At 36.8% G+C, this 72089-nt stretch overlaps 5 protein-coding genes and 2 non-coding genes across 8 annotated transcripts; 3 read left to right on the top strand and 4 right to left on the bottom strand.

The window, feature by feature from the left end:
- The first annotated feature begins 1497 nt into the window (after positions 1-1497).
- Positions 1498-4328, top strand: LOC136224655 (putative disease resistance protein At4g10780). The gene has a single exon (XM_066013049.1). The coding sequence runs from the start codon at positions 1878-1880 to the stop codon at positions 4140-4142; it is 2265 nt and encodes a 754-aa protein (XP_065869121.1). The 5' UTR covers positions 1498-1877; the 3' UTR covers positions 4143-4328.
- Positions 4329-18178: 13850 nt separating this feature from the next.
- Positions 18179-18285, bottom strand: LOC136225262 (small nucleolar RNA R71). The gene has a single exon (XR_010686986.1). It is a non-coding gene; the product is annotated as a small nucleolar RNA R71 (small nucleolar RNA).
- Positions 18286-24228: 5943 nt separating this feature from the next.
- Positions 24229-27242, bottom strand: LOC136223667 (protein ROLLING AND ERECT LEAF 2-like). Of its 2 annotated transcripts, none has more exons than XM_066011780.1 (4): positions 26405-27242; positions 26230-26312; positions 25534-25667; positions 24229-25047 (listed from the first exon to the last, which is right to left on the bottom strand). In XM_066011780.1, exons 1-4 carry the CDS (start codon positions 27234-27236, stop codon positions 24330-24332), a joined length of 1767 nt encoding a protein of 588 aa, XP_065867852.1. In that variant the 5' UTR covers positions 27237-27242; the 3' UTR covers positions 24229-24329. The 2 variants fall into 2 exon arrangements, with proteins under 2 accessions (XP_065867852.1, XP_065867851.1); XM_066011779.1 differs by having other exon boundaries at positions 25534-25757.
- Positions 27243-28652: 1410 nt separating this feature from the next.
- Positions 28653-29716, top strand: LOC136223318 (triphosphate tunnel metalloenzyme 3-like). The gene has a single exon (XM_066011250.1). The coding sequence runs from the start codon at positions 28828-28830 to the stop codon at positions 29443-29445; it is 618 nt and encodes a 205-aa protein (XP_065867322.1). The 5' UTR covers positions 28653-28827; the 3' UTR covers positions 29446-29716.
- Positions 29717-29861: 145 nt separating this feature from the next.
- TRNAP-UGG (transfer RNA proline (anticodon UGG)) lies at positions 29862-29933 on the top strand. The gene has a single exon. It is a non-coding gene; the product is annotated as a tRNA-Pro (tRNA).
- Positions 29934-30202: 269 nt separating this feature from the next.
- LOC136223312 (probable disease resistance protein At5g63020) lies at positions 30203-32742 on the bottom strand. Its single transcript, XM_066011243.1, has one exon. It carries the CDS (start codon positions 32518-32520, stop codon positions 30346-30348), a length of 2175 nt encoding a protein of 724 aa, XP_065867315.1. The 5' UTR covers positions 32521-32742; the 3' UTR covers positions 30203-30345.
- Positions 32743-44369: 11627 nt separating this feature from the next.
- LOC136222377 (proline-rich receptor-like protein kinase PERK1) lies at positions 44370-54034 on the bottom strand. The gene is made up of 8 exons (XM_066010085.1): positions 53711-54034; positions 45692-46025; positions 45529-45612; positions 45368-45438; positions 45175-45251; positions 44950-45094; positions 44710-44871; positions 44370-44626 (listed from the first exon to the last, which is right to left on the bottom strand). The coding sequence occupies exons 1-8, from the start codon at positions 53843-53845 to the stop codon at positions 44525-44527; spliced, it is 1110 nt and encodes a 369-aa protein (XP_065866157.1). The 5' UTR covers positions 53846-54034; the 3' UTR covers positions 44370-44524.
- Positions 54035-72089: the final 18055 nt, after the last annotated feature.

A 72089-nucleotide genomic window follows, 5' to 3' on the forward strand; every position in this document is an offset into this window, starting at 1 on the left:
AATTATATGACAATTTACCAAAAAAATGAACTATAATAAAACAAAGGAATGTTTTTTTTTTTGCAAGGATCACAACCTAGGCGCCTCCTATAAGTCTAAAAAACGGCCAAGGATGGGAGAAAATTGATACAGATTCTTGAATTCAATGGCCCTAGCCCTGACGGCTACTTATAATTTGTGCAATTATAATTGATCAATAATCTCATGCATCAAATTGAAAGATACTAAACCAAGATTAATTAAGATTGACTTCCGTGGTTAAAGATCTCAAGTTGTTTAAATTAGAAATCTCGAGTTCTAATCTATGTCGAAAATTTTGATTGACAGAGAATCCACCTAAAAGGTCCTTAACAAACCTCTAATCCGAGTAATAAAATAAATTATATATATATATAAAATACTAAACTAACAAAATTAGAAGAGATGGATAGCCTTATTAATGGTTTCTTCCTAAATTTTGAATTTTTACTCACAATAATACTTCCAAATGAGTATTAGTCCTTGCAAATGGCTCAATTAAACATTATTATCTGGATAGTGCTGGTTTAATTAGGGTAAAGTCGGACGAAGTTTGTCCGACTTCTTTACACCTTGTGTAATTTAAGCATTAAGTTAAAGTTACGTTTCTGAACAAGGAAGTTGGATGAACTTCATCTGACTTCCTTGCACTTCATGTTTTTAAAGATAGTCTTGCATACATAGGTGTAATATCAATAGATACAAGGAACATCAACGTACTTCATCGCTTTTAACTTTCATTTTTTTTATCTTAAAAAATGCAAATAAGTCGGATGAACTTTATCCGACTTTCTTGCATCATGAAGTCGGATGAAGTTCATCCAACTTTTTTGTTAGGAAGTGTAACCCAAGATGTCAGATTAGTCCGACTCACCATAGTTAACTTAGTAATATTTAAAAACATTTTTTTTTATTAAAAGTGTCACGTATTATTTCATTAGATTAAAAAATACAAGTACATCATGAAAACTATGAGGAATAAAACATCATACTCATACAGCCTAAAGCTATTAAAAGATCCACAAAGGGAAGAAAAACGATAACAAAGAGCAATAAAAACCATAAAAGGTATAAACACAATAAATACATAAGTCATATCATTCTCGCAAGTCGAATCCCGTTGAAAAACCATTGTAGTCTAATCTTCTTCATTTAAGATCTTCCGGACATTTGGATCTGAATAATTTCCATTTTTGCAACTACGCATATCTATAGATCTACAGATAAGATGAAACTTTTTCGTTCTTCCTAAGACCGAACAAATAATAAATTAAAGAAATATAGCTAACAGGGATATATAAGACGAAAAATAGAAGTTTGATACTAATAAATATAGATTTCAAAACCAACAAGAAAAGTAACACTAAATCTAAAATATTTTAAATCGCCATTTGCAAGAAATAATACTCATTTGAAGTATTATTTTGATTAAAAAATTCATAAGTTTTAATAATCATTAAGGGAGTGAATGAGGGTTGGTTCGAGTGGTAAGGCATTAAATCTCTACTTAATAGGTTTGAGGTTCGATTCCCTACTCCGGTAAAATCTAACCCAGATCTTAAAAGTGGGTAGACCTACGTTTACCTACATTTTTTTCTTAAAAAAAAAAAAATCATCAAGTGACATGAAAAGGGCAAAAGAATTCGAACCTATCACGTGCTGTTAGATTAAGCAGGACAAAAGCCACCCTCGTGACGCGGAACCATGATTCCATAACCACAATCACAATCACAAGCATTCTATCAAGTCAACACTCCAGTCAAACCCCTAACCTACCCTCCTTTCCTAAGTAAATTCAAGTACCACTTGTCCTTATCTTCCATATTCATCCTTTGAATTCAGTACAATCGGCTATTAAAATGACTGTGGTGGGGCAGCAATCTCTGATGCATCAAGCTTGGAATTTGCTCATTGATGAATCGGCTACATCCATTGCCATTTTGGGTCCTGGAGGTATTGGCAAAACTACTCTCATGAAACAACTCTACCACAAATTAATCACCACCAAACACTTCGACACTGTAATATGGATCACTGTATCATCAAAATTAACATTGCAGAAGATCCAGGATGACATCTCCAAATGCCTAGGGCTCTTTGATTCCAATTGGACTGGGAAAAGCTTCGATCAGAAATCCGATCTCATTCGTGAACAAATCAGCGGAAACAAGTTCGTCTTGTTCTTAGATGATCTTTGGTTTCATCTTGATCTTAGAACACTCGGGGTGGAAGGATGTAAATTCATATATTCAACGCGTTTTTCAGTGGTACCTCAACATATGGGTGCTTATACTGTCTTCACACTCAAGGAGCTTTCAGGGGAAGATGCTTGGGAATTGTTTCGGAGTAAGGTTGGGGATGATACACTTACTGATCTAACAATTATGGAGATTGCTCGAAACTTGGTGAGTAAATGCAATGGTTTGCCCATCTTAATCTCTACTCTTGGCCGTGCCATGTCTTTTAGGAAAACACGCGAAGAATGGGAATATGCTCTACAGAAGATAGAAAAAGATGCACGAAGTAACAACTCTGACCAGGTAACTTGCATCTTCAAGCTTTGTTTTGATAGTTTTCCCAATGCCAAAATTAGATCTTGTCTCTCATACTTTAGCTTGTTCCCAGAGGATTTCACTATTCTTAAGAAGGATTTAATAGATTTTTGGATTTGTGAGAACATTTTAGGTATCTATGGTACTAGGGTTGATCCTCTAATTTGGGGGTATAATGCTATCCATACATTAACTGAAGCAGGTTTCCTAGAAGAAGAAAATGATAGTGTAAAATTGTTGGATATGATTCGTGATTTTGCTTTATCAAGAGTAAAAAAGTCTCAATTGTTCAGGAAATCGCAACTACTTGTCAACCCTCCATATGATGGTCCAAAATGGACAGATAGTAAGGTCATTCGAAAGTGTGGTTTGTTAATAGCAGTCATGTTCAGATTTCTCAAGGGTGGTCCATTATTTATAAGTAAGAAGAATGAAGCTGTAGAAACCATAGGATGGATTTCATCTATGGGGAATTCTATTGGGGATCTTCTTGTTAATGTTCCAACTAACCTTTTTACTTTTCTACTCAACCATAACCCCTTCATTATGATCAAACCTGCACATTCTTCATCGATGTATAAGTTAACGGTTTTAGATTTATCAAATAGCGGGATAGAAGAAGTACCACGAGACATTTCAAGATTGGTTTCATTGCAATATCTCAATTTATCTTATACATGGATAGAATGGTTGCCAATTGAATTAAAAATGTTGACAAAGTTGAAGTGCTTGAACTTGGAATATGATGATCAATTACGTGTGATTCCCAAGGAATTGATATCTAGTTTGAGATCGTTACGAGTTCTGAAGATATTTCGCTGTGGATTTTCTGTGGAGGAAGTGGAGAGTAATATTCTTTCTCTTAGAAATATGGATATAAATCCATTGCTATCTTTGAAACATCTCAAAGTGCTAAGCATCACAATAACAAGTGCCTCTGCTCTCCATGAACTTTCCAACAACCCTACATTGTTGAACTGTACTCAATCTCTGTCACTTGAAGTTTTTTGGCGTTCAGAGTCACTTGATATTACACCTTTAGCTGTTATGAAGTACCTATTGACATTGGAGATCCATCAAGCAGAACATTTGAAAGAGTTTAATGGGAATTATTCAGAGTTGCTAGGGAATAGAAGTTTCGAAAGGCTGCGAGAAGTAACCTTTGAGAAATGCTTGAATTTGCAAGAGTTGACATGGGTTATTTTAGTTCCAAATCTCACAATTTTGAGGGCCAAAAGTTGTGAACAAGTCCAAGAAATAATCAGCAGTAGACGATTGGGTGAAATTTTCGAGGCTGAAGAAAATCTCAAGCCATTTACGAAACTTGAAATTCTATCACTAGACAGTTTGCCAGAATTGAATAGTATATACTGGAGAGCATTGCCTTTTCAGAGTCTGAAGAAAATGGAAATAATTGATTGCTCTTTGCTTAAAAAGCTCCCACTAAACTCTACCATTACCAAGGGAAATGCAGTGATGATTGAAGCAGAGGAAGAGTGGTGGAAAAATGTTGAATGGGAAGATGAAGCTGCCAAAACTACTTTCTTACCTTGTTTCAAACCACTCTTGTAATGTTTGTGCTCTTTCTATTAGCTGTTCATATAATTTAGCTATAGAATGGGAAGATATTAGCTGCAATATTTTACTGATGAATGGGTGGAAAAATAATATGTGAACAAGGAAAGAAGAAAGAGAAAGGAAAGTTAATTTCGGTGAAGGGTATGTGTGTTTGAATGTATATGTTTTCTGTTTTGTGTATGGTTTAATCTTATGGTGAATGTTTTCTGTGTAGTTCATATAATCTGTTCTTCTCATCAAAGCTAACAGTTTATATTTAGAGTCACCACCAGTGGTAGTGGTGGTGTTCAAAGATTGGATTCTACTTGGAACACTTTTTGTTGGTACAGATTGCCATGTTTTGGAATAAAACAACCAGAAGTTGTTGTTAGAGTATAAAACAATTAATGTTGGTTTTATACTCTGTTGCCTCCTCAACCTTAGAGATTATATTGACAATGCTCCTAGCTTAGCTTGCTAAGAAAAGGAACAAAGGCTTTCGTTGGCTTACTGATTTAAGGTGATGATCAGAAATGGAAAACCAATTGCAGGATTTAAGTGTCAAATGGAGCATTAATATGTACTAGTATTATAAACAAAATCCACTATTCAAAAGGAAAATATTAAATAAACTTTAATTTAGTTAAACATACAATTTTGATATTGTGTGTTCTTTGCACCATAATTATTATTTTTATTTTAATTACATTAATTGGCCAAAATTACGGTAAGTAGATTTTCCTAGAGTGAACCCCAGGGGAAACATGAGGTAAATCTAAGGGGAACAAGAGGTCCTTTAATATTTCAACGTGTATTCTATAAGCCAATTTAAAAATAGGGAAGTTAGAAAATGTCAAAGTCTCCGTCATGGAAATCATGGAGACCACCTGGTGGAGCAGTTATTTAAGACATGATGTGAAGGTGTAGAAGAAAATATCATGGAAACAGGCAATATTCCACCTATGGTAGAACGAATTGAAGGGGAAAATAATATTAGCCTAGAGGACAATCATGGATTTCGTTAAAGATCCAAAATTCACCATTCTTGGAAAGACGTTTCAGTCCATTGAAAGAAATGTGGAAGCTCTAAAGAGCAACATGGATTAGAAGATGGATAAAATGCTTCAGAAGAAGCTGTTAGAGCCAGTGGTAATCAAGAGTGGAGGAAATGATGGTCCTCAAGGCTCCCTAGAGTTCAATGAAGGGCGTGGTGTGTCTGCCGTTGAGAAGTATCAGATTCCGCTCTTGAAGGAAGAGGTTGTCTTGCAGAAGGCCAATAATTCGGCAGACTGAGAAAATTATAGTAAGTCATATGTTACTCAATATTTTGGAACATTAATCCTACCTCCCACACAACTTCATATCATGAGGAGGCAGGAGGCCACCATATCACTAGGGAAATGTGAGGCAACTATAGAGGAAATGGGAGGAACACTGGTTTTCTTTATGTGTCTTATATTCACCAGCAGAATGCCATCCCTCAACCGATTCCACCATTCACTATGGAGGTAATGAGAGAAGCTGTCCAAGAGCTGTATCGGTCTGACCTCCGTCAAGTTGGCCGCCCTTAGTTCCACAAGTCGTGCCCTCATGAGAATGATATAGAGAACCCTTATCCAAAGTACCTCACTTCTCCTTATTTTCTAGGAAAGATGGCTTGTCATTTTTAGCAAGGTTCATAATCCAATGTGGAGAACTTTCCAACTACCCTAACTTCAACCATCTTAAAGAGGAAGTGTTACCAATGATGAGATCAAAGAGAGAGAGGATCCATGTGCTTCCGTCTAGATACAAAGACTTTGCTATGGAGCCGTTGAAACGCCAGAAGCGATAGCCGTAATATAAAACAATTTGGCTAGTAATTTTGTATATTAAATACTAGTAATATTTTAATTATGATATAACTTTGAGACGTGTAAATTGCACTAGATTGATTTTTAAGATTAGTTTTTAAGTTTTGTTTCATGAAGTTTATTGCAAAAAAAAAAAATCAATTTAATTTTATTTATTGTTCCAATAGAATACTTATATTGTTCTAACAGAATTGTTATATTGTTCCAACAAAATATTCCAACACATAGTGCTGAAAGGTATGACCAAAAAGTGCCCAGAAAATTATCAAAAAAATTTAAAATATATAAAACATCATTTTAAGAAACTTTAATTCTTGGCTCAAAACGAGATTCCTTACGGTTTTGACCCAATAAATTGTTGAAGCATGTAAAATAGATAAAATTAAGGAAAAAGTTTTATTGGGACTAAACCGTAAGAAATCCTACTTCGACTCAAGAATTAAAGTTTCCCTGAATAATGTTTTACATTTTTTGGAATTTTTTGAGAATTTTCTGGACACTTTTGGGTTTCTCACCGGAAAACGTTCATCTAATCGCCGGATTCCGTTGATTTGGGACTAAACCGTAAGGAATCTCACATTGAAAAGTTCTCAGAATAATGTTTTACATTTTCTGAATTTTTTTTCTCACAGAAAAACAGATCGTCGAATTCCGTTCACCGGAAATTTTTTTACTCGAGCTTCTAGGATCTTAAAATGACCGTCTAATTAAGACGAGTCCAACGGTATAAATTTTTTTGAAAAACGAGGTTGGAAAAGTCGAAAAAATATATTTTAAAGAAAAAAAATAAACAATTTTATCTTTCATTTTATTTACAAATTTATCATATTCTCCTACTTAATTACAAAATTGGTCCTTATCACACCATAAGAATTGTCTCACTATAAAAAAATTGTCACATTGGATCTGTTCTCTACAACTATATAGATAAGTATTTATATCTAACTAGAAATAATATGAATAGGAAACACTAAAATGAATCATATTTAAACAACAATTCATATTCTATCATTACTTCGTTTACACATGTCATACATAAAAGTGATTGGTCATTTTCAACATGATTGTCATGTCATTGTTGGCTTTTTTCTGTTTCAAATAGCCGAAATTACTTTATTGAAAGAAAAAGAAAAGTTCAATAATTATTAAAACAAAATGAATTTCAATTATCTTTTGAAAAAGACTCCAAACTAGACATGTTCATGGGCTGGACCGGGCCGGACTCAGGCCGGACCTAAGTGGGTTTGCCATATAGTTACATTGTCCAAGCCCAGTCCAGCCCGCATTATATTCACATCGGGCTCGGGCCGGACTGGGTTGGATTAAAAAAATAAATTTCCAAACCGAGCCCAACCCGTCCAACTAATATATATATTAAAAAATTAAAAATAAAAATTAATTATAATTCTAACAAATAAAATTATAAGTAAAACTAAACAGTAATTACTTTAAAAAAAACAAATAGTTATAACATACATTTTGTAATATAATACAAACTTTTGTAAACCATTATACATGTATAATGTATGTATATAGAGTAGAGGCTATGCTTACCTTGTTTTTCACCATCATAGGAGGAGTGAAGCATGCGCCATCTACCGCTAGGCAACTTCCTTTAGTTTGTTTATTATATAATTCATTTATTTTTATATTATTAACTGCCTCTGATGTTAAAAAAAATCCAATACTATATTTTTTAAATAAAAATACACTTGCTTTAGTTTGTTCATTATACAATTCTTTTATTTATAGATTATTAAGTGCCTCAGATGCTAAAAAAAAATCTAATACTATATATTTTAAATAAAATTATGTTTGCTTTAGTTTGTTCATTATACAATTCTTATTTATATATTATTAAGTGCATCTGATGCTAAAAAAAATCCAATACTATATTTTTTAAATAAAAATATATTATATATTTTAATAAAATTTCATATTAATATTTTATTTATATAAGAAAATATATTTTTTAAAACATACGTTAGAACATATATTTTAACTTTTAAAACACGAACTATGAAGTTTAGAACATATGACATATTTCTACCAAAAAAAAAGAACATATGACATATTTTTTAGAACATGAGTTATAATTATATTATAGAACAAATGCAAAAATGATTCAGATATCTATTGATTTTTTTAAAACATTATACTTAATTTTTAGAACACAAACTATAAACTTTAGAACATACGTTATGTTTTTTAGAACATACGTTATGTTTTTTAGAATATGAGTTATAAATTATATTATAGAACAAATGCAAAAATGGTCCATATAATATTTTTTAAATAAAAATATATTATATATTTTAATAAAATTTCATATTAATATTTTATTTATATAAGAAAATATATTTTTTAAAACATACGTTACAACATATATTTTAACTTTTAAAACACGAACTATGAAGTTTAGAACAAACGACATATTTTTTAGAACATACGTTATGTTTTTAGAACATGCGTTATATTTTTTCGAACATGAGTTATAAATTATATTATACAACAAATGCAAAAATGATCCAGATATCTACTGATTCTTTTAGAATATTATATTTAATTTTTAGAACACAAACTATAAACTTTAGAACGTTGTGTTTTTTAGAACATACGTTTGTTATTTAGAATATGAGTTATAAATTATATTATAGAACAAATGCAAAAATAGTCCATATATTTACTGATTTTTTTAAAACATTATACTTAACTTTTATAACATAAATTATAAACTTTAGAACGTATGTAACAATATTTAGAACATCGTCCTTAACATTTTAAAACATAAATTACAAAAATATAGTGGAATTAAATAAATAAGAAATTGGAGCATGTTCTTGGATTTATTTTTCTATTAATAATTCATTATTATGCATATTTTTTTTGTCTATTAATAATTCATTATTATGCACATTTAATCGATATTAATAAGTGTATGCGTCAAATATTAAACAATAGAAGATACAAGGACAATAGTATATTAAGCAGCGCGCGACATAATATATAAGAAAAACAATTGACTTAGTGGTAAGTGTTGAAACACCTTTCCACAAGATTTTGATTTGACAAAATCATCCATGATTAAGAAGCAATTAAATTTAAATGCTTTGATTTAATTGTACTAATGTGTTTGTTCAATATTGAGTGCAAAAATATACATATCAAGTAAGACAGGTCAGAAATCAGCATAAGCCAAAAGCTGAGTGGAACGGAACTCAGCATGAAAAGATAGAAGCTGAGTAAAGTAGAACTCATCACCAGAAGCTTCTTTCAATGTTGCCAGAACGAAGCTGACTAAATCAAAAGACTCCTTCAGGATTATACAAACAGAACGGAGCTGACTAAGAAGAAACTCAGTATGAAAATTGAACATTCGAAGAGAACGAATGAAGCTGAGTGACAGTCAGGACAGCATGAAGGATCCGTTTACTAAAAGACAAAGTCTGCCAATCTTCTGCACCAATAATTGAAGTCTCGAAAATACAAAGAAGACTAATTCCAAGAAACATGGGTCAAAAGGATTATTGGTAAAAGACAACTGGCACAAAAAGACAAGTCTGATGCAAGAAGACAAAACCTGACACCTGAAGAAAACAGAGAAAGGGAATGACGGAACAGACTGAAGCTGACCAGAAGCTGTCTGCTAAAAGAGCCGTTTTGGACTTAACGGCTAAACCAATTCAAAATGATCCAGGATCAGAAATTCTTCTATAAAAGGACAATGATAGCTCTTGGATCATTTGCCTAAGCATCAACAGAAAAATACAAGAGAGAAAATCTTGAAAGCACTCAAAAACAAGAAGATCTTACACCAACTTTTCTATTCTCTGTGTAAATGTTAGATTGATTGTTTTGAAATCATCTAAGGTGTTCTTTAGTTGAAAAAGAACAAGTGTGTAATCAATAGGTATATTGAGAGTGTTAAGCTGAGTACTTGGTTGTAAGTATTCAGTGGTAGAAAATCTAAGTGTTGGGTTGTAGTACTTAGTAGGAGCTGAGTAGACGAATAGAGGATGTACTCTTGCATACTCACTGCCTGTAAAAGGTTTGTGCTCTACCTTGAAAGAGCTCAGTATTGGATTGAAAATCCCAAGAGGAACTGGAGACTGGACGTAGGCAGAGAGGCCGAACCAGGATAAGTCGTGCTGAGTAACTTCTAAACCTTTTCTCTCAATATATAAATATATATGTGCATGTGTTGCTTGTAAAAATTTACTCAGCTTATAAATTGTCAAAACTGAAACTGAGTAAATATTGAGTGCTGAGTTGGAAGCTGACTCTTCAAGTGTCAATTCCTAACTCTCAAGTCAAGCAGGCTTAGTCAGCATAAGTACTAAAACTGTCTGACTAATCATTCACCCGTGCTGACCAACACGCTGAGTTATCAAACTCTTAAAACAACATTTGGTCAGCATAATTAAAAGCGAAAAAGTTACATTAGTTCCTAACCCCCCCTTGGAACTAATTACTAGGGACCAACAAGTGGTATTAGAGCCTAAGCTCTCTACTCAAAGATCTAACAATCTTGAGCTGATCCCTAAAAATGGGTGAGAATAGCACTCGGTTCCTTCCAGGAAACCAAACAACACAGATACTCCCTGAGGGATTATCAATCACTAGACCTCCCCTATTCTTTGGGTCAAATTATACATTCTGGAAGAATAGGATGAAGAACTTTATACAAGCCACAAACATGAGTGTATGGCTTGCAATTGTTCAAGGTCCACATGTGCCATACAAAACTGTTAACAATGAGAAAATTGTTAAAAGTGAGGCTGAGTGGACAGAGGATGACCTCAGAAAATTACAAAATAATGCTTCGGCTATCAATATGCTTCACTGTGCTTTAGATGCTGCAGAATACAATAAGATTTCAGGTTGTGAGTCAGCACAGGAGATTTGGAAGAAGCTTGAAGTAACTTATGAAGGCACAAGCAAAGTTAAGGAGTCTAAAGTCAATTAGCATATGAGACTCTACGAGCTGTTTGAGATGAATGAGAATGAAGACATCTCAGAAATGAACGCAAGATTCACAAACATTATAAACGAGCTCAAAAGGCTTGGAAAGAACTTCACTGAAGAGGAACATAAGAAGAAAATCCTGAGAAGTCTGCCTAAGAGCTGGCAAGCAAAGAAAACAGCTGTAAAAGAAGCTCAAGACTTGACTACCTACAAATATGATGAGCTGATCGGATCCCTGCTGACCCATGAAATCTCTATGAAAAACTTTGAAGCTAAAGAGAAAGAAAAGTCAGAAGATAAGAAACAAAAGTCACTCGTCATGAAAGCTGACTCGACTGAAGCTGAGTCAACTGATGATGAGGAAATGGCCATGTTCACCAGAAAGATGAAGAAGCTGTTCAAGAGAAATGATAAAAACGGTAAAAGGTCATTTAGAAGAAATGACAAGTACAAAGCTGAGTCAAGTGACAAGTACAAAAAGGACAGCTCGAAGTCTGTCACATGTTTTGAGTGTCATCAAACTGGGCACATCAAGTCAAGTTGTCCCAACCTCAAGAAAGAGAAGAAGGGAAGTAAAAAGGCTATGGTAGCCATATGGAGTGACAGTGATGAGGCAACGTCATCTGAAGCTGAGCAAAATGAAACAGCCAATATATGCTTCATGGCAGATGATGGAGCTGACCAATCTCAGTCTGAGCAAGCTGACCTTTCTGGAGATTCTGAGCATGAGGAAAACAACAATGAGGTAACACCCTTACTTTTGCTTAAGAACGAAATGGTAAATGCCCTGAGCGACTTATATACACTAACTAAGAAGTGTAACAAAAATATTAAGGCACTCAGCAGGCGATGTGACGAGATTGAAGAGGTCAAGTTGAGTGACCTCCGATATCTCCTCCAGGACAACTCAGATTTACATACCAACATGCAAATCTTACATAAGTTTGTCACAGAGGTTCAAACTGAGTCAAAGAAACTTAGAAAGGATGTCATAACTTTACTGAACCAAATAAAAGGTTCAACTAAGAATAAACCCCATGCTGAGTACTCAGGTACTGGTCAGCATAAACAGTTTACTCAATGTAGCTGTTGTGGGAAGAAATGACACACAAAAGCTGTGTGCTGGCATAACAAACAGACTGTCCAATGTGACTTCTGTGGTAAGAAAGGTCATACTACCAAGGTATGCTGGCATGCTCAGCACAACAATGCTGACCACACTCATCATCACTCTCAAAGGGTAACTATGTGTGGCTTTTGTGGTAAAAGTGGCCATACTACAAATGTATGTCGTCACAAGTTAAAATATGACTTTGCACCTGTCTACACTAACAAGAAAGGACCAAAAAAGAATTAGGTACCTAAAAACAAATAGTTTAAAATGCAGGTCAGTTTGACATGCGTGGAGAAATCAAAACTTTGGTATATAGACAGCGCATGTTCAAGACACATGACAGGTGATGAAACTCAGTTCATCACACTAGAGCTTAAACGAGGTGGAAGCGTAAGCTTTGGAGACAACAAGAAGGGTAAGATAGTCGGCTCAGGTACTATCGGAGGTAACCCAACCATTGAGTCTGTCTCCTTAGTTAAAGGTCTCAAATACAATCTGCTGAGTGTAGCTCAGCTTTGCAAGAGCGGCAGAAAGGTTGTATTTGATGATACTAAGTGTCAAATACTCGAGAGAAATACAAATGAATTGATTTTAACTGCCCCTCGTGTAGAAAATGTATACATGTTGAACTTAGAAAAACAGTTTTCTAAAAACATATGCTTAGTGTCTAAAGAGGACAACTCCTGGCTATGGCATAGAAGACTTGGGCATGTCAGCATGGACCTTCTTGCCAAATTAGCTAGAAAACAATTAGTTGAGGGATTATCCAAATTAAAGTTTGAAAAAGATCAATTGTGTAAAGCTTGTCAGCAAGGAAAACAAACTAAAAAGTCATTTCATAGCAAAAATATTGTCTCAACCAAAAGACCATTGGAATTACTACACTTGGATCTTTTCGGACCTATCCAGCCACTCAGCTTGGGAGGAAAGAAAATTTCCTTGGTTATTGTAGATGATTTCTCTCGGTACACTTGGATCATCTTGCTGAGTAGCAAGGATGAAACTTTTGAGATGTTTACCACATTGATTAAAAAGCTTGAAAATGACAAAGACCTAAGAGTAGCTCACATTAGAAGCGACAATGGTGGAGAGTTCAAAAACCAACAGTTTGATGAATTTTGTGAAACCAGTGGTATTGACCATAATTTCTCCGCTCTTAGAACACCTCAACAAAATGGGGTTGTTGAAAGGAAAAATAGAACTATTGTCGAAATAGCTAGGACAATGTTGAGTGAAAATAGGCTTCCAAAGTACTTCTGGGGTGAAGCTGTTCACACGGCATGTTACATACTGAATATGGCTCTAGTTAGACCTATACTTAAGAAAACTCCATATGAGCTTTGGAAAGGACGAAAGCCCAATATTGGATACTTCCGTGCCTTTGGGTGTAAATGCTTTATACTCAATACAAAAGACAACCTTGCTAAATTTGATGCTAAAGCTGATGAAGCGATCTTTTTAGGGTACTCAACAAACAGTAAAGCATATAGAGTATTTAATAAAAGAACTCAAGTTGTAGAAGAATCTGTACATGTTGAGTTCGATGAAACTGACCCTACAGGTAAGTCAGCTCAGCTCGAAGAAGATGAACCAAGCTCAGCTTCCGCTGATCAACCAGAAGCCTATGTGTCATCTATACAAGGGCTGACCCAAGGTAAGCAAGAAACTGAAATATCATTTGCTGACCAATCTATTTCTGTAGAGATTGTAGAAACACCTCTTCCAAGCGACTCAACATTGCCAAAGGAAATAAAGATCCCAAGAGGACACACTGAACATGCCATTCTTGATGCCGCCAACAACAAGTTGATGACCAGATATCAGCTTAGAAAATACCTTAGCAATGTTGCCTTCGTCTCAATGCTTGAGCCAAAGAATTTTGCTGATGCTGAGCAAGATGAATATTGGATAAATGCCATGCAAGAAGAACTTGACCAATTCACCAGAAATGAGGTATGGGATCTAGAACCTAGACCTAGGAATCAAAAGCCCATAGGAACCAAGTAGGTCTTTAAAAATAAGCTAGATGAGCATGGAAATGTGATTAGAAACAAAGCTCGACTTGTAGCCCAAGGCTATAGTCAGCAAGAGGGTATAGACTATGGAGAAACATTTGCACCTGTTGCTAGGCTAGAAGCTATACGTATATTGTGTGTCTATGCTAGTTTCATGAATTTTAAACTATACCAAATGGATGTAAAAAGTGCATTTCTTAATGGCTTTATAAACGAAGAGGTATATGTTAACCAACCTCCTGGGTTTGAAGATTCAAAGTTTCCAAACCACGTTTATAAACTCAAAAAAGCCTTGTACGGCCTAAAGCAAGCTCCAAGAGGTATGAGAGGTTGACCAATTTCCTGCTGACCAGGAACTATGTCAGGGGAAAAGCTGACACAACCTTGTTTATTAAGAAAAAGGGTAAACATACCCTACTTGCACAGATATATGTAGATGATATAATATTTGGTGCTACTGACGAATCTTTGTGCAAAGAATTTAGCCAACAGATGCAAACTGAGTTTGAAATGTCCATGATGGGTGAACTCAACTTCTTCCTTGGACTTCAAATCAAGCAAGGTAAGAATGGCATCTTTATAAGTCAGTCTAAGTACACCAAGGAAATGTTAAAGAAATTCAGCATGGTAGATTGCAAACCAATATCAACCCCCATGGGTACTGATATTGTCCTATGCAAAGATGAGAAGAGTAAGTCAATTGATAGTAAACTCTATCGAGGTATGATAGGTTCCTTACTTTATCTCATAGCTAGTAGACCTGATATACAGTACTCAGTATGTTATTGTGCAAGATATCAAGCTGACCCAAGGGAATCTCACTTAATTGCTGTAAAAAGAATCTTTAGATACTTGCAGAGCTCAGTTGATGCAGGTCTATGGTATCCAACTTCAAATGACTTCACACTCATCGGATACACTGATGCTGACTATGGACGAGATAAGCTAGAACGAAAAAGTACTTCGGGAGGATGTCATTTCCTCAGAAGCTGTCTAGTATCTTGGTTCAGCAAGAAGCAATCATCCGTAGCCCTGTCTACAACCGAAGCTGAGTACGTGGCTGCTGGAAGCTGTGTTGCACAAGTCCTATGGATAAAGCAACAGCTTGAGGATTATGGAGTTAAAACAAAGACGATAGAGATCAAATGTGACAACAAGAGTGCCATTGATTTATCTAAGAATCCAGTCCAACACAGCAGGATGAAGCATGTTAGCATAAGACATCACTTCATCAGAGATCACGTACTAAAAGATGAGATCAAGCTGACCTATGTGCCAACAAATGAAGATATCTTCACTAAGCCCTTGGCATGAGAACAATTCAATACACTAAGGGAAGCCATCGGTATGTCAAATCCACTCTAAATAAATCTATATGAAAAATTGAATGTTGCGTGATTGACATGTTGAGTGGAAAGTTGAATGTTTGTGCAAATGCCATGCTGAATAGATACAAATATTGAGTAATCACCTTATGCTGAGTAGATGTACATGCTGAGTGATCAATGTATGTTGAGTTATCTAGAGATAGAAAAATCACGTTAACAAAAACTAGGCACTCAACATCGCGAATGCTTCGAATTCTAGCAAAACCAAAAAGAAGCCCACTCGCTTAAAATAAATACCTACATGTTATCGTCGTAATTTATAGCATTTTTAGTATTTAATTACTAGTTATTTTATACCATTTTAATAAATTTTAATGATGGTTTTTGTATTTTTTTCTTCATTTTATGTATCTAAGCCACTTTGTGTGTTTTCTAGGCACTTTCGCAAGGTTTTCGGTACAAATAACCAAGTCGGGGCTTAAGGCAGAAACTCGGGAGTAAAAAGGACAAGAAAAGAGGATCTTTAGTGACACCCAGCGTGCACTTCGTCGCGGATAGGTGCTGCAAGATAAGAGTCTAATTGTTCACACTAGGACAGATTTGACACATTTTCGTATTTTCAACTTTTCTCCCTCATACGGACTCGGATTGAGGCGATTCAAAATGCGTTGGAAAGCTAAGATAAAGATGAACAAATGTCTAATAATAATCATCTCCAAATTCGAAGTGAATCAGGCCCAGAAAATTAACCAAAGTTGATGAATATGTTGAAGCCTAAGATTCCTTTGACATTTCAACTCCTAAATTATTAAAATCTTCCCCCATGCTCTCTTAAATGCTAAATTCAGATGATAAGGAGTGGGAGGCCATAAGGATGACTTGTTCTTTGGAATTTTGTGTACCATTTTACTATAAAAGGAGGCTTTGGGTGCCATTTGAAGACACACCAAGCTTAGGCTTAATTCTTCCCTCTATAATGTTATTTTGTTGATTCTTATCCTTAAGAATCAGTTGTTTGTGTTGTTCTTGTTGTTGTTAGAGTTTTGTTTGTGCAAAAGTTCATCTAATAAAAGTAAGTTTCAAGTTACCAAAGAAGTTCGTTCGGTAATCGTCACTACGGTTTCTTCTAAACTTTAATCTCTTTTATTAATATGAACTCTATTATCTATCTTTCTAAAATGTGTTTTAATCTAATGATGGGCTAAACCCCTCTTAACTAAGGCTAAAAGTGGATCTTAACCTTAATTATATGGTAATTACGTTTAACCTATTTAAGTTATCTTTATCCTTTTGGAGAACTAACTTATGATTCTTAATACTTGTAGGAGATGGGCCAACTCTCTACTTGGATATAATTAATCATTTATATTGACCGTGATTAAATTGATTAATCGAAATTCATAAGTTGGACCTAATGATCATTTAGTGTGACTTATTGGTTTTCCAAGGTTTTTCATAAATCTTATTACAAATCTTTAATTTATTACTTGAGCCGGACCAAGGGAAAGTAATAAATCGAAGGTTTGGAAATAAGAAAACTTAATGCTTCTTTGGATTAATTACTTGAGCCGGACCAAAGAAAAGTAATTAATCGAAAGTTTAGAACTAATTACTTGAGCGGTTTTTCTTGAATCTTAAGTAATCACTTTAGCCGGACTAAGGTAAAGTAGGTTAAAAAGGTTTAGATTTAATCTTGTTACAAATCTTAGATTTATTACTTAAGCCGGACCAAGGGAAAGTAATAAATCGAAGGTTTGGAAATAAGAAAACTTAATGCTTCTCTTGATTAATTACTTGAGCCGGACCAAGGGAAAGTAATTAGTCGAGAGTTTAGAACCGATCTCGAGAACTATTAGTTAATAAGAAAAATCGCCATCTTAAAAAGGATAAAACAACTTAAAAGAGGTTACGTGTTATTACCAAGCAAAGAGGTTAAGTGAAGCTAGAAGCCTTAGTTTCTTTTATTATAAGTAATCTCTCACTTAATTTGTGTAATTTTTATTTCATTTCTTGCTTAAGTCTTAGCTTGGTTGTCCAACAAACTCTACATTTCGGTTGTTTAAATAATAGATAGTAAGCAAAGAGATTAGTACTTATAATCACCATCCTCGTGGGAACGATACTCTACTTTCATTTTATTACTTGATACACGACTAAGGTACACTTGCCTTCACATGCACGTATACGTAAAACGTTCATCAAGTTTTTGGCGCCGTTGTCGGGGATAGTAGAATTATAATATTAATCTAGTCGAGCTTCTATTAATTTAGACGTTTTATTTTCTTTTATTTTTGTTGTTTTTATGAACACAAGAAGTTTAAGTTGGCCTTTATTATTGCCCGATCCTGAAATTGAGCGTACTTTTCACAGGAACTTGGCTAATCGAAGAGCAAACATGGCGCAAGAGGAACGTTCCATCATGGATCTACTCACTCCGAACCGTTTGGACATGAATTCAAGTATCGTGGAACCTACCATTGGAGCAAACAACTTCGAGATCAAGCCGGCAATGATCCAACTTATACAAAACTCCGGTCAATTTGGCGGAGATCCGAGAGAAGATCCAAACTCCCATTTAAATAAATTTGTTAAACATTGTTCTATGCTTAAGCAAAATGGGGTACCACCAGAAGCTATTAAACTAAAATTGTTTTCTTTTTCTTTAAGGGATGATGCAGCTGACTGGTTGGATTCTCTCGAGGCCGGATCCATTGGGACATGGGATGAGTTAGTTAAGAAATTCTTAGCTAAGTACTTCCCTCCATCTAAAATGGCGATGTACAAAAACGAGATAAGTTCTTTTCGCCAAACCGAGAGAAAGACATTATATGATGCGTGGGAGCGATTCCATCGACTATTGAAGAAATGCCCACATCATGGATTTGAGAAGTGGCAACAGGTTAGTATTTTCTATAATGGTTTATCTTCCGCTAACTGTGCCACAATTGATTCCGCCGCAGGTGGAAACATCCTTAAGAAGACCCAAACGGAGGCTTATGATTTAATCCAAGAATTGGCGGAAAGGTGCTCTCATTGGCAAGCGGAGAAAAACCTGGAAACAAGAGCGGGAACATATTTGGTTGATTCGTCATCAAGATCCGGCATTGATGAGTTAAATAAAAAATTGGATCTATTAATGGCTAATTTGAACCAAAATAATTTGTGTGATTTATGTGGTTTAAATGGACATAAGAGTGAGGATTGTCAAGCGGCAAACCCATTCCTTGGGGATACCGCTAGTGCAAACTTTGTGGGAAATTTTAAGCAATCTAATCCTTATTCCAACACATACAATAATGGTTGGAGAAATCACCCTAATTTCTCATGGACTAATAATCAAAATGTGCAAAATCCGCAAAGACCTCCACCCGGATTTAATCCTAATGAAAAGAGAAATGTTGGTGATGAAGCTTCGGCTATTGTAACAATTCTTGCAAAAATGGAATCTCGTCTTGCAGGTATGGAGGAGTGGAAGAGAAATCAAGAGACATTTACAAAAGGGCTTGAAACGAGCATAAGCCAATTAGCAAAAGCCATATCCGAACGTCCTATGGGATCCCTTCCAAGCAACACGGAAACAAACCCAAGGGAGCATGTGAAAGCCATCACATTGAGAAACAACAAAGAGTTACAATCGGCTCCGAGCAAACAGGTAAAAGATACCACGGATGAGGTAAGTACTTCTAAACCTCAAGATTCATCTCCTCCAAAGCTTTTTGCGGATCCACTTGTTCAACCTTACAAAACAAAAATTCCATTTCCCCAAAGGTTGAACAAGGAGAAACAAGAAAAGCAATTCTCCAAATTTCTCGACATTTTCAAGAAATTACATATAAATATTCCGTTTCCGGAAGCCTTGGAAAATATGCCCATGTATGCTAAATTTTTAAAAGATATACTTTCCAAAAAGAGAAAATTGGAGGATAATGAAACATTGAAATTAACGGAAGGATGTTCGGCTATCCTACTCAATAAACTACCACCCAAATTGAAGGACCCGGGAAGTTTCTCTATCCCGTGTACTATCGGTGGTATGTATTTCGAAAGAGCTCTATGTGATCTTGGAGCAAGCATAAATCTCATGCCATTAAGTATCTTTCGAAAATTGGGTTTAGAAGAGCCGAAACCCACTAAGGTTTCCTTACAATTAGCCGACCGTTCTCTTGCATACCCCAAAGGGTTTGTAGAAGATGTGTTGGTTAAAGTGGATAAATTCATCTTTCCGGCTGATTTTATTGTTCTTGATATGGAGGAGGATGATCGAGTCCCGATAATTTTGGGTCGTTGATGCTCTTTGGGTATATAGCAAAATTAAGGTCAATCATAAACCTATCGCAACAAGTAATAAAGTGTGCAAGCACAGGTCGAACCCACAGAGAGACAGGAATGCAGAGCCACTAAGTCTAATCAAACGTCAAAGTGTCAAGACAAACAAAATTTGGACGGATTTGGCATTAAACTGAATACGCAATTAATTATAAAGAACTGAAAATTAGTACTAAGGATAACAGATGATGGGATTATGGATGAGAAATCTGGGGTTTCGGATCCTTTGGCTAAATCATATATTTAGGTTGAGAATTAAGAGTTATTAAATCATGTCGAATTGTAACGGCAACCATTCTAGAAAAGGTATGAATGTGATCAGTATTCTAAAACCTCTATTCATATATGTTCAAACAATAGCTTGGTTAGGCTATATGTTCTCCAACATGTAAAGCATTATAAAGTTCTATTTGGTTGAACCCTAAGTCGTAGCCCGAGTAATAACCGCACTCCTAGTGTCCTAGCGAGGTCTGACTGTACGGGTTCAGAATAGATTCTCTCCTCTCGGTCTCAAATCTATCTAGAATTCCATTTCCTCTCGGATCAGGACATTAAGTACAGACAATCAGTTTACAATTGACAATCAAATCAGGCCTTAACTCCAAACCTAAATATAATCATTCACACCAAATTCACCTCCATCACAGATTGGATGGAGATTAGCTCATGGATATACAATTTAACACAATCACAATGATAAAAACGAAATCCATAATTATATTGAAAATCAATAGAAGAGTACAAAGGAGAAGAGAACTAGACTGTCACTCTAGTGATCGTCGCTGAATCTTCGATTGAAAGTTATCAATTGTTATAAAATGAGCCACAAAACTAGCTTCCAAAAATGTGGTTTTCTATAACAATGGCTGCTCAAAAAGATGTTTTTGCAAAAAAAGAAAGAGAGAGTGCTAAAGATAAAAACCTAATTCCCTTTTATAGTCCCAACAAGAGCTGCAAGGGCAAAAAGGTAAATTACAGGAGTGAAAATTGATATTTCCAAGTCTTCATAGGGGCAATTTAGCAAAAAGAGCCGGGTTTGCGTTGCTGGTTCGTGCTCTGTCTCGGCGAGACAGAAGTTGTCTCAGTGAGACAGAGGCTGTCTCGGCGAGACAGAAGTTATCTCGGCGAGACAGCATGCGGCCGGGTCCGTTTCAGCTCCTCGTTCTCTCGGCTGATGCTTGATTGCTTCCTAAAGCTCCGAGGAATTCCAAAAAGTCCTGAAAAAAAACGCTAATCACGCCATAAGATAAGGGGAACACGAAATTGACTTAAAACACGAAAACAATAAACAAACATAGTTGAAAATGGCTAAAAATAGTGGCTGAAATGTAAATAAACACCTATGAAATATGGAAATATCAACCTCCCCACACTTAGATCTTGATTGTCCTCAAGCAAGAAGGACGGACATTTTAGAAAGAATTAAATCACATAGCCCTCGGTCTCTTGACATTTCCGGATTATTTCCAAACAAGACACTTTACTGACTACCCTTGAACCGAAGATGATGGAGTGGTTACCCTGTGACAACTCATTCTCAAAAGTAATTTCAGCAGCCCCAACTCTAAGAAGATAGATAGAAACTTAATTTTGTTTAGCCAGAAATGAACAACCAGATCATTCATCGTGAACCTTCGAATCAAATTTCTACGGTTGCTAAGCTAAAAGTGATTAAAACAACAGTTCGGCAGTGTGAGGGGCCTTTTGTACTGGAGGAAACGCATGGGTAACGTACCCCCAGTCATACAACCCGCACACATTCAGTAATCGTACTAAGCATACAAAAACAGAAATCACAACTTGCATCAACGACATGCAATCAACTAAAAGGGAATGGAAAGAACAAAAAAAAACTGCTCAACAACTAAAAAAATACGATAACAGTATCATCCAACACAGACGAAAACCCTAAATCAAACAATAAAAGCAAGAACGATAAGTTATAGAAGGAAGAATTTACCTTGTCTGGCACGTCAACTCAATCAAGACCCCTCAACTTCCCTACTTGCGATGCAGGAACGAGGTAAGAACCATGCCCTTTAACACGAAATTACGGTGTAAAGCCTCTCACTTGATGCTCTACTACTCGCGTATAGTAATTTACTTCAATAATTTGTTGTCATTCATGTTCGTACTAGGGCTGGAGTTCGTAATGTTAGCTGGTTTTGTAGAGAAGATGAAGAGGAGTTAGAATATCAAAGGACATGTGTTTAATGGGGTTTTTAATTTCGATTTATGCCCTTTTATATTTTCAATTTTTCTTAATGACGCAAATACCCTCGGCCACGTCATCGCCCCTGACGGAAAATCTGTCGTTTTCGCGATTTTGGTAACGGTGTCAACCACGAGTACCTGTTTGTAACAAAAAATACCACATGTACCACATCGCAAATCGGCGAAACCACAGGGTAGTTTTTTGTAATTAACCTTTATATTATTTATAGACACTATTTTTTACTTGTTTGAATTGTTTCAATAATATTATTTTTCTTGGCACATTTTTAAGAATATGTTATCTTTTGTTATTTGCCTAAAATATATACAAGTAAACAACATGTATAACCAAAACAATAGCAAATCTGTATAACCAAACGACATCAAAACAAAATATTATCAAAATTTACAACAATATTGCAACAATAATTCAACAAGAGTCGCATCACTGTCGTTTGGAATACAACTAAACCCTAAACCCCAAACCCTAACCTAAATACTTCTCTAGTGATCAGTTCTTGGACCAGTAAGTAGTCGAGGCTCATTGAAGGAAGTTTGAAGCTGATTAGTGAATGTACCAGGGGTATTCCTTCCAGCAACAGCATGGGCACCCGTGTACTACCCTAAACTCAAAAAGTAAACATTTGCTCTCAAGTTAATTTGGTATTCACTTTCTTCATCACATCTCAATCACCTCTCACTGTGATTGATGCCTTTGTATTCAAACTAAATGGATACTTGAATTTGATGCTTTTGTATTTAGCCTTCCCAAAAATTTAGTCATTTTAGGAAAATAATGAAAGAAACGCTTCCCAGTAAGCAAAACTGTGAAGTCTGCGAAGGTAAATACAACTTGGCAAATATGAGTTTTTCTTTGCAGTTTGCGAAACTGTGAAGCAAACTCATTCTGTGAAGTCATTTTATGGAGAAAATACAACTTTAGTACATGAGTTTGCTTAGCAATTTTCGCAAACTGTGAAGCAAACTCATTCTGCAAAGTCGTTTTCTGGGAAAAAAAATACTACTTCAGCACATGAGTTTACTTTGCAGTTTTGCCAAACTGCGGAGCAAACTCATTCTACGAAATCGTTTTATTGGAGAAAAAAAAGGGCCTTCATACTATGATTTTGAATTATCTCTAAGTTCTATTTCACAAAATATAGCTAAAAAATGAAAAAGCAGAACTAAACCATAAACCAAATTCACACAAACAGATAACACGAAAATATAAAACCCTAAAAACATTGAAATCATAGAAATACAGTAGATACTTACCTTATTTCCGCCTTTTGCCATTGAAATCGACAATAAACAATATGATAAACTGCAAAGAAAATGGTGCCTTCGAGTTCACACAAGAAGAAAGAAACCAAGAGGGGAAGAAGAAACAGGAAGATGAAACGATGTCTTCGATTCGCACAAGAAGAAAGAAACCAAGAGAAGAAGAAGAAAGAGGAAGACGAAATGATGCTTCGGTTTGCACAATAAGAAAGAAACAAAGAGGGGAAGATGAAACGATTTGGGTATTTTAGAAAAGTCACAAATAAATAGTCTAGATATGTAATATGGTGTGTAATTGGTTTAAATATATAAATAGGCCTCCAAATTGATCCAGTTTTGTAATTCTCCCTGGATAGAATTTTGGCCTCTTCTAGATGATGTTTTTCCGTATGTTCAAGCTATCTTGTAAGCGAAAGGCGCTTATGATCTCTGCATTTGGAAAGTCAGAAATGATAGTCATTTTCAAAAACATCTAGAAGTTCCCCGCATGATGCCTTCACTTTCCCCATCAATGAAGCTTTCTCTTTTGTGGTTGAGGTGTCCTGTATGATGCCTTGTAATTAAGAAAAAATTGAAAAAGGTAAGAGTTTGATGGTTAAGTAAAGTCACATACCGTGTGAGCCTTGTTTTTCACACGGTTTGTCATCTCTTCCTTAGGCGTGTTGCTCCCCTTGCCTCGACTTCTCTGACTACTCGTCTCCACACATTTAGTCGATTAGATGCCCGCATTAGGTTTGACTGGTGTTTATTAATTTCTATGATATGGTTTAAGATTTTAATGATATTGTTTTTAATTTTTGGTGAATTTTCTTATGAACACTGTTGTTTTTACATGTTTGAGTTGTTTCAATAATACTATTATTGAAATGTTGTTCTCACATTTTTAAAGATATATATTATAGATATACACATTTTTTAAACGAAATTATTTTATATTATTATTTGTAGATAGTATAATACATATTTTAATTGAATTTGTATAATAATTTGTTTATTAACAAATAAATATATATATAAATTCGACTAATCCCCAATTAATCATCAAACTCTCTATTTGTCGGACTAGAACCTAACGTTTCTTACAACTTTGACTTTAGTCATGAGTTTCAACTTGCAATTGCATGTTGATTTTGCGCTATGCTTCTCAAATTACGATACATGTTTGAACATGCTTGAGCAATTTCAGACAATGCCACAAAGAAGTCTGCCAAGCTATGTTTGAGACTTGCCAAAGGTTCATCCTTTCCCTGTTTACGAATTGTTCGGGTTCGGCATGCTTCCTCATCGTCTTCCAACTGTTGCTTCAATGAAATAATAGCAGGCTTATCAGGATTCAATTCTTGAAGTTGAGTTTCCTTGCAGTCAAGCTCCTCCGGTATAGCTTGACATCTTTCTCTCAACTTTAAATCCGTGTCTTGTTCATGCACTATTTTCTGTACTACAGCAGCAAAGTTGCTTATTGCATTTCTTGCAGCTTCATCAGGAAGTTTGTCCAAATCATTTTTCCAAGCTATGACAAGTTCATGGATTGGTGCATTTTCAGCCATCAGAGAATTCATCTTTTCTTCCAAATTGGTTGCAATGGGGATAAGACTTGGCTTTAACCACCGATGTAGTGCTCTTATGAAATCCTTCTGATACTCTATAACCCCACAAAACTGGGTATGCCAACGACGCACAGCCCCACACAGCTGAATCGTACAATCATAACGATATTTACTACTTTCATTCAAGGGTTGAGCATTGTCCAATGACTTCAGGGGATATACAATCTTCAACTGGGATTCATGCTGAAATAGCATGCTCTCCCACATCTCTGCCATCCTGTCATTCACACCAGTTACTTTTGCTTGCAAAAGAATAGACATTTTCATTTTGTTGAGCTAAAATGTTGCTATTTTCTTATCGTGTCTCGTGTTTAATACACGAAATACAAGAGAATCAACTCAAAATGTATCATGCAAAGTGCATTGGCAAAAAGAATACGAAATTGCTAATTGGAACATGTTATAGAATCACCTGAAACTTGTACTGATAGGCAGCAAACCAAAGTTCATTTAAAACCAATTTGGTAAAACATGAATATTAGGTAGTCTAGCTAGCAACATGTTCATACAACGAGGGGGAGTTCAACAGCATAGAGGAAGAATTGGATGAGGGCCAACTTAAGAATGGGCAGAATGAGGTCCAAATGCACTCATGATAAGAGGATAGAAATTAAAAAACCAATTTAGATTGGATCAAGAACAACAAATAGCCATTTCATTTCACATTGATCTAAAACGAGCAGAGGCTTTCGAAGCAACTTACCCATCAACAAGCTGAACAAGTTTTGGATATAATTGTTCGTCACGCATATGATTTATCTTTGCAGTCGTAGAAAGTGCTGATTGGAGTTCTGCAGTGTATCTTGTATGCAGATGACTTATGGATGTTTTTATATTCTGCAATGATTTAGGATTACTACCCTGTTTCTTCTGCTTATCTAACAAGGAGCACTTCTTCTCATAATCATATTTGATAACTTCCCCAGCCTATCTAGCAGCATTCACACCCCATGCAAGTTATATGACATTTTTCAGAAAGCATGAAACACGAAAATTATCACATTTGCTTCTCAAGTTATAAAAGAAGGGCAATAAAGGAGTTCTTAGAAAGAGAAATTCTAATGAACTGCGCATTAAAAGTCCCCTTGGGTTCACCCTGACATTGAAATGCAAGTATCACATATACATCATGCCATTGAAGGAATCCAGATTTCTTCACAATCTTATTACATGTCGCCTCATTTATAATATTGATGAAATGACAAACATCGACATGCCTACAAACTACATTTATAATAGTATATGAAATTACAAACGGAATCATGGAAATGCAATGGCTAGATGAACTCAAAATTTGCAATAATGACAGAAGGAACATGGATAAATTGATACGAACAGATGACAATTTATGCAAGTTTGACAACAATATAAGAATCCAAAGTTTGGCCTCCAAACATACCTTTATTTGGTCATAAAGCTTGGTCTCCAAAGCAAGCAATTTGTTCAACACAGTAGCAAGAGTTTCAATCTCCTCAATATTTTCTACAAGATAAGTAGCAAGCATCTATTACCAAAATTCATTAGTATAATCTAATTGTATGAAATTAAGAGAGAAAGAGAATGTATGTATGTACCATTTGGTTGATTATGATGAAAATTGGAGTGAGAATCCAATCTTGTAGTCTCTAACATCTGGGAGACCTCAAAGGTACTCTCAAAGGCCTTCAAGAAATGAAAATCAAGATCCCCAAATATCTGAATCAAACTCTCTGGTTGTCTACTTCTTCTCACTATTTCCTTAACGCGTGGTCGCACCGGCACCAGCACTGGCAACTCCACAATTTCCTCCTCCACCCCGTCCTCCACTGGTCCAAAAAAGTAATCCCATGATGATCCCTGATGCATACTTGCTCCTTGTATGGCCGTCTCTTTGAGTTGCGGTTGTGGTCTATTACTACCACTTCCTCTGCTACTGCTACTGCTACGGTTCCTTGTGAATTCATCAGCTTCGAAATCCGACTCCTCTTCCATTATTGTGTCCACCATTGGTTCTGGTTTAAATTCCGGCATACGAACAGGTCGCATAAACGAATATGAAAATCGGATAGGCGGGGGCGGGGGAGGCGGAGGCGGAGGCGGAGGAATTGATTTGTGGGGAATGGGGAGGAGCGGAGGCGAGGGAAGGATGTGAGGAGGGGAAGGGTGTGGATAGGTGCCGTCGGAGAAAGCAGCGCCAGTGTTCTTTAAGCATATAGCATATGCAGAGATAGCGGCGAACAAGGCGTTACGGCTTGAAATGGATTGTTTGATGAAATGCATCCGATGTTTAAAGGGAGAGAGGGCTTCTTCTTTCTCCTTCTTCTTGTTTTTGGATTCACTACAACCCATTTTCAACCTTTTTCCACTTTCTATACAAACATCAATACTCGGAATTATACAGCCTGACTTAGAAGATAGCCAAGTCATTTTCCATTGACGATTTCTCGAAACTCAAGAGTCAACGGAGAGCAAAGTCAGAATTCTAGAAAATTATGCCAATTGTTCCTCTGTTTTTGCTAAATAATATAATACCTCCTTCATGGGAGCTGCCCTGCGCCACCTTTAATCTAATTAAAAATACAGTGGATTGAAATGAAATAAACCCGACTAATTCAAAATCATCTCATTCAGAATTAATTGTTTTTTTTATAAGCAGCACTTGTATAAACATAATCAGTATCACTACAGCAGTCCATGAAAATTTGAGGCCAGCTAAGGCTACGACCCTATTAAACAAGTTCGTGTGCAATCCCATTAAGAGTACGACTTTCATAAAATAAAATTACAGTTCATAAAAAGAGATGCTACAGTCTTTATACAGCAAATGATAGTATCAATATAACTCACATCGTTAATAACGTCCACCGCGAGTTTGCATTCCGAAGAAATAATGACACTGCATTTCTTTGCCAAAGTGACTCCGTTGAGGATTGCGAGCAGCTCGGAGTGAATCACCAACCAACACTTTCCAATCGGGCACGCGCCACACATTACCACTTTGCCTATCTCAAACTCATTTTCTGTTTGATGAAAATTTAGAATTTTCAGCATATGTTAAACGCATAATGTTAGATAAGTTGGATCCTAAATCTAACAAATTTCTTCATTGTGTATCTGAAAAAACAATAAGATATTACTTCTATCATCCATATGAAATATAAGATATATTAATCATCAATTTATTGCATAAAAATTAAATTATTTGTAATTCTATTAATAAACATAAAATTTATATTTCACACAAAATTACATTTTTTAATTAACAAGTCATCATTTTATTTACCAAGTAAGGTGAATTAAATACTCCAATTACTAAATAATTTAACAAATATGTACTTAATGTCATAAAAAATAATAATCACGAAATTAATAATATGTACAAACTAAAATTAATGGCTTATAACGTCTCCAATAGGGTGACATGACTCTTTAAATTGTCAAATTTAACTAGCCATTTAGAGAGTGACCACTCTAACAATGTGATATGGCTCTTTAAAAGAAATAGCTAGCCATTTTCACTAGCTAAATTTGACTAGTCTCCTTGACTAGCTATTTCTATTTTTTATTCATTTTTTTTTTCTTCTTTGTATCTTTTTTCTACTTTTTTTTTTTTAATTTAATCATTTTTAATGATAAAATAATTAAATAGAGAGTCAAATAGCTAGCATAGTTGGAACAAGACATAAATTTAACTAGTTAAATTTGACTAAACTAATATTTTATATTATTTTAGAGAGTCAAATAGCTAGTTAGTGTTGGAGATATTCTCTTAACGGGAAAAAAAAAAAAAAATATCACACCGATTTTTTTGCCATTTGAACTTGTTATGAAAAATGTAAAACATGAAAGACACACGTTTTTGGGTATATCCTCGTACAAATTCTAGGGTTGAAATTCTAATCTCTATCTTCCCCCTTTTGCAAAAGCTGCCATTACCGCCTCCTGCAATTCCTGATTCTCTTTCACTATATTTTCTACTGAATTATTGGCAGGAAATATCATCAATTCAATTCTGATAATGGAAGTCGAAGTTAAACTCCGCCTCCCAGATTCAACTGCCCACCAAAATCTGTCCTCCCTTCTCTCTCCTTTCCACACCAAAACATTAGCTCAACAAAACTTCTTTTTCGACACCATTAACTCCCAATTAACTTCAAACCTCGCCGTTCTCCGAATCCGCTTTTACAATCAAGATGCCCACTGTGTCCTCTCCCTGAAAGCCAAGCCCGTCCTTTCCAATGGTATCAGTCGCGTTGAGGAGCAAGAAGAGCCTCTTGACCCGCTAATTGGACGCTTGATCGTCGCGGAGCCATCGCGTTTGGGATCGTTGGAGAGCTCAAATATAATGAGGAGAGTCAGAGAGGAATTTGGGGTTAAAGAGAAAGAGTTAGGGTTTGTGGGATTGGGTGGGTTTAGGAATGTTAGACAAGTGTTTGATTGGAAAGGGCTAAAGCTGGAGGTTGATGAGACTATTTATGAATTTGGGACCAGTTATGAGATTGAATGTGAGAGTAAAGAGCCTGAAAGGGATAAGAGATTGATTGAAGATTTGTTGAATGATAATGGAATTCAGTTTTCCTATTCAAAGAAGAACAAATTTGCAGTTTTCCGATCTGGGAAGTTGCCCAGTGATTGAAATATACAATCACTGGTTTAGTTGAATTATTTATTTGTATTCAAGTGGAGAAGATTTAAGCAATTAAATTGGGTTTCTGTTGTTGTGCATAATTAACTATTATGGTACTGAATTTCCAGCACAAAGATGCAGAATGATTAACAATTAGCTGCTTCATACTTGATATATTGTTAAAACAGCTTTTATATTGTCTGAGATGATTAAATATGCAATTACTTCATACCACATTCAACTTAATCTTGTTATACTAGTTCCTCAGTGCTCAATTTCATTGCCTCGCTTCAAAACTCTTCTAAATAACCACACCAGTTAGATGATTGTTCATACTAATACATGTAGTAATTATCAATTTAATGTTTATTGTGATTTGCCATAAATTATTAATAAATATAAGTTATTAGTTAAAGAAGCATAAAGGGCGTTTGGTCTAGTGGTATGATTCTTGCTTTGGGTGCAAGAGGTCCCGAGTTTGATTCTCGGAACGCCCCTTTTTGTCAAATATTGTTGAATTTTTTTGCATTCTCGTTGTTTCTCTGTTTTTAGTTGAGAAATTGAGCTAATTGACTATTTTATAGCTAGAAATTGAAATTGCATTCTCATAACTGATTGACAGCATTAACTCTGAATAGGCTTACATAATATAGATTATCTTTTATTGGCTCCTACTTTTGATTCTTGAGTCATCAGGGGTTAAGGCTAGACTAAACAATTTACCATTCTGAATTTCCAGAAGCCTCAGCCAAATACCATTCACAAATGAACACGAAATGGAATTTATAATCCTTCAAATTCTAAATATAATGGTACAAACATTACATCACTTGACCACAATCAAGTAAAAACAATACATCAAAGGAAAATCAAAATACACACAACAACAAACAATCCAGATGCAGCTCTCTACATTAAAATCAATGGATTAAAATACCGCAAAAGCGCAGCTTTAGTAACATCATCTTCCCAAACATTTTTCCACCAATCTTCCTCTGCTTTGATCACTATTTCGTTTCCCTTGGCACTACTAGAGTTTAGCGGAAGCTTTCTGAGAGTCGAACATTCAATTATTTCAAGTCTTTTTAGACGTCGAAAAGGCAGTGCTCTGCCGTATATGCTCTTCAGTTTTGGTAAACTTTCTAGAGCAACAACTTCAACTTCTGCAAATACCTCCAAATCTTCTCCTTCCTTCCAAGTCTCACCCAGTTGTTTACTACTGATTATCTCCTTCATGTTTTCACAGCTTTTCACTCTTAAAACTTTGAGGCGTGGAGCTAAAATAACCCAAGTTAACTCCACCAAGCTCGAGCATTTTTCCAGAGTTAGTTCTTGAAGCCCTTCAAAAGTTCTTTCTCGTAGCCTATTTGACCGATGTAGATTCCACTTGAACTCTTTCAAATCTTCTGCTTGATGAATTTCCAAAATACGTAGATTCTTTATATCTACTAAAGGTGAAATGTCAAGCGACTTTGTGCGCCAGAAAACCTCAAGAGATAGAGATTGAGTACAGTTTACCAGTTTGGTATTGCTGAAAAATTTGGATAGAGCAGAGTTGCATGTTATTGTCATGCTCAGTACTTTGATATGTTGCAATTGCAGCAATGGATCAATGTCCATTTCGCTCAAATACAACATATTATCTTCCACTTTCTCCACGGAAAATCCACACCGAAACATCTTCAGAATTTGCAATGAAGGCAAACCAGATATCAGTCGTCTAGGGATCTCACGCAGTTGATCATTATGTTCTAAATTCAAACACTTCAACTTCCTCAACATGTTCAAATCAACTGGTAACCTTTCAATCCATGTGCGTGATAAATTTAGATACTGTAATGAGACCAATTCTGAGATTTCTCGTGGTACTTCTACTACTCCAGTATTCGATAAATCCAGAACTGTTACTGCATCCATAAACTCAGAAAATTGACCTTTGATCATAACAAAGGGGTTATGATTGAGCATAAAGTTCAACAGATTTTGCTGGAGATTCGCAAGGTCCCGAATGGAATTCTTCATTGGTGAAATCCATCCCACAGTAATTAACTTTTCACGATCAGTTGGTTCAAGTAATTGAGCACTCTTGAACATTTGAGATTTGAATACTACTGATAAAGCAAAATCACGAACCATATCCAGTAATTTGACAGAATCGTCTTCTTCTTCCAACAAACTTGCTCTTATTATTGTATCAATAGCATTATATCCCAAATTAAGATCCACAAAAAGTTGTTCACAGATCCAAAAATCAATCAATTCATTCTTAAGAATAGTGAAATCCTCAGGGAACAAGCTAAAGTAAGTGAGACAAGATCTAATTGTGTGATTTGGCAAAGAATCTAAACAGAACTGCAGCAAAATATTAACTTCAGTGTCCGTACCTTCCATCTTATGAATCTGGTCAAGAGCATAGAACCATTGTTGATGATTGACCCGGGAAGCCATGGCACGCCCAACAGTGCAAAGTAAGAGAGGCAAACCGCGAGATTTAACAACAAGGATTCGAGCAATCATATTAATATACGATTGTTCAGCGTATTCCAGATTAAACATATCTTGCTCAACCTTATTCCAGAACAATTTCCAAGCATCTTCAATCGAAAGCATCTTCAATTCCAAGATAGTTGTTGTTATACGATTGGCCACCGTTCTAGAACGCGTTGTAAACATTAATTTGGATACTGCGTTGTAGCCATCACCATAGGGAACGCCGAGGCCTTGAAGATCGACTTCAGCTTCCCATAAATCGTCTAAAAACAAGGCAAACTTCTTTTCGGCGAGCTCGGAGCGCATGAGTTCAGATTTTTGTTCGAAGGTTGATTCAACCCATTCGGAATCGAAGATCCCAATGGTTTTGGAGATGTCGTCCTGAACTTTTTCTAGGGTTAAGTTAGAGGATACAGTGACCCAAATGACATAGTCGAAATCGTTTGGAGTGGTGATTAATTTGTTGTGGATGTGTCGCATGAGAGTAGTTTTTCCAATTCCTCCTTCGCCCAAAATGGCAATTGATCTGGCATAGTGATCGGTGGCCAAACTCCAAGCTTGATTGACGAGGGAATCCAAGCCGACGAATGGCATTTTGAATGAGAAGAAAATTAAAATTGAGATACAAGTAGAAGTGGAGGTTGAATTGATGGATGAGGCAGGCAGGAGAGGAGAGATTGCGGAAATATGGGTTACCTCAAAAAGGAGAAAGAAAGGTTTCTTGATCTAGCAAAGGAAGTCAACGAGAAATTGTAGAGAATAGTAGAAAGCACGTTGAAATGGAATGGAAACTCGCATCAAAGACAAACTGCCCACTATTCAGACCTTCTCTCCCTGCATGTGCCACTTAATAACAAGTTGTCACATGAGGCAATCATATAAATTAAAAATATTCTATAACTCCTTAAACTAAGACGTTAAAATCAATTACAACCCTAAATTATAAAAATCATTATCGTAACTAGCTAAAAATCATGGCTTAATACATCCTTTGTTCTCTAAATTTGTCAAAAAAGATTGATTGACCTCCTGAACTTTCAAAGTGTTCTGATAGCCCCCTCAATTTGTATAAAATATTCAGTTAGCTCCATGAACTTGCGTAAAATGTAATCAATTGATCACTCGGTTGCAGAAAAAATAAAGTAAGTTAAATGCAGAAGATATATTGTCCGAGTCTTCAAAAAAGTAAAACGACCAAAATCGAAGTATACGGTTCTAATATTAGAGAAGACAAAGTTGTATAGTTGAGCAAGCAATAACTTCATTTTTAATCTATTTTTAACTATGTAATAACTGTTGAAGTATAAAGGACTCAAATTGTAATTTATTAAGGATTAAAGTGTAATTTTGAAAAAATATTTTTTTGTAATTCGGATAATGAAGAAATGACACAAAATACTATCTACTTGACAAAAGAACACTCAACTCTTTTATATTATTTTCACTCACACAAAAATGAAGATTACATATGCCTTTATAGGCAAATAACTCACCTATTACATATTACATTATTACAATATTACAAAGATAATGTTGATTGTCAAAGTCAAAGTCAAGTATACCTCCTTCCTTCCCAACTACTTCTCTTTGACATTTTACATTTCATGACAAAAAATAATTAAATGTACATTTATTTCTTGTTTTTTTATTTTTATTTTTTATATAATAATAAAATTAAGTTTATTATTTTAACATGCCCCCTTAAACTTAATTTTTCGTGACTCTCAGTTCAACTCTCAAATGGCTGAACGTATCGTACTTCAACGGCTTCGTGAAAATATCTGCAATTTGATCTTGAGTCTTCACGAACTTCAATTTCACCTCTTTTTGCTCAATACACTCCCGAATAAAATGATACATCGTATCAATGTGTTTACTTCGATCATGAAACACTGGATTTTTCGCTAATGCCAATGCAGATTTATTATCGATAAAAATCTCCGTTGGATCATTTTGACTCATCTGAAATTCTTTTAGCAATTTCCGGAGCCAAATTGCATGACAGACACATGAGGTTGCAGCAACATATTCAGCTTCACAGGTTGACAGCGTCACAATTGCCTGCTTCTTCGAACTCCATGTAAATGCAGTATTACCCAGAAAAAATACAAAACCAGTTGTACTTTTTCTGTCATCCTTATCACCGGCCCAATCACTATCACTGTACCCAACTAATTTGAAATCGTCAGTTTTTGAATAAAGTAATCTCAAATTAGTTGTACCTTTCACGTAACAGAGAATTCTTTTTGCTGCATTCCAATGTGACACCGTTGGGGCTTCCATGTATCGACTTACTAAGCCGACTGCATAAAGAATATCCGGTCTCGTACACGTCAAATATCTGAGACTTCCGACCAAGCTTCGGAATAATGTCGGATTGACTCTGTCTCCACCTTCATCTTTCGTCAACTTGATTCCACATTCGACTGGTGTGCTGACGGGATTACAATTTTCCATCTTGAACTTCTTTAAGATCTCCTTTGCAAAACCACTTTGAGAAATAAAAATTCCGCCGTCATTCTGCTTCACTTCAATGCCAAGATAATATGACATTAGATCAATGTCAGTCATCTCGAACTCACGAGCCATTGTCTTCTTGAACTCTTCAAACATCTTAGGATTGTTCCCTGTAAAAATGAGATCATCCACATATAAACAAACAAGTAACATATCTCCATTTTTCACCTTTGCATACAGGGCATATTCATGTGGGCATTTGACAAAACCATTTTCTTGAAAATATTTGTCAATGCGACTGTTCCAGGCTCGTGGTGCTTGCTTAAGACCATAAAGTGTCTTTTTCAATTTTAACACTTTATTTTCTTGACCTTTCACAACATACCCAGGTGGTTGCTGGATATAAATTTCCTCTTCCAGATATCCATTGAGAAATGCGGATTTCACGTCCATTTGATGGATTCTCCACCCGTGTTGAGCAGCTACAGAAATTACCAGTCTGATACTCTCCATTCTGGCAACAGGAGCAAAAATTTCATTGTAGTCAATTCCGGGTTGTTGACTGAACCCTTTCGCCACCAACCTTGCTTTATGTCGGACAATTTCACCATTTGCATCTTTCTTTGCTTTGAACACCCATTTAACTCCAATGGGTTTTTGACCGGCCGGAAGTGACGTCAGCTCCCATGTTTTATTTTTCTCGATCAAATGAATCTCCTCTTCCATGGCTTTTCTCCATTTTTCATCTTTCATCGCTTCTTCTGGATCTGTTGGTTCATCATTAACAAAATGACAATAAAGAGTTAATTCATCATCGAGATTTCTTGTTACATCATAGAGATCTTTAATAGGTATGAATTTTTTTGGCTTTCCGGGCGGATGTTCATCTGAACTGTCTCCATCACTCAAGGATGAACTCGAACTGGATGAGCTTGCTGATGTCGAACTGGTTGCTGGTGTTGTGGCTTTGACTTGGCTGGTTCTTCCTGATCATTGTCTTCATCCATGAACGGATAAAAACTGTAACTGTTTTTTTTTCACCGGTCTAGTCCCAAACTGCTTCTTCATCAATAGTGACATCTCTACTGATGACGATTTTCTGAGTTTGAGGATCGAACATTTTGTACCCTTTGGAATGTTCTGAATAGCCCACAAACAAATATTTCTTGCTTTTATCATCTAGCTTCTTGCGTTCTTCATCCGGTATATGGACATGAGCAACACTGCCAAAAACATGCAAATGAGAAATACTGGATTTTATTCTACTCCATGCTTCTTGTGGAGTTTGATCCCAAACACTGACAGTTGGCGATCTGTTCAACAGGTAGACAGCACAGTCTACTACTTCGGCCCATAACTCCTTCGGTAAATTTTTGCTTTTTAACATGCTCCTCACCATGTTGAGCACAGTTCTGTTCTTTCTTTCTACTACGCCATTTTGCTGAGGTGATCTCGGGACTGAAAGGAAATGACGGATTCCATGATCTTCACAAAATTGCTTGAAAGAGATGGACATGTATTCACCGCCTCTGTCTGATCTGAGTGTTTTAATAAAATGACCACTTTCTTTCTCCACTTGGACTTTGAATTTTTTAAATGTCTCAAAAACTTCTATTTTTTCCTTCAAAAAATACACTCAAGTTTTTCTACTATAATCATTAATGAAAAGTAGAAAATATTTATTTTTACCCAGAGACTGTGGAGTGATCGGTCCACACACGTCTGTGTGAACTAGCTCAAGTGGTGCCTTTGCTCTTGACATGGACTCCTTTGGAAAACTGGTTCTGAATTGTTTTCCAACAAGACATCCTTGACACAGTTGATGGGGCTGGTCAATGTGAGGCAATCCGTTTACCATCTGCTTCTGTCCCAACTGCTTCAGTCCTCCAAAATTGAGATGTCCGTACCGTAAATGCCAAAGCCAGGGGGGACTTTGCACACAAGCTTTCAAACATTTAGCCACGTCTGTCTGAATGTTAATTGTGAACATTCTATTTTTCGCCATTGGTACTCGTGCAATCAACTCCTTTTTCTCATTCAACAGGAGTAGTTTCTGATCCACCATGTGAACTTCATAATTTTTCTCTAGTAACTGTCCCAAGCTCAAAATATTGCTTTTCATGCTAGGAACATAATAAACATTTTCAATAAACTGGTGAGCGCCATTTTTTAGCCGAATAAGAATAGTTCATTTGCCTGTAATAGGAACCTTAGAGGAATCTCCAAATACAACATTACCGCGAACAGATTCATAGAGCTCCACGAACATCTTTCTGTCACCACACATATGGTTACTTGCCGCATTGTCAAGATACCATATATTATTTTCGCGATTTTCTTCACCTTCGTAGTTAAGTAACACAGTGCCAGTTACTTCCTCATCTTGAATATTATTGGCAGTCTCTTCTACCTCCTTAGGCGGACTCCAACATTCTACCGCGTAGTGACCATACTTGGAGCAATTATAACACTAAATATTGGACTTGTCACGTCCTTCATTCGGCCTCCAGTTTCCTCTTCCTTGACCACGTCCTCGGCCTCTTCCTCTGCCTCTGGTGAATTGAGTGCTTCTGTCATTGTTGTTGTTGCCGTTTTCATTTCTGCCTCGATTTCTGCCACGTCCTCGTCCTCTACCATTTCCTCCTCGACCTCTTCCGCGTCCTCTTCCAGATTGACTACTTTCGCCATTTTTAAACACAGCCTTTGTTGCTAAGACTTGTTCTGCGAAATCTTCTCTTCGTTTCTCAAACCGCTCCTCTCGTGCTTGTAGTGACCCTACAACTTCATCAACGGACATTTCGCTGATGTCCCTGGACTCCTCCATAGCCACCACTACGTAATCAAATTTTGGTAGTAGTGATCGCATAATTTTTTCAACAATTCTGGACTCTTCAATTTTTTCTCCATACTGCCGCATCTGATTTACGACAGATTTTACTCGGGATGAGTAATCACTAATGGCCTCCGTCTCCTTCATCCTCATCATCTCAAATTCTCCTCTCAGCATCTGCAAACGAACTTTTTTAACTTTCTCCTCCCCTTGAAGAGAAACTCGTAAAATTTCTCAGGCTTGTTTGGCAGTCGTAGCTTCGGCTACTTTCTCGAACATTAATTCATCCAAACCTTGATGGATGAGAGTAAGCGCCTTTTGATCGCTTTTGCGATTTTTCTGCAGAGTATCTTTTTCTGCCTGTGACAGCGCTGCCTCGTTGGCTGGGACTACGTAGTCTTTTTCAACAATGTCCCAGACATCTTGACATCCGAGTAACGCCTTCATTCGAATACACCAATTTGAATAATTGGTTTTGGTGAGCTGAGGGTATTGATAAGGAAGTTTGAGACCGTCTGACATTTTTATAGGGTCTGTTTGGCGGAAGACTGACTCTCGTAACGTGGCTCTGATATCACTTTGTTGAAGTATAAAGGACTCAAATTGTAATTTATTAAGGATTAAAGTGTAATTTTGAAAGAATATTTTTTTGTAATTCGGATAATGAAGAAATGACACAAAATACTATCTACTTGACAAAAGAACACTCAACTCTTTTATATTATTTTCACTCACACAAAAATGAAGATTACATATGCCTTTATAGGCAAATAACTCACATATTACATATTACATTATTACAATATTACAAAGATAATGTTGATTGTCAAAGTCAAAGTCAAGTATACCTCCATCCTTCCCAACTACTTCTCTTTGACATTTTACATTTCATGACAAAAAATAATTAAATGTACATTTATTTCTTGTTTTTTTGTTTTTATTTTTTATATAATAATAAAATTAAGTTTATTATTTTAACAATAACATTCTAAGATGCGTCGAATACATCTTCCACATTTAACTTATTTTTCTACGACTGAGTGATCAATTAATTACATTTTATGCAAGTTTGGGGGTTAACTAAACATTTTATAAAAGTTGAGGGGCCTATCAGGACACTTTAAAAGTTCAGGGGGCCAATCGAACTTTTTGGACAAGTTCAGGGGACAAATGATGTATTAAGCCAAAAATCATCAATTGAGTCATCATACAACAAAAATCTTTAATTGAGGCCTCATCGAAAACCATTCGGTTGAACAATTTCATACCTTCTTTCTCCAACTCATTTTGAACAAACACATAGATTATTACAATATTTATCAAATAGTCATAATTTCTGATTTAAGATAGGATGGGGATTCGATTAACGATTTTTGCTTAGTGCAGGGGTTTAATGGATGATTTTAATAGTTTATGGTCCTAATTTATTTTGAGGCTTTAATTTAGTACAAAATGGGTGTAATGCCTTAAATTAACCTTAAAAGTTAAATTAGCTTTATTATTTAAATAAAATTATAATGGCTTAATGCTCAAATTAATCCTAATTAACATATATATTAAAAATCAATTAAGCCCAGTTTATCTGCTTGAAATTTTCCGGTGTTTGTTTGCTTAGAAAAACACATAACGGAAAATTTTAGATTAATAAATATAAAAAAGATTTTAAAAAAAAAAAGTAAAATGTTTTCCTACTTCATTCTTTATTGTCCCTTTGAAAACAATAATCGCACACAACTTCTTTTCGTCTTTAAGTATTATATTCAAACACCAAAAACTATTTTATTTTCCAGTACAAAGTTTTCTATTATCCAATATTTTCTGAAAAACAAACGGAACCTAAGTAATTAACCTTTTTATACGTATATATTAATTATAAGGGTAATTAATTTATTAGTCCCTATATTTTGACAAAACACACTGTTTAGTCCCTGTATTTTCAAAAACACATGATAAAGTCCCTAACCTTTTTCACGATGAACTGTTTAGTCCCTAACGTTTTTCTTGGTGAACTGTTTAGTCCCTGTCGTTAGACTCTCATGAAGATTTTGTTAGTCAATTTAGATTTGCGTTCTTCTTTTCCTTTCCTTTAAACTCTAATGCATCTGAAATCAACTTTCAGTGTTCTTCTTTTTTATTTTCTTCTTAATCGTTCAAATTCGTAAGCATTGGGTCTTTTTTTTTTCTTGTTCTCCATACAAATAGCTTCTTCTTTTAAATTGGATTTTCTCTTCAGGTAAATAGTAAAAGGTAATTTAGTCATTTCCGAAGTCATAAACGGTAAAAAAAATCTAACAAATAGAAGGAAGGACTAAACAGTTCATTGAAAAAAAGGTTAGGGACCTTACCATGTGTTTATGAAAATACAGGGACTAAACAGTGTGTTTTGTCAAAATATAGGGACTAATAAATTAATTACCCTAATTATAATGTAGTTCTTTAACCTTTTAAAATTATTAATTAAAGAATAAGTTATAAAACTGATCCAATTAGAAATTCCATTTACATATTTATATTCGTTACACCATTTATTATATAGATGGACTTTCCCAAAATATTCTCTGTATATAAGACAAATTTAGTCATTTTTTCTCTTTCTTCTTCCTTTCGTTTTTTCTTCTAATCATTGACAATCCTTCAATTTTATACATCAATCCCAGATTCAAACTCTTCATGTAAGTATTATGTTGATTTTACATACAAAAATCTCTTTGGACTAGTTAGATTTATGTATTTGAAGTTAGTTTGCACCTATATATTGATTGATATTTGAAGTTTTGATGTTACATGTTTGCTTTTAGCTTGGCGATCTTGCTTCATAGGGTTCACGTTTAACTAAACCGCGAAAGACTGCGACTTTGCAGTTGTATAATTTGCTTTTCGGTCCACGTAACGGCGAAACATATTTCTTTTGATAAATATGAGATATATCCATGACCTCTTTTAGATAATTAACTGGAAATCCTTCCAATGTGATAGGATTAAGAGTAGAAATGAAGATTTCACTTAACCTATCTAATCAGAGTTAATTATACATGTACAAGTAAAACAGACGTCTCGCTATACATAACTCGACGTATTCCATAGTTACAAGTTTCGTCTTAGGACATAGCTGATGAAGGATCGAGTTATACTGGACCTAATACGGAAAGGTAACCGTCAAAATCAACCTGACTTCTTATCGCTCTAGGGGAATGTGACGATTCTGATAAAACAGTCTGCACTTATTGTTGAAACACCTTTCCACATGATTTTGATTTGACAAAATTATTTAAATTAATCCATGATTAAGAGGCAATTAAATTTAAGTGCTTTGATTTAATTGTACTAATATGTTTGTTCAATGTTGAGTATAAATATAGATGTAAACAGAAATAAAAAAGTAAGATAGGACACCGTCAGCACAGCACGAACTGAGTAAAGAGCAACTCAGCATCGTAAAAGATAAGTCACCTTCAGAACAGAAGTCTGAAGATAAAGCTAGATAAAGAAGCTGAACGCAACTCAGTATCAAAAGAATAAAGTCTTCTATACAAATAAGGCCTGCAGACCAAGCTGAGTAAAGGCAACTCAGAAAGAAAGAACAAGAAGCTACGACAGAGTCAAGCTGAGTGTTCTTCAGGACAACATGATTTGTCCGTTTACTAAAAGACAAATTCTGACATCTGTTTGCACCAATAATAGAAACCTTGGAATCTTGCAAGGTAACGGTTTCGAGAGACATAGGTCAACTGGCCGGTTGCTAAAAGACAAACTACCACTATAAGACAAACCTGCAGAAAAAGACAAGCCTGGCATCTGCCTGATTCAGACGACAAGATTGGCCTGCACACTGAAGCTGACCAGAACGTTGTCTGAAGAAAGAGTTGTTTGGATTCAACGGAAAGATCCAAATTCAAATCATTTGAACCTCTGATCTCAACTATAAAAGGACGAAGATCACTCTTGGATAAAAGCACAAGTACAATAGACAGCCGATCATAGAAAGCCAAAAAGAGCTAAAACCAAAGCACACAAATACAAAATAGAGATCGTAGACCAACTTTCATATTCTGTGTAAAAGCTAGAGTGAAGTTGTATTCATCTAAAGTGTTCTTCTTCTAGAAAGAACATTTTTTGTATCAATTGTAAAGATTGAGAGAGTCAAGCTGAGTGCTCGGTTTTTGTACTCAGTGGTAGAGAAAATCTGAGTGTTCGGTTATAACATTCAGTAGGATTGAGTAGACGAATAGAGGACGGTACTCTTGCATACTCAATTGCTTGTAAAGGGGTTGTGCTCTACCTTTAAAGAGCTCATTATTGGATTCTAAAAGCCCGGAGAAGTCTGGGACTAGACGTAGGCGAAGAGGCCGAACCAGGATAAGTCATACTGAGTAATTTCTAACTCTCTTAATATATATATATGTGTGTGTGTGTGTGCGCGCGCGCTTGTGTTGCTTGTTATATTTACTCAGCATATAAATTGTTTAAAGCTGACACTGAGTAAATTAGAGTGCTGAGTTGGAAGCTGACCACAAAAGTGTCAATTCCCAACTCACAAGTGAAACAGTCTTAGTCAACATCTGACTAAAGCTGTCTTACACTAAGATAGGCCAAGCTGACCAAACCTGTGTTAATAAACTCACTAAAATTATCAAGTCAGCAAGATTAATTAGCGAAAAAGTTACATTAGTTCCTAACCCCCCCCCCCTTGGAACTAATCACACGGGACCAACACTTATTCCTTTATATGTTTAGTTTAAATAGGTTTGAGGAAAGTAATTTAAATAAACATATACGGCTAGCTGCGGTAACAACCTAATGGATCACACGTAGAATTAAGATCGAATGATGGAATGATAATTTTGAGAGGAAGGACATGTATGGGCCGAAATATATATAGGGGATTATTAAGTTGAATTAATTGATTTATTTAGATAATTATAATTAGATTATATTTATAGTTAAACCAAAAGGATAATATTAATTGGATAGTATAATTTGATTATATCTCTAAATTATTATCCTAACTTAATTAAGTATTCTAATAGGATTATAAGTATATTTATTAATTGATTTAGTTAGATAGTTATAATTAGATTATATTTATGGTTAAATCAATTAAATAATAATGTTAATTGGTTAGTAATTATCCTAACTTAATTGAATGCTCTAATGGGATTAGAGTTATATTTATTAATTTTATTTAATAGATATTAGTTATTTTAAAAAATACTTTATTTATTAGAAAAACTAATGGAATTAAAAGTCTAATTAATTAAATCTAACAAGAATAGGAGTTAGTAAAAGCAAACACTATAAATACATCCCTATGTTGCATATTTCGGTCAGCTTATCCTTAGAGAAAAATTTTAAACGCTAAAAATACACCCCTAGGAGTTAGTAAAATCAAACACTAAAAATTCTTCTCGTCTCTCATTCGATAAATTACTTTTCTCGTTTCATTCGTTTCTTAGTTTGTGTTGATATCGTTAGAGGCAATCTACACTTGGTTGCTCTAATTGGTTGATTACTAACGTTTTAGTTTTGGTTTTGTTTGTACTTGTGATTGACGGTGATATCCCCGTGGACAGTTCGTTTGCAACGGTAGATAGTTCATCAACAAAGTATATATGTTTAATCCATCTGAAAAGAGAAATAGATAAAAATTTATATTTCCGCTGTGCCTAGACTTATCTATTTTCCTTCAGTTGCCACCTTGGAAAAGATGGACTAGCTGTAGTCTGATTTCTATTTCGGCAACATAAGAAATAAACCTGATGAATGACACGACGACGCTGTAGTAATTGAGATGCTAATAGCATACTTTAAAGTACGAAGGGTTTTTGTTGATATAGGCAGCTCCGTCAATATTATACGTGAAAGGTCTTTGAGAGTCTCGATATTGAAGCAGAAAAATTGACCACGAGCACATCTCCTTTAGTAGGAATTAGTGGAAATATTGTACCTCTCATAGGTAGTGTTCACTTGGAAGCCGATATTGGAGACTCCGGGCTCAAATGGAGAAGCATCCACTAAAACAACAGATTTCTGGTTGAGTTTATGTTAAATCACCAATGTTTTTCCCAACAAGGACAAGTTTGCAACACATGTTTCTAAAGGGGTTTTGATTGGATATAAACAAGGCTATAAAGGGTTTATAGTGTACAACCTTGAAATAGACAGTTCTATTGTTACTATAGATGTCATTTTTCACGAGCAGCATAAAGAAAGAGCACGAACAAACAAGTAGATGTATGTGATTTTGGCATACTTCACATTCCAATTAATGTTTCCTGATACTGATGCCTACTTTTCTTCTTATGTTGATGATCTTCTCATCTCAGGCACCTCAAAGACTTTGATTAACCAAGTTAAGACTTATTTGCATAACAAGGACTTAGGTTATGTGGAATATTTCTTACAGGATAGAAATTGCTATATCTGAAGTTGGTTTAGTTGTTTCTCAAGCTAAATACATTTCAGATTTCCTTAAAGATTCAAATTTAGAACATGTTAGCACAACACCATCTTCTTTACCATTTAGTTTTCACCCTCATTCACAACGTCAACAACTTTCTTCTCCTTATATATTCTAAGGTTGATTAACAAATTGTTATATTTAGGCTTCACTAGGCTTGATATCAGTTTTTCTACTCAGTTACAAAGTCAGTTTATGTCAACTCCCTATCAATATCATTCAGATGCAGCTTTGCACATTTTGAAATATCTCAAAGGAACACTTAATAGAGGAGTGTCTTTATCCTAAACAGTTTGGCTTATCAATTGTTGGATATTGTGACTCAGACTAGGAAGTTTGTAAAAAGTACAAAAGATCAATGACTAGGTTTTGCATCTTTATTGGAAAGCTATAGTATCCTAAAAAAAAAGAAGCAGGCTATTGTCAATCTTGCTTCAACTGAAGCGGAATATAAAAGTCAAGTTATGGCTACCCGTGAATTTAAATGGATCACTTACATTCTAAAAGATTTCTTGATCCGTGTTTCTTGTCTCATTCTCTCCATTGTGATAATACTTCAACAATTGTCATTGCTGCCAATCCAGTAGATCATGATCGATACTAAGCATTTTGATATTGATGTGCATTTTGTCCGAGACTATGTTGATTAGTGGTTTCTTGGCAGTCCTCGTATTGATTTTGAAGATTAATCATCGGATATCTTCACCAAACCATGGCATATTGATATTTAACTTCCAAACTTGATCAGATAGACAAGCTCAATTTAGTAGGAAATGGTTAGTAAGAAAGTTGAAAGTGGCCAGACAGAATACATTCTTAAAGAATAACATTAATTCAAGTATAGACAGTGCAAGTCAAGTATCTTTTATGGGCAGAGGTCCTCGCAAGTAATGCTTGTCATTCTTGAGGTGCCATATCTGCTCCATTGCCAAACTTCCTTGTAGAGCTTCAACTATCTGCATTTCACATATATATGCTTATAATGTAAACATTACATTAATGGCTTATCAATTACAAGTAGAACCATATGCACACCTACCTGGTCCATTCCTGGCCGATTTTCTTCAGGTTTATACACACAAGCTGCAGCACAACACATCACTCGACCCATTTCTTCTTTATCGTATTCATTTCCCAGTCTCGGATCAATAGCAATGTTGTACTCGTTCGACTCCAACGCAAATTCAAGTAGAGGCATCGCCTGCATATTTCAAAACAAACAATTATCAAAGCAATCCAGTGAATTCTGAATCTGTCACTTATAAGAGGAAGCACGTACCCAAGTAGTTAGGTAAGGACATCCATCCTTTGTATAAGAGTAAGGTTTCTTCCCAGTTATCAACCCCAAAAGTACAACACCAAAGCAAAAAACATCAGCTTTATCTGAAAGTCTTCTATCTTTCATGTACTCAGGAGCCATATAACTGCAAAATTATAATCACATAAAGATAAATTCATGAAGAGCAACTCTCATATATCTAAACAAATAGGGGATTCATCTTACCCGAAAGTTCCCTTGAAGTCGGTCATGATGTGAGAAATTGAATGTGATAAACTTACAGCAATTTCAAATCCTGCAATCTGAAAAAAAGAAAATCATAAGTTGATTAAAAACGACGAAATCAAGTTTTTAGGATATGATAAATTAGCAACAAAGTGTGAGCTATAAGTTAACATATTTGCCAAAAATATATTACCTTCGGTTCAAAGTCAGAATCAAGTAGAATAGAATTCGATTTAATATTGCGGTGAATGATCTTGGGATTACCTGAAACCAGAGAGTAACTAGAAATGAAATGATCTGAAATTAAAACCAGGTGAAACTGGTTGAAAGTATTATTAGTTCCAATATACTCACAGTTGTGCAAATATGCCAATCCTTTAGCAGTGCCTAAGGCAATTTTCATTCTGTTTTTCCAATTGATAGTAAGCAACGTCCTGCCTGCAATGTTATTTCCCAGAATCAACAGCTTAAATGGGGTAATTACAAGTTGAATTATGAGGATAAGTGAGATCGTTACCATGTAAATTAAATTTCAAGGACTTGTTGGGAAGAAACTCTAAAACAAGCAGTTTATCAGCATAATCAGTGCAGTATCCAAGCATCTTGACAATGTTTGGATGATTGATGCGACTGATGGCTAAAATTTCGGACACAAAATGACTTTCATTCCTATCAGGATTAAGAAACTTCTTAATTGCAACTTTAGTATCCGAAAGTTTTCCCCGGTAAACTCGACTAAAAGAACCTCTGCCAAGGCTGTTAGAATGGGAGAAATTATCAGTTGCTATTGCCAGTTCTTCATAACTAAATAACTTCGTCCTGATAGCACTTGTATTTAAATGGGGGATAACCTGAAAGTGAGTCAAAAATAAATAGTTATGAGTATTATGTTTTGGTAAAGATCAAAATGTACCATAAGTTAAGTTTGTTAATTTGCATAATGAATGTAAAATTTGATCTTTAATCCTCAACTAACTAAATTTTAAATTATTATCCATATATTTTAGATTTTAAACTAATGACACAATTTATTAATTAATCAATCAATAAACTTGCTTTTTTTTGACTGAATTATGAGATTTTTTTTTATAGTATTCATGATTTTACTTAAATAGAACTATTAATTATGGCTTTTTTTCTCAAAAAAAAAAAAATTCTGGCTTTTAATACATAAACTTGTTGAAACACCTTTCCACGTGATTTTGATTTGACAAAATTATTTAAGTTAATCCCATGATTAAACAATTAAATTTAAGTGATTTGATTTAATTGTACTAATGTGTTTGTTCAATGTTGAGTAAGTTAACTAACGAGAACAGGAACTGAAAGACTATAAAAGAAAGACAGAACAAAGTCAGCATGAGCAAGTCACACAACAGAGCTGAGTGGAATGCAACTCAGCTTTACAAAAGAAACGTCTTCTTCAGAAAGACTTGAAGGCAAAGCTGCTAAGTCAAGCTGAGTAAATATCAAAGTCGCCGCTAAGTCAAGTTGAGTGATAATCAAATCAGTGTCCAATTATCCGTCAACTTGTGAGACAAAGTCTGACACATTTCAGAAGCCTCGGAAATCCGCTTCAAGGACCTTTTCAAGACGCATGGACCATCTGACGTTTGGCAAGAAGACAAACCTGGCGCTAGAAGACAAACCTGGTGCAAGAAGACGAATCTGGCAAGCTTGGCTCCTGCAAAAATCAGAAGACAAGATTGGCCTGCAATTCTGGAAGCTGACCAATCAATGACGAAAGAAGACCGTTTACTCTCAACAGATATGTCTGAATTCAAATTATTGAAGCTTCAGAATTCACTATAAATGGACAAGTTCATCACTTGGATCATTGCCGAACATACAAGAGAGAAAAAGACAAACAAGATCTTCACTAAGTCAAAAATTCAAAAGAGAAGCTGTCTGAATAGAAAAAGCAAGTTCTTACACCAAATTCCAATCATTGTGTAAAAGTCTAGAGTGAATTGTATTAATCTAAAGTGTTCTTCATTTTGTGAGAACAATCTTGTATCAATCGTAAAAGGTTAGAAGAGTGAAACTGAGTACTCGGTTATAGTACTCAGTGGTAGAGACAATCTGAATACTCAGTTATAGTATTCAGTGGTAGATAGGATTGAGTAGACGAATAGAGGAAGGTACTCTTGCATACTCAGTTGCTATTGTAAACGGTTTGTGCTCTACCTTTAAAGAGCTCAGTAGTGGATTGAAAAAGCCCGGAGGGATTCTGGGGACTGGACGTAGGCGGTGAGGCCGAACCAGGATAAGTCTGCTGAGTAATCTCTAACTCTTTCTCCTGATATATATGTATATGTTTGTGTTGCTTGCTTAAATTGCTCAGTAAATAATTTGTACAAGCCGCCGACGCTGAGTAATCAGAGTGTTGAGTTGGAAGCTGGCCTAAAAGTGTTACTTCCCAACTCACAATTGAAACAGCTCTAGTCAATATCTGATTAAAGCTGTCTCACACCTCACTTAGCCTTGCTGACCTAAAGTTGAGTTAAATCGTCAAACATTTAATTAAGTTGAGTAGCTCACTATTCAAGATAAAACGTAAGGAAAGGACGTTCTCTCCGGTCCTCAAAAATGTTAAAAATCTCAAGGTTTTCCATTCTCGCTGGTTCTCCAAGAGCTTCGTACAAGCTGAGCAACCCTTCTGCGAATGGATATCAAAGAATGGCTGGACCGACCTCTTCTCTCTTCCTTGAACCACTTATCCGCAGTTAGTAAAGGAATTCTACACAAACCTAAGGGTAGCCCATGATGACTGCGACTATATGATCACGAAAGTCAAGAACAAGGAGTTCACCATCACTCCTTATCTTGCTAAACTGCTAAAACTGAAGGAAGAAGGATCAGAACTCAGGTGCACAAACGACTACATGCATGTTGATTACGAAGCTGAATTCTGCAAACCCAAGAATCATAAAGGTGAAATCTCCAGTAAAAGTATGGGTCAGCCTAAAAAACAAGCCCACTATATCCTGACCAACTTCTTGTTTCCCAAGGTCAACTCCTCCTCCTCAGCCTCAAACTTTAATAGTGCTTTATCTGACACATACTGACCTACCAGCCGCTCAATATGCCCGTCTTTCTAATTGGGGCTTTTCAACGGAGCACGGGGATACTCAGGATGGGCTCCCTAATCACCAAAATCCTTCAGGATCAAAAGGTCAGCCTAAAGGAGGAAATTTACATAGAGGGCACTGAGATCACCTCAGCGATTCTATTTGGCTTAGCTCACAGCCTTCCCATCAAACCTAAGAAGGGTAAGGGACCCTTGGTCGAAGAAGCTCCTGCTGAAGGAGATGTGGTTGAAAAGACAACTACTGAGCTGTCAAAGAAAGGAAAGAAAGTTGTGGTTGAAGCAGAACATGCTGAGCGCACTAGGCAGGAAAGAAAGAGAAAAGCTGACCAAACCCCACTGGCCAGGGATATTAACAAAACTGCCAAGAAAATCAGGGTGGTAGTTGGTGGAAAGAAACCTGCTCCTGCTGAGCCAGTGCAAGAAAAGCCAGAGTCAGCTGAGAAGAAACAGAAGAGAGTTGACCCTGAGGAAAGTGAGGAGACACTTGAACAGCCACTTAAGAGGAAGAAAACCTCTGGGTTGAATCCGTTAGACGCTAACCCACTTGACTTTGTGATTTCAGCGGACTCACATTTTGTACGAAGTCAAGAAATTGACTTGGAAAAGACACCTTGTGATCAGGAGGAAGATCAAGGTTGTACTGAAAAACTAGCCCAAGCTGACAAGGTACATTCTGCTGAGCCAAGTAAAACAGCTGCCGCTGAGCAGGCTAATGAGCAAGGAGCTAAGTCTCTAGTAAAGGACAAGGTTGAGGAGAACCTTTATGATGACTTAGGACTCAACTTCTCTTTTGAGTCACCAGACTCTCCTGCTGCTGACCCTTCTCCTCCAACCAAATCTCAAAAGGGCAGTGCGGACAAGCGTTTCAAACGCAAAGCTCAAAAGCCCGGCGTTATCGATCTGCTGGATGAATCACCACTGAAGGACCCTATCACAGACTTACCTGGGCTCCAGTTTCAATTCTTCACCACCATCACTGAGCCCACTCCAGACCAAGTAAAGGAAAAACAAGCCTCTGTTTCTCAAGCTGAGGAACAAGCCACTAAGGGTCAAATTTCTGCCGACACCTCTGCTCATCCTTCCACTGAGCAAGTGCTTGAAGTTCCTGCTGCTCAACAAAAAGAGTTAGCAAAGGAAACTCCACCTGCTAAAGACAATGCTGAGTTGCCTCCACCTCAAAGTTCTACTCAACTCCAGACTGACCCTGAGCAGGTAAATAAGACTGCCGAGCAACCACTTCCATCCTCCACTGAGCAGTTCATCAACCAGTCAGCTCCTGCTGCTGGCCTCAATAAAAGTGCAGCCACTGACCAGGCTGGCACTTCCACTTCTGGGCAGCATCAAAATTCTCCACCTACTGCTAACCAGAAAACGGCCTCTGAGCACAACACTGATGATACTTACACTTATTTGGATGTTTCTATGTCATGAAGATGAATCATCCAATCCGCTCAAACTCTACTTCAAGAGATACATCAGTCTCAAGCCGATGTTGCTGGGTCCATTCCTGCTGAGCTAACTCAATTTTCCTCTGTCACGCAACTTCTGATCGAACTTAAAGGTCTTAAGGAGCTGATGAGTGTTATGACCTTCTTGGTCTCTCAACAGCCCAAGTAAGAATTCATGGCCAAGCTGGCCAAACATCAGCTGATGATGGTAAATCATATGAACTCAATCGAATGGAAAATCAACGCCCTATCTGCTGCGAACTCATCATCTGCAACTTCTGCTGAGGTCACTCAGCATTTCTCCTAGCTGTCCGCCGAGCTAACCGGGGCTCATGAACTCATCTCCTCCTCTTCTCAATGCTTCATAGAACAAATCGGTGAGGCTATACGCCTACTCAACTTGAGCAAAGAAGAAATGGATACTGACCAAGTAAAGACCAATGACATTTTGCACTGCACCACGTCAACACTTGCGCATGTTAGGCACATTAATGCTCAGCGTCATTCGCATGATTCTGCACTAATCAGGATGTACTATCAATCCTATGCACGAATGACAGACTCGATTACTTGGATTGGGAAATCTCTTGAGTTTTTACTCAGTATCCTCAGCGCACACATCAAAATTCTCGCTTCAAGTATGAAAGATGGCATGCAGGTCTTTACGGGTCTTAGAGAAAGTACGGGTCACATGCAACATTATTCATCCATCCTGACTCGTGCTGTTCAACAAGGGCAATTCTATGCTCCTCCCCTTCAATCTAATGATGCTGGCAAAACGGGGGAGAAAGATCAAGCTAAGCAAGCTGCTGGAACTCAGCAGAAGCCAGGGGAGAAAGATAAAGCTAAGCAGCCAGCTGCCGGAACACAGCAGAAGCCTCCTGGCTCAACTTCTGCTGTCCCAGGCAACCAGACTCAGCAACAACGAACAGCCAAACCGAGCCAAACCAAACCCAAGTCAAATCAAGTTCAAGCCAATATCAAGAAATAGAACTAGCAATAGTCTCTAGTCTTAGCTTGTAACTTATGTTTTTTATGGCATGTTTTTGTTGAGCTGAGTATTTCTATATATATGCATCTTTTATCCAAACTGACTTTATATATGCGATGCTTACTTGCTGTGTTTATATGCTGATCTGTCTCATACAAACTCATTGAACAACAACTTAAAACTTGTGAACATAAAAATTTACCAAGTAAAATACACTCAGTATACCCCAGCTCTGATATTTGAATCTAACTCTGATACCAGAACCCAACTCTGATACCTGAATTACACAGAGTATCAAAACTGAGTAAATGTCTAAATGTTCCAAGTATTGACCTTCTTCGGAAGCTGGCCTTAGGCTCTTTTCGATTAAATCTTAGAAGGTTTAGAAATGAACTAAGTCAGTGACTCAAGTCTTAGATTCACTCAATTAGATCTTAGAAGGTTTAGAGTTAAACTAAGTCAACAGATGCAACCCTTACGGGGGAGTAATCTCAGAAGAATAAAAAGGTCAAAAATCATAAGGGATGCTCAACATTGAGTTCCTTGATTAAATACTTTTGCCAACATCAAAATGGGGGAGTTTGTTGAAACACATTTCCACATGATTTTGATCTGACAAAATTATTTAAGCTAATCCTATGATTAAACAATTAAATTTAAGTGCTTTGATTTAATTGTACTAATGTGTTTGTTCAATGTTGAGTAAGTTAACTAACGAGAACATGAACGGAAAGACTATAAAAGAAAGACAGAACAAAGTCAGCATGAGCAAGTCACACAGTAGAGCTGAGTAGAATGCAACTCAACTTTACAAAAGAAACGTCTTCTTCAGAAAGGCTTGAAGACGAAGCTGCTAAGTCAAGCTGAGTAAATATCAAAGTCGCCGCTAAGTCAAGCTGAGTAATAATCAAATCAGTGTCCAATTATCCATCAACTTGTGAGACAAAGTCTGACACATTTCAGAAGCCTCGGAAATCCGCTTCAAGGACCTTTTCAAGACGCATGGACCACCTGACGTTTGGCAAGAAAACAAACCTTGCACTAGAAGACGAACATGGTGCAAGAAGACGAATCTGGCAAGCTTGGCTCCTGCAAAAATCAGAAGACAAGATTGGCCTGCAATTCTGGAAGCTGACCAATCAATGACGAAAGAAGACCGTTTACTCTCAACGGATATGTCTGAATTCAAATTATTGAAGCTTCAGAATTCACTATAAATGGACAAGTTCATCACTTGGATCATTGCCGAACATACAAGAGAGAAAAAGACAAACAAGATCTTCACTAAGTCAAAAATTCAAAAGAGAAGCTGTCTGAATAGAAAAAGCAAGTTCTTACACCAAATTCCAATCATTGTGTAAAAGTCTAGAGTGAATTGTATTAATCTAAAGTGTTCTTCATTTTGTGAGAACAATCTTGTATCAATCGTAAAAGGTTAGAAGAGTGAAACTGAGTACTCGGTTATAGTACTCAGTGGTAGAGACAATCTGAATACTCGGTTATAGTATTCAGTGGTAGATAGGATTGAGTAGACGAATAGAGGAAGGTACTCTTGCATACTCAGTTGCTATTGTAAACGGTTTGTGCTCTACCTTTAAAGAGCTCAGTAGTGGATTGAAAAAGCCCGGAGGGATTCTGGGGACTGGACGTAGGCGGTGAGGCCGAACCAAGATAAGTCTGCTGAGTAATCTCTAACTCTTTCTCCTGATATATATGTATATGTTTGTGTTGCTTGCTTAAATTGCTCAGTAAATAATTTGTACAAGCCGACGCTGAGTAATCAGAGTGCTGAGTTGGAAGCTGGCCTAAAAGTGTTACTTCCCAGCTCACAATTGAAACAGCTCTAGTCAGTATCTGATTAAAGCTGTCTCACATCTCACTCAGCCTTGCTGACCTAAAGCTGAGTTAAATTGTCAAACATTTAATTAAGTCAGCATTATAAAGCGAAAAAGTTACATTAGTTCCTAACCCCCCTTAGAACTAATCCTATTACGTTACACGGGACCTACAAAGCCCCTTCAGGTAGAGGCTATACTTACTTTGTGCGTTTTTCACCATTGGTCAAAATTATTGTAAAACTTACTTTGTTAAAAACAAAAATTTGGTCAAAATTATTTTCAAAGTAAAAATAAATAAGTACAGGATCAAAGGTGAAATTAATCTAGGGATAAAAAAAATATAAATAAATAAGTAAAAGGATCAAAACAAAAATAAAAAAGTAAAATTTAGTTAAAAATATTTTGTGAGAAAAAAATTAAAAATATATAAATAGAAGGATCAAAAGTGAAACTAATACAAGGACAAAAAAAAGTAAAAATAAATAAATATATAAACCAAAATAAAAATTAAAAAGTAAAATAGAGTGCGTAGAATTTTATAAGGAGCGTAGAAGTTCAAGTTAGTAAAGGGAATAGAAATGTCTACTGACTTCAGGAATGAGAACCTAAAACTAAAAAAATAATAATTAAATTAATAAAAAAAATACCAATAAAGAGAATGTAATCTCTCGTTTTCTTTACTCTTTCCTGAAACTCTCGAAACAAACGTCCCTAAATACGTTTAGGATCTAATTAAGTACCTCAATCTATCTATTTAAGTAACTAATTTTTCCTTTACTAATTAAAAGTAAATTACATTATTGATGTTTACGCCTTTGATACTTAAAAACTTTTATTTTAAATATCAAAAACATACTTTTATATTTTTAAGTTTTTTTTTTTCTCTCTTTTCTATACTATCTAATTTTAATAAAAAAAATATAATTTAAATATTCTAGCATATAAAAAAAATAAAAGTATGAAATAATGAAAGGGATGATTTGAAAAGTTAAATAATAGTAAACAAATAAAAGTAGTAAAATGTAAAAAAGAATTTATTAAATAATAGTAAACGGCAAACAAACAAAGTAGTACATATATAACCTTCAAAAAAATGTATCATATCATATAAGACAAAACTAAATTGCAGTACCTCAGTTTTATCAAAAAAAAAAAAAAAATGCAGTACCTCAGAAAAGGCCGTTAGAGGGAGTCTCCGTTGAGGGATGGATGGCTTTTCCTCTGGAAAGAGGTCCCCGACTGGCCCATCAATCGGCTGCAGATAAACTGGTGGTTCTTCTTCTTCTTCTGGCGGGAGGGTCATTTCATCTGATTCTATCTCCGGTCCGGTGGCTCTCTCTGGAGATCCTCTTCAATTCAATTTTCTAATCAGAATAACCGACTTAGATGGCAACGCACAAACAGAGATTTCGATTACCAATTTAGGGAAAGAGATTGATGCGATTTTGAACTTAAACTATCAACAGTGTTGTTTCCGTGTTGACTCACAAATAAAAAATTGACAACTAGGAACTATAATTAATTACCCAAATTTAAGTCGTCTTGCCAGCTGTGCTAGTGCTATAACTTTTTTTTTTTTTTTTTTATTTTATGAAAACTTGCATTTATTTTAAGAAAGAGCTGGACCATATTGACCAATAAAAAAAAATTAGAAATCCCATAACGGGACATCCTCATTCCTCTCTAAGATAGCTAATTTAGGTAGGGTGTTGTTAAACCCAGCCCCAAATTCCTACCCCTAGCTCCGTGAAAGGACGAAAATGACCTTTCATGGATTTTGAGAGGGAAATTTCTAATTTTTTTTGCCAATTCGACACGCGGGCGTGTGGATATCACGCCTCACCGCGTGGTCGGACGTGATAGCCCTACGCTTCACCGCAAGGTCGGACGTGGGGCTATCACATCCGACCACGTGGTGAGGTGTGATATCCACACGCCCGCGTGTCGGATTGGTAAAAAAATTAGCTTTTTAACCCCGTAAATAGTTCGTTAAACCCGTAAATAGGCCGTGAAACCCGTAAATAGGCCGTTAAGCCTGTAACTACAGAATTGTACGTAACAAATAAAAATAGAAAACTTAAAAATTAAAATAAACATTAATAAACATAAACATTTATAAACGTAAATGGTTAAATATAATATATACAACAAAAAGTGTTAAAATGTATGAATTTCTACAACAAAAATTCAGCTCGCCCGACGCCACGCATCCATAAACTCATCCATCTCCTTCTTAATGCGTAGAACATCCTCGTCAGATCGGTGGGTAGCCGCTAGTTGGGTGACACGCCACAACCAGCTAACCCATTGCAAAAAAAAATTAACAATTAATAAATAAATATTAACAATTAAACACATATAAACTAATACTAAATAATAATATTAAATAATAATAAACTTACAAATTCGCTGTTGGCGCGAGCATGCTGTACCGGTGCAGCCTGTGGTGCATGAATGAGATGGGGATGCGAATGTCGCCTATACCAGTCCATATAAGCAGGCTCACAGACAGTGGGATCGTATCCAACGGGTCGGCATCTCCTCCGATCAATGCCCCGAGCCGATGGAAATCTCCGTCACGTATCCCCAACTGTGACTAAGGAATGCGTGAGCTTATACGCGATATATCTCCATGGTCGTACTGCTTTATCAGGTCTAATACGCTCAGCTGGGATAGGCTGAATATATCCGACCTGACGCAGCGCTCGATCGGGCATATACGGCTCGACGATGTCTCTACACCGTATCCAACCGGCGTAGGACACTCGAAGCCGATAATTGTCGGCGACAGGACCATAAGGCAACCACGTCACCTGGAAAAAAGTAATACTCAATAATAATATACTATAAATAATACTTAAATAAATTTTAAAATTTTATAAAATACCTCTGCCGCCGTCACACGATCCAGCTGCCCGCGAAAGGTATCTAGTCGGGCGGTCGTCTTGCCTGGTACCCCGACCTCCCATCTCAGTGCACGGGCATGGTCAGCTGGGATCAAGTGAGCTCCTCTATGCGGCCGGAACACTGGAAAATACTCGTATATCCATGCCTGCAGTAGAGTCAAACATCCGCATATACCTGAACAGTCTCACCTGCTCGCTATCCCCAGCTGCCGGTACAACATGGCTAGTGTAGCAGACCCCCATGATAGTCCAGCTGCCCCGCTGACACCGCTGTAAACCTCAGCAAGATGGGTCGGCCTAATCCTATCTCCACTCTTGTCAACAAAAAGAGTGGATCCAAGCATAAGCCACATCCATGCTATGGCCCGAGTAGCGTCATCCCTACCCTCGGTCAGAAGCCCCTGTACAGCCCCAAAAAATACACCTCCACCACCCCATAAATGTCGGGTCGGCAACAGAAGCTCAGCCTGACTCACCCCAAACATCATCATGCACATGGCATGAAGCCCGTCAGTAGGGGGAGACTCGGACACCATCGGACCGTCGATCGGGATCCGAAGAATCTGCCACATATCATGCAGCTGGATAGTCATCTCCCCGAACGGCATGTGGAAGGAGTTCGTATCAGGCTGCCACCGCTCCACGAACGCAGTCAACAGCGGAGTGTCGAGGTTCTTGAACATGGCATGTGGAAGGTGAGACAAACCAGTCCTCTCGATCATCTCCCTCAGCTGTAAAATGACACATATACAATTTATACAATTACTGAATGTTTTTTATGTTTATAGTTAAAAATACAAATTACAATAAATGTTGACACACTATATTATGCTTACCTCGGGTGACGCATCAGAAAACCACTGACACAAATCTTTGCATGCTGCTGATCTATTGTAGCATGTCAGAAACGACCGAATCTCTCCTCCCAACATCCGTGAGGCAACATGTCCTAGAAAACTAGGAATCACGGAACCATCAACGGGACCACCATCAACCGTTGCAGTAACTACCCAGCTCTCGTCCTCACTAGCTTTGGGACGTTTGCTTGTCCTTGAAAATTATAAAATTATATTAAAAATATACTAAAATTATACTAAAGTTATAAATATACTACAATTATACTAAAATTATAAATATACTAAAATTATACTAAAGTTATACTAAAATTATAAATATACTAAATTATACTAAAATTATAAATATACTAAAATTATACTAAAATTATAAATATTCTAATATTACTAAAATTATACTAAAATTATAAATATACTACAATTATACTAAAACTATAAATATACTAAAATTATACTAAAATTATAATTATACTAAAGTTATAAATATACTAAAGTTATACTAAAGTTATACTAAAATTATAATTATACTACAATTATACTAAAATTATAATTATACTAAAATTATAAATATTCTAATATTACTAAAATTATACTAAAATTATAAATATACTAAAATTGTACTAAAATTATAAATATACTAAAATTATACTACAATTATAAATATTCTAATATTACTAAAATTATAAATATACTACAATTATACTAAAATTATAAATATACTAAAATTATACTAAAGTTATAAATATACTAAAGTTATACTAAAGTTATAATTATACTACAATTATACTAAAATTATAATTATACTAAAATTATACTAAAATTATAAATATACTAAAATTATAAATATACTAAAATTATAACTAAATTTATAAAAAATACCTGTACTCGCACCACTGGTCGGGCGTGATACTCATACGCCCGAACCGCAGATCGGGCGTGATGTTCATACGCCCGACTGCGATTCCGGCGATTTTTTTCAATAACCCAACAGATTCAATTCGAGATACAAATCAACGAAATAAAGCGGTAAATCTTACCATTTTATCTTTTCCTTTACGAATTATATCACCATCCATGATTCGGTTCAGTAATTTGTCCGGATTTGAGCAAAAATCGTATAGGGTTCTTGAGAGGTTTTGGGTTTTTTGAAATTTAGTGCAAAGGGTAGTATGATCTATTCCAGGGGCTAGAAGTATAAATTTAGGGTTGGGTTTAGTAACCCACTTTATGTATTATGGTATTACCATTTGGCCTAGAATGTGAGTATTTTACTGTTTGAAATTCATCCGATAAATATTTTAAGTCATTGATCCAAATCTTATTACGGGTGTTGCCTTAAGATTGGCATTAACTATCTTTTACCAGTTGTGCTATAACTTATCATCACAAACTATTCTGCATTTATTTTTAAAATAAAAAATATGTTTTTAAAACTTTTCACTATGCAGTTTGTTATTGAAGAGTATAGAATACTCTCCCGTGGAAATACATCCTCTTATAAAAAAAACATGAAAAACAACCATGTGTTATAAAATTACCGAAATTATAGTGTGATTATAACCACACTTATATATAGATTAATAAATATATGTAAAATATATATATGGAGATTAATAATAATATAATGAAGAACTTAGATTGAGAGAAAGATTATAATAGCATAAAAGCTTAATCTTGGTGTGTATTACAAATGGGGTATAAGCCTATTTATAGTAGTAGGCTTACAAAATGAGTGGTCCTAATTACACTTATCTATAAGCATAACATGTGTGTATTTAATACATGTTTATTTGTTGGTGGACATGTATTTAATTTGGTGGCTATGCATTTAATATGGTGGACATCCATTAATAATAATTACTTTAATGGTAAATTATTTATAACATTCCCCTTTGGATGTCCATTCATGCGAATAGGGCACTGCCTCATTAAAAACCTTACCAGGTAAAACCCAGTGGGAAAAAACCATTGGTCAAGGGAAAAAGAGTACAGTGTTTACTCCCCCTATTCGCAGTATTACTGAAGATCTCTGAGACGACGCATTCCAATACCGTAAACCAACTTCTTAAAAATTGTAGAAGGTAATGCCTTTGTGAACAAATCTGCAAGATTGTCACTTGATCGAATTTGCTGAATACTGATTTCACCATTCTTTTGAAGATCATGAGTAAAGAAAATTTTTGGTGAAATGTGCTTTATTCTGTCTCCTTTAATGTAGCCTTCCTTCAGTTGAGCAATGCAAGCTGCATTATCTTCATATATTGTAGTCGGTGTTCCTTCATCTGATGATTTACCACATGACTCTCGTATATGCTTGGTTAATGATCTTAGCCAAACACATTCTCGGCTTGCTTCATGAATAGCTATTAACTCAGCATGATTTGAGGAAGTAGCTGTAATAGTTTGCTTCGTAGAGCGCCAAGATATAGCTGTACTTCCATATGTGAATAAATAGCTTGTTTGTGATCGAGCTTTGTGTGGATCAGATAAGTAACCCGCATCCGCATAGCCTACTAATTTAGGTTTAGATTCATATGCATAAAATAAACCAAATCAATAGTTCCTTGAAGATAGCGGAATATATGCTTAATTCCATTCCAATGTCTTCGTGTAGGTGCAGAGCTGTATCTAGATAACAAATTGACAGAAAAAGGAATATCGGGCCTCGTATTGTTAGCAAGATACATTAGTGCACCTATTGCACTCAGATATGGTACTTCAGGATCAAGAATCTCTTCCTTATCTTCCCGAGGTCGGAAAGGATCTTTGATTACATCAAGTGATCGAACAACCATTGGGCTACTCAATGGATGTGCTTTGTCCATGTAAAATCTTTTAAGGATCTTTTCTGTGTAAGTGGATTGGTGAAGAAAAATCCCCTTTTCTAGGTGATCAATTTGTAAGCCAAGACAAAATTTTGTCTTTCCAAGGTCTTTCATCTCAAATTCCTTTTTCAAATAATCCACTGCTTTTGAAATCTCTTCAGGAGTTCCAATAATATTCAGATCATCTACATAAATAGAAATGATAGAAAATCCAGTTCCCGATCTCTTTATGAAAACACATAGACAAATTTGATCATTCTTATAACCCTCTTTCAATAGATATTCACTAAGACGATTATACCACATGTGCCCAGATTGTTTCAGTCCATACAAGGATCTTTGTAACTTTATCGAATAAAGTTCTCGTTTTTCACATTTTTCTTGCAGCTTAAATCCTTCAGGGATTTTCATGTAGATATCGTTATCAAGTGAGTCATATAGATAAGCTGTAACTACATCCATTAAGCGCATGCTCAATCTTTCTTGTACTGCCAAGCTAATGAGATATCGGAAAGTTATTGCATCCACAACAGGAGAATATGTCTCCTTATAATCAATCCCAGGTCTTTGGAAAAAACCTTGTGCAACAAGTCTTGCTTTATATCTCGTAACTTCATTTTTCTCATTTCTCTTTCTAACGAATACCCATTTGTATCCTACGGGTTTAACACCTTTCGGTGTTTGGACTATTGGTCCAAAAACCTCGCGTTTGTTGAGAGAATTCAATTCTGTTTGGATTGCATCTTTCCATTTTTGCCAATCATTTCTACTTTGACATTCTTGAACATATTGTGGTTCATGATCCATATTGTCATCTATAATGTTCATTGCCATATTATATGCAAAAATATGATCCACAACTATTTCCTTTCTATCACATCTCTTTTCAGAACTAACATAATTTATTAAAATCTCTTCATTTGCAACAACTCTAGGTGTTTGTGCAACTTCAGGTGTTTGCACTATTTCAGGGGTTTGCACTTCTTCAGGAAGTGTGTTTATGTTAGTATTTTCATCTTCAATAGATTCATTCTTATCATTAACTGATTTTCTTTTTCTCAGACTTTTATCCTTTGAACCAATAGGTCGTCCACGCTTCAGGCGTGCTTGAGAATGATTATCAAGTTTTTCTTCAGGAATTTCAATACGAATTGGTGCATTAGCTGCTGGTATATGCGATTTTGTTACTCGTTTTGGATCAGCAAGTGCATCTGGCAACTGATTTGCTAAATTTTGAAGATGAATTATTTTCTGAACTTCTTGTTCACAATCCTTTGTTTTAGGATCCATGTGAGAGAGTGATGAAGCTTTCCATGTTATTGCCTTTTCCACATCTTTATTTTCTCCCCCTAATTTAGGGAATGTGGATTCATCAAAATGACAATCTGCAAAACGTGCAGTAAACATATCTCTCGTTAATGGCTCAAGATATTTAATTATTGAGGGAGATTCATAACCAACATAAATTCCTAATCTCCTTTGAGGACCCATTTTAGTGCAATGTGGTGGAGCAATAGGAACATATACTGCACATCCAAAAATTCTCAGATGAGAAATATTAGGCTCATGACCAAAAGCTAATTGTAATGGGGAATACTCATGATAGCTTGTCGGTCTAATAGATATAAGTGATGCTGCATGTAAAATTGCATATCCCCACACAGATGTAGGAAGATTAGTTCGCATAAGTAATGGTCTAGCGATTAATTGCAGACGTTTAATAAATGATTCTGCTAGACCATTTTGTGTATGAACATAAGCTACAGGATGTTCAACACGTATCCCAAGTGACATACAATAATCATTAAATGTTTGGGATGTGAATTCACCGGCATTATCAAGACGAATTGTCTTAATTGGATAATCAGGAAACTGTGCTCTTAATCTAATGATTTGAGCAAGTAATCTCACAAAAGCTATATTGCGTGATGATAATAAACACACATGTGACCATCGAGTAGAAGCATCAATTAAAACCATAAAGTACCTAAATGGTCCACATGGTGGATGAATTGGTCCACATATATCGCCTTGAAGGCGTTCTAAAAATATCGGTGATTCAATTCCAATCTTACCCTTCGAGGGCCTTATAATTAATTTGCCTTGCGAACAAGCAGCACAAAAATATTCATTGCTTTGAAGAATCTTCTGGCTCTTCAATGGATGCCCATGTGCATTTTCTATAATTTTTCTCATCATTATAGAACTAGGATGACCCAGTCTATCATGCCAAATCTTATAAATATTTGAATCTGTAAACTTCTGGTTTACTGTAAGATTTGCTTCAATCACATTAATGAATGTGAAATATAAACCAGAGGATAAAGTATTAAATTTTTCCATCATACATTTCTTCCCTGAAGTTATATTCGTAACATAAAGATATTCTTGATTTCCTTCACTTACAGTTTCAATATGATATCCATTTCTGCGAATATCTTTGAAACTTAGCAAATTTCTGTGAGATTTTGGGAAAAATAATGCATTATTTATAATAAACTTTGTTCCTCTTGGTAGGATTATACTGGCTCTTCCGGAGCCTTCAATTAATTTTGTGTTACCAGATATTGTAGTAACAACTGCTTCTCCCTTTCTTAATGAAGAAAAATATTTTGCATCTTTAATAATAGTATGTGTAGTGGCACTATCCACAATGCATATATTTGCTTCATTTATCTTGAAGTTAATTAATACTGGGGAAGTATTCATCTTCTTCATTGAAGAAAACAATGACATATTATTATTTATTAAAAATGAAAATTACATAAAAATAAAATACATTAATAAAATAAAATTACAAATAAAATACATGACATTAATTTTCATCTTCAGTGGGTGCGATGGGTTCGGTGGGTGCCGAAAGGAGGAAATCTGCCATATCCAAATGAGAAATATCCATTGGGGTATCTTTATCAAAGACACAATTAGTTTCAATATTGTTGCCTTGCTTCTTCATTGATGCTTGATAAAGTAAAACCAAATGTTTTGCCGTATGACAGGTACGTGACCAATGACCAGTCATGCCACAACGATAGCACGTAGTTTCATTCCCATTTGGGTTCTCATTTGAACTCTTGCCCTAGTTATTCCTTTTGTCAAATTTTTCAATTTGATTTTTCCACTTCTGGTGGGAATTTGTATTTTTATTATTATAACCACCATAATTATAACCACGGCCATTTCCACCACGACCATATCCGCGACCTCATCCACGACCGCGACCACGGCCACGGCCACGTCCACGTCCACGTCCACGGTTATTTTCATTATTGTATAAAGTTGCATTCACTTCTGGGAATGCGGTCGATCCAGTAGGACGAGACTCGTGATTTCGCAGTAAGAGCTCGTTATTTTGTTCCGCTACTAGTAAGCAAGAAATTAAATCAGAATATTTTTTAAAGCCCCTCTCTCTGTATTGTTGCTGCAGAATCACATTAGATGCATGAAAAGTAGAGAAAGTTTTCTCTAACATAAGCTCATCCGTAACAACATCTCCACCCAATGTTAATTGGGATGTGATTCTAAAAAGTGCAGAATTATATTCTGATACTGATTTAAAATCCTGCAACCTTAATGTTGCCCAGGCAGAACGAGCCTTTGGTAACATGACCAACTTCTGGTGGTCATACCTTTCTTTTAAATTTTTCCATAAGACATATGGATCTTTTATTGTCAAATATTCTGACTTTAATCCTTCACCAAGATGATGACGGAGAAAAATCATTGCTTTTGCACGGCTCTGCATATCAGTATTATTTTTCTCTTTGATAGTATTACCAAGACCTTTGGCCTCCAAATGAATTTCAGCATCTAGCACCCACGTAAGATAATTATTCCCCGAGATGTCAAGTACCATAAATTCAACATTTGTAAGGTTTGACATGTCTAAAATATGATACAAACAATTTTGTTAGAACACAAAAAAAAATAATATGTAATAAATAAAATTAATAGCACTTACTTGAGATTATTGGAAGAACAAATTTGTGTCGAAATTAATTAATAGAGCAAACTCGTGCTGATAACGTGTTATAAATTACCGAAATTATAGTGTGATTATAACCACACTTATATATAGATTAATAAATATATGTAAAATATATATATGGAGATTAATAATAATATAATGAAGAACTTAGATTGAGACAAAGATTATAATAGCATAAAAGCTTAATCTTGGTGTGTATTACAAATGGGGGTATAAGCCTATTTATAGTAGTAGGCTTACAAAATGAGTGGTCCTAATTACACTTATCTATAAGCATAACATGTGTGTATTTAATACATGTTTATTTGTTGGTGGACATGTATTTAATTTGGTGGCTATGCATTTAATATGGTGGACATCCATTAATAATAATTACTTTAATGGTAAATTATTTATAACACCATGTATTTTATTAAAAAAAATGTTATATTTTAGAAACCAAGTTTTAATAATGCACCTCAACAAGTAAGAATGTAATATAACATTTATAATAAAACTCAGAACACTAGAGAAAAACATAGTATAAACGAGTTGACTGAGTAATAGCATGAGCCGTCTTATTAGTTTGTCTCCAAACGAACTTAACGGAGTAAGAGTCGTGATAACATAGGGATATTATCCAAGGGATCAAGAAAGATATTTACCCAAACGACCGCGTATTGAACCGGTCGAAACAGGCCATGACGTATCAAGCAAAGACATCTGATGGGCGGATCACCAAGACTCCGCCACATGAGATCCGTAATCAAATCTATGTAAGATCCGCCATCACCCTTCGATCCGCCAGCTGAACAGCTGAGCCGATTCCTCAATAAAGACAATTAATGAGCTATCAATGAGCTAACAGACATACTTAAGGGAAACCAGTAACCGCCATTAATGAAGCATTAATGGAGACTTTCTAGTTACCGAGGGTTACAACTTCATGACTATATATAGCTTGTATCTCAAGCTATCAAGGTACACATTCACACAATCCCAGAAACCCTACTTTGTCAATTCAGTTTATTCCACCATACTCTATACTGACTTTGGCATCAGAGCTTCCCCCCGTCGAACCCAACGACGCCCCCACAGGGACGGAAGCTAACCAGAAATTCTCCACTAGTCATCAATTGGTGCGGTGAAGGTGGAACCCTAACCAAATAAGGGTTTCGTTCACATTATAAGACATGACGAGTGGAGGGTCTGGTCCCTCCTCAGGGATTGAAACTCCCTTAGTAACACCATCAGCCAATCCTGTTACGAACGCTGGTCGCGTTGATCTTGAAGCTCCTACGGTACATGGTGAGGGAAGTATGTCACCCGACTCATTTATTGAAGTATATGCGGGATCCATAGGAAGAGAGTTTGGCCTTGAGATGGAAAACCGCTTAAGATCGTACATGTTAATTCCCCCGCTTTGGCGTACGGCACCAACACCTACGGCATCCCAATGGCAAAATGCAACCATAGGACCAAACGCTCGTGATTCTTCATTTTTCCACTCTCAACCTGCAGATTCGACGGTGATTACCTCTGTGGCAGCCAGTGACCAGCCACTAAATCGGCGACTGTTTTCTGATGGAGCGGAAGGGAGTCGGAGGAATGATCAAACTCTTCCTGAAGGACATGCAAACCCAAGGCTTAGCATTGGCGGGACTCGAGCTCTAAATAGCGCCAGGTCTGATCCCCCAAAGGGCGGACCAGAGGGTCGAAAGCATAAAAAACGTAGGAAGACGGCTGGAAGGGGGCGATCTAAATCTCCATCTCGCCCAAAGCATAGATCCTCCCGGAGAGGTAGATCTCCTCCCCCCCAGAGCGCAGAAGGAGTAAGCGACCGGTTCAGGAACCTCGTCAAGATAGACAACATCCGCCTCCGAATCCAGGAGCTAATAGGCAAGCTCCACTAGGAGGACGAGGAGGAAGTGGTTCGCCATCGGATCCTTCATCTAATTCCAGTTCTTCATCTTCTCCGAGTAGATCCCCACGTAGAGGACGTTCCAGGGATAATCATAGGAATATTGAGGATCTAATCAGAGATGAGGTGCGCCGCCAAAATGAAGAGAATGTGAGACATAATCCATTCGCCAATCGGGATTCGCCCTTCACAGCGTGGATCGAAGCTGAGGAAACGGATAGGCACTTTAAAATTCCTAATATCCCAGTCTATACGGGCGTGGACAACCTTGAAGCCCATGCCAAGAAGTACGGCATGTTGCTCAGCCTTAACCGGGCCAGTGAAGCAGTATTGTGTCGGATGTTCATCACCACGCTTGGTGGTCCCGCCTATGATCGGTTCCAATCTATACCTCCAGGATCAATAGACGGCTGGGATCAGTTGAGTAGAGAGTTTTGTGCAAAATTCGCTAGATGCATCCCTCCAGTGGTCAAATCACGGAAGCTTTTTGAATTGAAACAGAAAGCAAATGAACCCCTTCGAGAATATGTAGACAATTTCAACAAATTATGTATACGAATTGTTGATGTGGATGTCTCCATGGCAGTGGAAGCTCTAGTGAAAAACACCACATGCAAAAGCTTGCAGGAAGATCTAATCAGAAAGAAGCCTAGAGATATGGCAGAGCTGATAGAAAGATGCAAGGACTTCATGGAAGTAGATGACATCTGCCGGGAGTCAGTATCTCCGCCTAAAAGGGACAAAGGCGAATCTCGTAGACGGGATAAAGAGAAGGACAAACATCCTGATTCGTCATCCAGGGGCAGGCGTAGAGGCTCCAAGAACAAATCGGCATACATACCATCGTTTACACCATTAAACACCTCCAAAAGCGAAGTGCTGATGTGGATAGAAAACAACCATCACAAACGGAGCATTTCATACCCCGAACCAAAAGGGGGGGAGTACACCAACACAGGGAAAAATCCCAAAAATTATTGCAAATACCACAGGAGGAATGGTCATGATACGGACGCGTGTTGGGAGTTGGCCAGGGAGATAGAAAGGCTTATAGAAAGGGGAAAGCTAGACAGGTTCGTCCAAAATGACAACAAGAAAGGAGATGGTGATAAGTCAAGGGATGATCAGAAAAAGAAGGCGAAAGGGACCATCAATGTCATAGCAGGCGGACCAAGAAGGCAAAGACCACCGCTCTGGATAGGGCATCACTCAACCGCCCTTTTGCGGACATAGGCCCAGAAGTTCCCCCTCACGCAGACGCTCTAGTCATTACCATGATGGTAGAAGGATGGGAAATGAAAAGAGTAATGATTGACACTGGAAGTTCGTGCAACTTCATTACAAGGGGAGCATTCGCCAAACTTATGATCGATCCTGTCCAAGTGGAAACCACTATTGTGGATATCCTAGGAGTCACAGGGCACACAATCCAAACGAAGGGACAAGTAACGTTAGATTGCGAGTTGGTGGACGAAGATCAAATCTGGAAGGGAGATCTGGAGTTCTCCATTATAGATGGTCAATTGGCCTATAATATCATCCTGGGTCGGCCTTTCATATCTGAAACAGCGGCTCTCATCTCCATCCGACATCTAACCATTTACATCCCCACGACCAAAGGAGGAGTAATGGTCAGAGGAAATCAAAAAGTTGCTCAGGAGACGTATTCGGCATCCTTGATGATTCGCCCACAGTCTAGAGACGAGGAAGAAGAGGAACTTGTCACAATGGCTCTAGGTGAAACAGAGATGTACCTTATGGTGGATGAAAAGCAGGTACGAATTGCTAAAGGGCTAAGAGGTGAGATTAAGGAGGCTATTACAAAGGTTCTCCATGAGTCAGAAGACCTTTTTGCATGGAAGGATGAGATTCTCCCAGGAATTAATCCAGATGTGATCACTCATAAGCTCAATATTGCCGAGGACGTTGTCCCAATAGCACAAAAGTGGAGGAATCATGGTCCTGAAAGACAGAAAGTAATAGAAGAGGAGATTGTTAAGCTTAAGAAGGCGGACGCCATCGAAGAAGTACTTTACACACAATGGCTGGCGAATGTGGTGTTAGTCAAAAAGGCAGGCGGATCATACCGCATGTGTATTAACTTCACCGATCTCAACAAGGCTTGTCCCAAAGACAACTATCTTTTGCCATGTATTGATATTCTAGTAGATGGGACCGCGGGACATGCCATGTATTCCTTCACTGATGTGAAGTCGAGTTATCACCAGATCCCTATGGAGCCTTCAGACAGGATCAAGACTTCGTTCGTGACTCACCAAGCCACTTACTGCTTCAAGGTCATGCCCTTTGGGATTAAAAATGCAGGGGCTACCTACCAACGGATGATGAATAAAATATTTGAAGAAAGCAAAGGTAATAACTTTTCTGTCTACGTGGATGATATGATCATCAAAAGTTCCACTGTGGAAAAGCACGCAGATGATATAAGAGAGATCCTAGGTGTACTCCGGCATCACAACATTAAATTCAATCCAGAGAAATGTACCTTTGGGGCGACATATGGAAAATTCTTGGGATTCATGATCAGCCAGAAAGGAGTGAGTCCAAATCCGGATAAAGTTAAAGCAGTCCTGGATATGAAAACACCATAGAATATCAGAGAGTTGCAATGTCTGAATGGGCGTATCGTGGCCTTGGGCAGGTTCATCTCCTGTTCGGCTCGCAGATGTCAACCCTTCTATGAGGTGATCAAAAAACAAAAGACATTCAAGTGGAATGAGGACTGTAAGCAAGCCTTCGAAGGGATCAAGCGATTTCTCACGGAACCACCTCTGATGAGTCGGCCCCTGAAAGGTGAGAATCTCTACATGTATGTTTTAGTTACAGATAAAGCTGTTTACACAGTCATGATCAGGGAAGATGATGGACAGCAGTATCCAATCTATTATGTGAGTAAAGTGTTAAAAGATGTCGAGACCCGATACTCCAAATTAGATAAAATGGCACTGGCCGTTGTCACCACCTCAATAGGTCTCAGGCCCTACTTTCAGGCACATACTGTCATAGTCCGCACCAGCATACCCATGAGGAAAGTATTGCAAAAACCAGAAACCTCGGGGAGATTGATGGAGTGGGCGATTCACTTAGGCAAATTTGATGTTCGTTACGAAAGTCGATCTGCTCTGAAGAGTCAAGTCTTGGCAGACTTTGTGAATGAATTTACCGAAGAAGGTATGAATCTCCCCAAATCTAAGGTCGAGGAATGGACGATGTATACAGATGGGGCTTCTTCGGCGGAAGGCGCAGGTATAGGCATCGTGATCAAAGGTCCCCAATATATAAAACTGCATTACGCAGCAAAATTGGACTTCCTCGCAACCAACAATGCAGTGGAGTATGAGGCCTTAATATTGGGGCTACGCCTGTTGAAGGAAATCACTCCCGAGCGGATCGTAATCTACAGTGATTCCAAATTAATGGTCAACCAGGTAATAAAAAATTTTGAGGTAAAAGATGACATTCTGGCCAAATATGTTGAAGAGGTTAAGAGATTGCTGAACCACCTCGAAGCCAAAGAAACCAAGTGGGAACAGATCCATGTTCCCCGAGGATCTCAACCCTATCAAGGAGATCATCAATATGCTGAGGAACTGACTCTGCCTTCTCAACATCTTTCAAAGTCTGATCTTCCACAAAGATAACATCTCGGCTTCTCACAATTTTCTTCTGAATTGGATCATACAACTTGTAACCCAAGTCATCTTGTCCATAGCCAATGAACACACACTGCCTAGTCTTCACATCAAGCTTAGATCTCTCATCTTTGGGAATATGCACAAAAGCCTTGCATCCAAAGACACGTAAATGATCATAAGAAACATCTTTGCCACTCCATGCCCTGTCAGGAACATCAAATTGCAAAGGAACACTAGGTGTAAGATTTAGTACTTAATCTCCAAGCCTTCACAAAGGCTCACACTTTGAGGTATGGCTGGCCACCTACTTCAACTCTATCCTAAAACCTATAGATTTACTTGCGGAAAACATAAAGCGTAAAATAAAGATAAACGGTTATAACAAGGATTAAAAATTGTACTTAGTTTTACAAAAGAACTAAACAACTAAAGGAGCATCCTCCTTATCATCTTTTACACCAGATGCACCCTCCAGTGGGGCTTCCTTCTCTACAGAAATAGTACCCTCATGAGGAATGCTACAATCAGTTATCAGTTCCTCACTCTTATCACCCTCATTCTAAGACACTTCATCAAGGTCCTCTGGTTCAAGATCGATAAGGGGTTTACTCTCTTTGGCGGATCCACTCATCACTTTGCGAATGTAATCACGAATGTAATCCTTGACGTTTGGAATCTTGTGATACTTAAGGCAAACCTCCACGTCAGGAACCACGTACTCTGGATCTGTAAAATCAATCTCAGGATGAGCAAGTTGAACATACGCCATGATCCACTCGCCATAGTAGTAAGCTCGTTCCCCTGCCAGGATCTCCGTGTCCAGTAGGGCAGCCTTATGCGCTTCAGCATCTGCATCTATCTTCTCCTTCAATCTAAGGATCTCAGCATCCTTACTCTCATTTAGTGCAACAGCAGAAGCAGCATTCGCATTGGCAACAGCGACCTCCTTCTCCAACCTTTCTATGGTTGCCTTGTCCGCCACTCCTTGAAGGAGATCCGCTTCCATAGCACGCATGCGAGTGTATACCTATCAAGTCAAAAGCCAATTCAAACAAAAGAATAAACTCTCCCCCAAAGGGGATCACTCTTTCATTTAAAAATGCAAAAGGGATAGAAGAAACTTACAGTAAGAAGCTCTGTTTTTCCCATCTGGACATGGGCAGATCCCGAGATCTCATTCTGGCTCTCCCGTACCTCGCCTAGTTGGCCGAGAGCTTCGTCCAAATCATTGATGACGGATTCATTCTTTAACGATCCTTTGTCACCATATTTGGCGGACCAATAGCCTCCTAAGTCCGGCTTCACCAACTATGCAAGCATTAAAAGGCAGAAAATGAGATCCAAGTAAAAGAAGAGAAAATGATAAGATAGACGCACCTCTTCGAGCCTCGCTATTGGTTTCTCGGCTCTTATGGCATCCGCCAGTAGCTTCCCTCCACCGCTAGACACAGACTTTTTCTTCTTTGGGAGAGGAGGATCAACCAGATCGCCAGCAGGATGTTTCTCAGAACTCTTATGGGGATCCGCTACCTGCCCCTTCTTTCGAGCCTCTTCCTCATTCTGTTTCTTGCGTATCTCTACAAGGGTGCGACTGGTTTCAGACAAACCCCTGACAAGGGAACAATAAAATAATCAAGGTTCAAGGAAAAACAAAATTACCTTCATCAAGTTGTGTAAACTTCGCGTAAGTGATCTTGTCCCCTTCCCAGCGCATCAAGGGAATGTCATTCATCATGAAATCCAAGGCGTCAGCGTATGTCCAGGCATCCACCTTGACACTTCTCATGACATCCGCCACTTTCTCATCACTGTCCGTCAGTATACGCAAGTCTCCAGCCATATGCAAAGGTTTGGCATTCCAGACCGACAGAAAGCCTAGGGGTTCGCCCTCTCTTATCTTTACGAAGAAGAATTTTTCATCCCAGAGATGGCCATTGGACATTTTACCGAAGAAAGGCGAATAGGTATTGAATTTGGCAAAAGTATAAAAAGACTCGGCCTTTCGTTTCGTCGGTTTGTGAAGAGATCGAAAGACTCGAGGGTTACAGACTACCCCTAGGTTCGACGCCAAATAACAGTCCAGGGCCAAATCCAGCCAGCCATTTGGATGTAACTGGCAGGCCGTGATCCCAAAATACTCCAGAATATCCGCCATCATTTTGGGAAGAGGAAGACGGAATCCCCTCTCCACATGACAGCTATATACAGACAAATATCCAACGGGCGGATAGGCGGGTCGCTGATGAGCAGCCACCAATTTGATCTCATAATTTCTAATCCAGGGATAACGATCCTCCATGTTCGCTAGATCCACGGCGCTCATACGAGACGGAGTCGACTCTGCACGTGGCGCCTTTTTCCTAGACGGGGCTGAAGAAGAAGCCTCCATCCCAGAAAACTGCCTAGAATCTATCGCCGGAACAACGGGAGTAACGGCGACGGGAAGGTTCTGAGTCCTAACTAAACGAGTTCGGTAACTATTACACGCTGAGTTACACAACTCGGTTAAATCGCAACTGGCAGTGCCTTCGGAAGAATCAGAATTTTCCGAAGAGGAAGTCCAGCTAATTGTGGTTTCAGAAGAAGTGGTCAAATTAAAGAGTTCAAAGGTAGACTCAGAAGAAGAAGAAGAACTCCTAAACATTCAGAAAACAGAGCAAAAAAGATTCACTTACATGAGCGTTAAAAGCTTTGAGGATTCTGAACACCAGGAAAGGCTCTGAAAAAGCTCGAAGAAAAACAAAAGAAGAAGACGCAAATGAAGGAGAAAGAGAAAGGGAAGATGGAAGAAGGTATCTCCCCTTCCCTCGAGCAGCGTTCCTATGACGTGTGTCACCCATCGATTGGCATTGAACAAAGTGACCATCAATGCGACTCATCATGACAGCGCGCGAAGAAGCTCAAAAGCCCTAAAGGACTTTAAAGGAACTTTAGGGGGGCTTGTGATAACATCGGGATATTATCCAAGGGATCAAGAAAGATATTTACCCAAACGACCGTATATTGAACCGGTCGAAACAGGCCATGGCGTATCAAGCAAAGACATCCGATGGGCGGATCACCAAGACTCCGCCACATGAGATCCGTAATCAAACCTATGTAAGATCCGCCATCACCCTTCGATCCGCCACCTGAACAGCTGAGCCGATTCCTCAATAAAGGCAATTAATGAGCTATCAATGAGCTAACGGACATACTTAAGGGAAACCAGTAACCGCCATTAATGAAGCATTAATGGAGACTTTCTAGTTACCGAGGGTTACAACTTCATGACTATATATAGCTTGTATCTCAAGCTATCAAGGTACACATTCACACAATCCCAGAAACCCTACTTTGTCAATTCAGTTTATTCCACCATACTCTATACTGACTTTGGCATCGGAGCTTCCCCCCGTCGAACCCAACGATGCCCCCA

This window comes from Euphorbia lathyris, chromosome 3 (assembly GCF_963576675.1).
Source record: "Euphorbia lathyris chromosome 3, ddEupLath1.1, whole genome shotgun sequence".
Classification (NCBI taxonomy): domain Eukaryota; kingdom Viridiplantae; phylum Streptophyta; class Magnoliopsida; order Malpighiales; family Euphorbiaceae; genus Euphorbia; species Euphorbia lathyris.

Excerpts from the sequence above, each read along its gene's own strand:
- LOC136224655 (XM_066013049.1), top strand. The coding sequence starts at position 1,878 with ATGACTGTGGTGGGGCAGCAATCTCTGATGCATCAAGCTTGGAATTTG.
- LOC136223667 (XM_066011779.1), bottom strand. The coding sequence starts at position 27,236 with ATGACTTGGCTATCTTCTAAGTCAGGCTGTATAATTCCGAGTATTGAT. Across the intron at positions 26,313-26,404 it reads TCATCATAATCAACCAAATG|AAAATATTGAGGAGATTGAA; the intron begins GTACATACATAC and ends CTTATCTTGTAG. Across the intron at positions 25,048-25,533 it reads CTTGTTCAGCTTGTTGATGG|GATGGCAGAGATGTGGGAGA; the intron begins GTAAGTTGCTTC and ends TGTGAATGACAG.
- LOC136223318 (XM_066011250.1), top strand. The coding sequence starts at position 28,828 with ATGGAAGTCGAAGTTAAACTCCGCCTCCCAGATTCAACTGCCCACCAA.
- LOC136223312 (XM_066011243.1), bottom strand. The coding sequence starts at position 32,520 with ATGCCATTCGTCGGCTTGGATTCCCTCGTCAATCAAGCTTGGAGTTTG.
- LOC136222377 (XM_066010085.1), bottom strand. The coding sequence starts at position 53,845 with ATGACCCTCCCGCCAGAAGAAGAAGAAGAACCACCAGTTTATCTGCAG. Across the intron at positions 45,252-45,367 it reads ATTCTGACTTTGAACCGAAG|ATTGCAGGATTTGAAATTGC; the intron begins GTAATATATTTT and ends TCTTTTTTTCAG. Across the intron at positions 44,627-44,709 it reads ATCGGCCAGGAATGGACCAG|ATAGTTGAAGCTCTACAAGG; the intron begins GTAGGTGTGCAT and ends TGTGAAATGCAG.